We start from the raw sequence: 61,089 nt of genomic DNA on the forward strand, positions 1-61,089 counted from the left end.
TCTAATATCAAAAATCAATCTTTAATCATAAAAATAACACTTCCCCTTCATCAATATCTTACCAACTTGAGAATGAAACATGAAGATTTTTATACTAAATGAAAGAGAATTTCATGTAGGTTATTTTATCCTTAATAACATAACTAAAAATTATAGTAAAAATGGACCAAAAATTAAAAACAAAGCTTCTCACCTTGGCTATGGGTTTCAGCAGCTTGCTGGAGAAAAGAAGAGAGTTTCACAAGAATTCTCCAAACTTATCTCTAATTATTAGCTTCTAAAACTATTCATTGATATTTTTTTATTCTTTTTTGGCCAAATACCAAAATTACCCTTAATAAATCTTGAAAATTACCCAATGCCATTGTATTATCTTTCATTAAAATATTCCTTGGTCAAAGATGAATCAACTTGGCTTTAAATTTCGAATTTGTCCATGCAATTTTCAAAAATTTCATTTAGTCACTAAAATTCCACTGTTTGGTCAAATCTGATAAATTGCACTGTTCTGAGCCAATTTTCTCTGATATGAAATATGAAAATAATATTTCAACTATTTTCTAACATCCTTCAAATTTTGGTAAAATTTCGGTTCGATCCGATTATCTGATTTCAATATCAAACTTTACCGCTTTTTAGCTTTTAACACAAATCTCGTACCAAAAATCTGATATCCCCTCAAATCTCTGTTTTAATCCAAACTATTCATTTAAAGGCTAAAAAATGTATAACTTTTAAGAATTACAATTTAAGGTCCTAAACTTTTCAAAGTTTATACTTTAACCACTAAACTTTCAAAACTTACATTTTAGTCACTGGTCAAAATTTGGGATATTACAAAATTGATTTAATTGGTGTCATAAATGAGATATACTTTCATTTTAAAATTATCGAAAGTAACTTTCTTATACGTTAAGACAATCACTTTACGACAATATTAGAATGATTGAATATTACCCCTAATCAATTTATTTCTATTCGAGTCTAGTGATGCTTATGAGGGTAACATGCAAAATTAATTAAGGACTAAAATGAACTAACATGCAAGCAACATGCAAAAATTATAATAAAATAAAAATAGGACTAAAACATAAATAATCAAACTATTATGCCTAAATTAAAACAAAATAAAGCATACAAATGACTAAAATGAACATTTTCAATATTAAGTGCTAAAATTACAAATAATAAAAATAAATAAAACATAGGGCTAAATTAAAATAAATTAAAATTACATGGCCGAATTAAAAATAAATAAAATACATGCAAAAAATTTAGGGACTATTTCCTAAATATTCCATTTATTTAACCTAAAATATTACATTCAAAATAAAATGATAAAATTATAAAATCAGTCCCTTAGCATTTAAAAAAAATTAAACAATCACTACACATGACTAAAATGCAAAACAAGCTAAACATACAATAATTAAAAGGCAAATAACCCTAAAAATAAATATCATTCATAAAAATGGATAAATCACAAAACAATCCCTACATGTGACTAACATGAAAAACACGGCTAAACTAGGGGGACTAAACAAAATTAAACTAAAACTTACAAAGTATAAACATAAAAGGGTAAATTATGAAACAAGTCCCCTTCAGTGCCCATTTTGCAAAAACACGCTAAAAGTCGGCAGACCTTTGTGTGATTTCCCCCGAAATTTTTCCTAAAAATAACACTTTTTTTTATTTTATTTGCAACCAGATTTCTAAAAAAACTTTCTTTTTTTTCTTCTCAAAAACCCTCGGTCGACCGCCTCAACTCGCTCTCAACCGCCTTACACCCACCACACATGGTGGCCTGAAATCCCAAACGCCCCCAAAATGATCCCAAAACCTAGATCTACCCCTAGACGCCTAGCCTATAGCCACCTAAAAAAAACCCAAAATGAGCCCCAAAAAGGTCCCGATTGTTCGGTTTTCTCACGCTTCGGTGACCACAAACTGGCCCCGAATCGACTCCCAACTAAGGTAAAGATCTACTATCCCCTCCCTTTTGGTTTTTTAATACATGCAAGGCTTCGAAAGTGTTGCTTGGTTACTCAGTTAGCTTTTGTTTTATTTCGAAAATGTGTAGCCTTTTTTATTTTTTATTTCGAAACTAAAAAAACAAATGAAAAATACCTTGAATGCTTTTTTATTTTTATTGCTTGGGTTGTTTTTTAAAAAAACGAGAAGCCCTTTTTACAGTTAAATGTTTGGGGTTTTATAGCCTCGAATATTACATATTTTTTATTGCTTTTTTATGTCTGTTAACATCAAATGATTACAAAATATAATGATTGTTGTTATTGCGTGTGGATTTGCTTTTTGACTTGCTTGTGTTGATATGTTCTGGGTTTCTGACATGGTAGGGGCTTGATTGGTGGCAATAGCGGTGGCCAGTGAATGGGTGAAACGGGCGACAATTGAGACTCGATTTGGACCGTTGGATGGGTCCAAATCTGACGGCAGAGATGAGTTGCGGCTGAGGAGAAAACCCTAAACCCTAGTTAGCCTCTGATCTAGACCATTGGATCAACAAGTTGATCTAATGATTGTGAGATGGCAGGGTATAAGGCTCTCAGCAAACACCCTAATGGGTTTCCACACATGGGCTACAACAGTGGGCTCCGGGTTTGGGTTATGTAATTGGGTCAGACTGCTTTTGGGCTGAAAAGAAAAAAATAATTTAATTAATAATAATAATAATAATATATTAAATGAGATGAAAAACGAGTGTCGACAGTTAACACTAACCGCTAATTTTTATTTATTTATTTATTTTATGATCGAACCATGTACGACCTTGCGACTACTCGCCCGAGGTACGACTCGTATTATTTACGGTATGGGATAAATAATAAAATTCAACACTAATATTTTATTTTAATTGTATTTTATTTTCGTTATTTAATTTCATGCACTTTTAAATTTATGCCTTTTATTTTCTTTATTTAATTTGAGTCCTTATAATTTAATTCTTGCATAGTTAGATTTTGTTTCCTTACATTTTTTTACCATTTGTGGACATTGTATATTTGTTAGTATTATTTATGTATGTATATATTATATCATGTTATATATATATATATATATATATATATATTTATCTAATATTCTCAACCCTTGTATATGTATATGACAATATTATATTTTATCTTATCTCATTTATTTTATATTAATTCATGAAATATCCACTAGACCATATATTTTTATATTTTATCCGAAGATCTTCGAGAACACTCTACGTAGAATGAGCATGGAAAGCATTGCTTGGTCGAAGTAGTGTGATCCGATACGACATTTGAATGAAATGTGAACACGAAATAAATCGAGTTTATTTTTAAAAAAGTGCTAATCAATTTGTTTTTATTCAAATGATACAATGCATGTTTCTTTAAATAATAATTTATTTTATGTAAATATTTATATTTAATTTATATTCGATTTACGTTTTTTAAATCGGTGAGAGAATATTCTTTTTAGACAAAAAATAGAAGAGATAATTTTCCCGATGGAGGATTGTAAATCTCGAGATTTCTTTTTCAATTAAAGAATTTTCTCTAATAATTAATTTGATATGATTTATTCAACGTTCAATAAAAGGATCATACTTTAAATATTGATTCGAATTTATAATTTCCACCATTTACGACAATGTATAAGCGACTAGGTTTTAATTTTGGGCGCGGTGGGGATGCTTACCCTTCCCCACTTGTAATCGATTCCCGAACCTGAAATGAATCTTTAATAAGCGTAAACCCGTATTTTGTCTTAAAAATGATTTTGCTTAAAATTATTTAAAAGACGTTTTTAGGTATTAGACCTACCTAACTGAAAGGCCGATATCGACTCCTATTCAAAGTATTCAAATTAATTCAAAATCCGTATTTTTTCTCAAATAAAATCATAATTGTTTTTTTAAATAAAATGTAAAAAAAAAAAGAAAAGGTTATGACAGGGAGTGTTTCCAAATACAGGTACGTCTATCACTTGCAAAAATTTTGAAATCTTTTGTGGAAATATTTATTTTGGATATTATATTAGAAAGTAAAACTAAATTAAATGGTAGTTCGTAGTTTAATTATTTTGTATAAAAAATAAAAGTTAATTTTAAAAACGGATTGGAAATTATTTTTTATTTCAAAATATATTATTGTTCTTAATTACTTTTACTAATAAAAATGCTTTCAATTCTAAATACTCTTCAGAAAAGGAATAGAGAACTAATCGTTAAACAAGTCTATTTCCATGGCAATAAAAATGGTAAAATAAAATGAAATGCATGTGATGGCGAATGGTCAATCACGTGAAACTGAGGATAGGGTTATTCATTCAACTAAATCTACATGCACTTTTTCTACCCTTTTTATTAGATAAATTTGAAGAAATAATAAGGCTTAATACCAAAATAAGCTTTTAAACAATATAGCTTGTTTCAAATAGGTATCTAAACTATTTTTACTCATTTAGGTACCTAGCGTTATAAACATTATCCATTTAGGTGGTCGAGCCGTTAGCGACGTTAATTTCTCTCGTTAAGTGACATGTGTCACAATCTGGTGGTTTTGAAACTTTTTAAAAAAAATAAAAATATTATGATGTTTATAAAAAACACACACTAACTTTTCTTATATTGTAAAGCAACAAAAAATTCCAAATCCTAAACTTAATCCGCCGCCACTGCCCTTTCCGGCCACGATCACCGCCACCGACATAGGCCATGTCATCCTCCTACTCATATGTCGTCATAGTTTCCATCGTTGGCCGTTGGAATCGCGTGGTATCACGATTTTCATCCTAGGGTTTGTGGAGTATAAAACGTTGTTTCATCGTCGATCAGTCACGATTTCATGGGGATCTTGGTCGCTGGGGAGAGGGGAGGTCGGGTGGAGCTTTTTCGACGGCAAAATGCAACGGTCAACGTGAGTTTAAGAGTTGAAATGAAGGTTTTCAAAGTTTTGGGTTTATTTCAAATTTTGTGTTTTCTTTTTTAAAAAATATATATAATTTGAAATTTTTAATTTTAAATAAAATATTTAAAATTATAAAATTGTGACATGTGTCACTTAACGGATGAATTAACAACGTTGAAGGCCCGTGCACCTAAATGGGTAACATTTGTAACGTTAGACACCAATATGAGTCAAAAATAGTTTATGCACCTATTTAGGAAAATAGGTATAATTTAAGCACTTATTTTGATATTAAGCCAAATAATAATATTATATATATTTTTTTTATTAAACTAAGGTGATTATAAAATAATATATATTCTAAATACTCTCAACTATTTGACAATGAAAACTAAATCACCATGTTGCAATTGCTGGTGCTCGAACTCGTGATCTCTAGAAACAACAACAATTCATTTAACCACTTAGATAAATTAGTTCGTTCTAAAAGAAAAAAAAATAGAGAATTAAATTGATGAAAAACGACTTAAAGAAATTAGAGTGATTTCTATCATAATTGTAAAAATAATTTTCAGATGCCAACGATAATTATATAATATTTCGGAATATATATAACAGAAATCACTAACATCAAAACATAAAATAAGCGATTCATAATTATAACCTCATAAAATGCATAAATACAATACTGAAGATTGGACATTGAACATGGGAAGGGACCCAAATAATTTGTCACGACTTAAAGAGGGCCCGAAAATTGTAGAAAATAAGTTAAGTCCATATTCATGATAAATCTTGTTTGGCAGCTTTTGGCTGTTGTTATTAAACAACAAGCGAATACAATATAAACTATATATTATTTTCAATAAGTATATTAATTATAATTTATGTAAATTATATGATTAAATTTGTACTAATTAATAAGCGGTTTTTTTTTCTCTATGCCCTGATCTTTTTTTTTTCTTTCATCAACAGATGACGATATCGACCTTGATGATGGTAGTCGTTATCAATATTTTTTTTATATATATATTTATCTTTTTCTCTTTTAGAATAATTTTATTTTTATAATACGATTTTTTTTGTTTTCATAACACGTTTTTCTATGCTTTTTACATGTTTTTTTTTCTTACAGATTAGATTTGATATCGTCACGATTGATCAATATAGCCATCATTTGTAATCTTGTTGATCTTCTCTGCTTTGTACCCTAGAATTAAATTTGGATACGTAACATGCGATCGTACATAATTATCTTGTGATGCTTGACTCTGATTTAGATTTTGTTGGTGACCTTTCAGTAGTTTAAATCTCCTATTATGGTTGGTTTGCCGTAGTAGTAAGATATGTTCGTATCTACCCATTTGAGTTTTTATGTATGAGATTTTCACTTTTTCCTTATATGGTCTTGATATGATATTAATTGATCAGTTTCTTAATTATTTTAGAAGAATTTCTCAATTGTGTATCTAATTTACGATTTATGTCGTAAATTTTATTGTAATTTTAGATTTTTCTTATTTATTAATAAAATTAGCTGCCTTTGTTTTAAAAAAAACTATACTAATTAATAACGATGAATAAAAAAAATCGGAGAGCCCGACAAGGAGGCTACATTCGTTTTCATTTTTTAGTACACGCAATAATCCAACGCTCAGGTCAGGTGGCATCATAGCGTACGTGTCCATGTATTTGTTAAACTTACAAGAACTTTGATTCCCCCCACCCCCTTTGCCCAACTACAAGCACGTTGATATTGATGATATAGGATGAGAATTGTCAAGGCCCCATGGGACCAAGGAGGGACTATCACATGGTATGGTGGTGACCAATATAAGAGAATGTTTTCGTGGGATACTGCTTTAACCAGGGTTAAAAAGAAATCGGATTTTATAATTTAATTAAATTTATTTAACCAAAGATTTGAAATTTAATTGATTCAATATATATTTTAAATGAAGAATGGACTGTTATTGTTATTTTTTATAACATTCGAAATGTCGTAAACACAATTGCCTCCGAGTCAAGGATTATAAAATTTTTGGATAGCTTTTAGGTACTGTGATTTTAAAAAAATTTAATAATTAAAAGTTTAATGATTTAACTTATAATCCAATTTTTTAACCATAGCTATCATGAAATATAGTCAATAAAATATAAAAAATAAAATAATTATCAAATGCAATGAAAAAATCCAAATACTTTTGGCTTTCTTCATTTTAACGATGGAGCAACATGTGAAGGTGTCTCCTACAAATGGAACACATGGAAGAATAAGGAAGGTTTAATCATAACATCGACCCTTGTGCATGTGAAATGCGTGAGCAAAATAGCCATTAAATAAACGTGTTCGTGAATATGTTAACGAATAAAATGGATATTTTAAATTAAATAAATATATAAACACGATACTGAAAATTTAAACAAACATAAATCGAATCTAAATACCTTCAAAAATTAAACAAGCGAACATAAACATAACCTTATTCGTTCAAGTCAAAATTAAATAAACACGCACGAACACGATACTTAAAATCTAATGGTTTTGGTTTGCATGTATTAAGAATAAATACTTAAAATTTAATATAATATATACATAAAAAGTATAAAAAATAATTTATCAAATTTAAATCTATATTTAAAATCGCAATTAAATAATTATTTGTATACATTTAAAAAATAATCATAAAAGATACATTTTTATAAGACATATTTAATAGTTGTACAGCCCACTAGCCTAATAAGTCTAGTATGTTTGTTTCAGCTTTAGATCAGGCCTTTTGTGATTTAGTCCAAACAATCCATTGAGGATTGGTATTTAATAATTTTATTTTATTTAAATATAAATAAAATATACAAAGATTGATGCAAAATATTAAAAGAATAAATTTATATATATATATATATATATATATATATATATAAAGGAACATATCCTATCTCTTTAATGATTACACACATGACTGCCTCTACACATACAAGCTAAGACGGTTATGATGATCAACCGTCTTAACACTAGTCTTCAACTTTCATTAGTTCTTATTCTTTCATGCAAATCATGTACTTCTTGTTCTTTTGTTTTGTTTTTCATTTTCTTTATGTTATTCTTCCCTGATAATTTTTAACATCTCAAGCGACCATCTTCCCTAACAGCTCGCAAAATCTCAACCCATTATCTTTTTTTTACTCCGTATTCATTCGAAACGCTCTCAATCAATTAACAATATAACTTTATATATCATTATATAGATTGTTATATTTAAAAATTTGATTTAAATCGATATCTTGTACTATTTTTTCTTTTTTTAAATGTCTTTAATCTCATTTTTTTTTTCTTTATATTTGTGATCGATGATATCATAAGTCTTGGTGTTAGTCATCGACCGTCGGTATTCATTGTTTTCATTTTCTTTATTATAACATATTTTTATTTTTTTATCTTATTTTTTGTTTTTAATAATGATGTCGTTATGACATTTCTTCTTTTGTCTCTATGACACATATTTTTGTCTTTATGATATGTTTTCAGTGATTTGGCAATTATTTTCGTTTATTATTTTAAGGTTGGATTTGACATCGTCACTACTTATCAAGCTGACACTTATTTGTTATCATGCTGATCTTCTTTGTTTTAGACATTCAAATTGGATTTGTATACACAATTTACGTTTGTGGATAGTATTTTTACATCGCACGATTCTAATTTGTAATTTTTCGGTGGTCTTTCAATAGCTTCATCATCTTTTGTGATTTGTTTGTTGATGTAGTCAGATATGTTCGTATCTATATTTTATGGTTTGTTTACGGTTGTGATCATAAACTTTCATTTCTATTTGGATATTTTATACTTTTAATAAAATTAACGACTTTTGTAAAAAAATGATTTAAATTTTTTAAATTATAGTGAAATCTTTGTATATTATTTTATTTTTGAATTGTATTTTTTTAAAATAAAATAATAATTTAGCTGTAATTTAAATAATAAATTAGATATCAACTCTTTGATTAATATCTAATAGCATTATTTGTTAACAAATTACTTGGGGATTTTATCGCCGTGGGGGAACAAATTACTTAGGGACTATAATGTGATAAACTAATACAGTTAATGATCATATAATATTTTTTCTAAATATTTATAATAGAAACTTAAACTTACTCAAATCATATTAATAAAATATTCATAGTGATAAGTTAATTTGACATGGATTCAAAGACTATTTTCAATTTAAATAAAAATACTACTAACATTTAAATTCTATTAAAACAAAATATTATTCTTTTAAAAGATTATATTCTTTTAAAATTTTAAAATTATATTTAATTATAATAAGAAAAAGGTAAAATACATATTTGATTACACACCTATTACTTAGTTTTTCTTTTGATCACTCAACTATTTCTTTTCAAGATCGTACCTAACATAATGTTTTGGTTCTATTTTGATCACCCATGATTCACTATTTAAAAAGTTAACGACGATACTAATGTATCACTATAAAATAACGTCACATCAAAATTAAAAAATAATTTAATAATATCACATCAAATCATCATATAATTTTGGGTTAAAGTAAAAATAAGTACCTAAACTATGCTCTTTTTCGCTTTATGTACTTAAAATAAAATTTATTGGTCAAATTAGGTACTTAAACCATTATTTTAATAATTTTAAGTCGTAATATTTTTTTCAGCTAAAAATTATTTTTGACCAATAAGATGTTAACACATCATACAAAGTTAGGCACTTGTTTACCAAAAAATATTTTAGGCTTCAAGCAAAAAGGGTATAGTTAAAAGACTTATTTTGACCCAAAAAATAGTTGAAGTACTTAAAGTGGTTACATAGTTTAAGTACCTATTTAGATCAAAAATAATTTAGGTACAATTTAACTTTTTTTAGTTTAAACCTTAATTTTAACTACATATGAATAAAATAAAATCAAAACGTAACATTAAACATAGTTTTTTAAAAATATAATTAGATGACCAAAATAAAAAATTATGTAATAGGCGAATGACAAACTAAGGTAGTTTACCTAATAATTTTTTATACATATTTAATAGATAAAATAAAAAGGATAAACTACACAGGTGACCACCAAACTATAGTCATCAACCATTTTGGCCACCAACATTTAAAAACAAACCACCAAATTATTTAGATGGTTCAATCAAACCACTCGCTGTTAATTTTTAACATAGGTGATGACATGGTTGTTAATAAAATTGAAATAATTATATATTTGATCTTTAATATTTACAAATTATATCAATTTAATTACTATTTTAATTCAATTAATTAAATTTAGTTATCAAATCTGGAGATACCACTTGTGTATAGGGCAGTAAATGAGACGAGACAGATCGCGAGCTACTCGAGATCGACTTGGTCAATGCTCGATAAATACTCGGATCGAATGGACTCAACTCGAACTCGATCTCGACTCAAATTCTTAACGAGCCGAAACAAGCTACTTGATACTCGACTCAAAAAGCTCGTGAGTAGCTCGAAAATATAATATATTAAGATTTTATTTTTTTAAAAATAAATATTATAATATTAACATTTATGTGTTGATTTTTTTTAAAAAAACAATAAGGTTTTCATGTATTTAAGGTTCATGTTCGAGTTTGAGTTTGAAGATTCAATCTTGTTAAGTTTAAGATTTTTTTTTCATTTCGAGCCTTTTCGAGCTGCTCACGAGCTTCAGTTCAGGATTTCGAGTTCGAGTCGAGCTTAAAAATTTTAAACTCGCGAGTTTTCGAGTCGAGTTCCATTTTAGAGTTTTCGAATCGAGTCGAGCTCAGCAATACTCGAGCTCGCTCGCTCGTTTACACCCTAACTGTGTAAAAAAACATACTAGAATAAAAGTGCATTTGGGTGGATTCAAACGAGGGACCCCAAGGTCCCTAGGCAAACTTTTTCCACTAGGCCAAAACTTGCCCGGGTCCTTGATTTGAATCCACTTAAGTGATATGGCACCTCTAGATTAGATTAAATGATTAAATTTAATTAATTAAAAATGACTAAATTGATATAATGTATAAATATTAAGGATTAAATATATAATTTTTTTAATTTTATTAACGGCCACGTCATTACATCTGTTAAAAATTAACGATCAGTGACTTGATTGAACCATTTAAATAATTTAGTGATCTGTTTGATCATTTTTAAACGTTAGTAGTAAAAATGATTGATGATTATAGTTCGGTTGTCACCCATGTAGTTTTTACCCAAATAAAAATTACATTACTGTCTTGTAATATGCCCAAATCCTATTGCCGGTGATCTTTACCGGGAATTTAAGTCCTTTCCATATATGCATTATAAATAACCATCGTCAAGTTCCTAGCTCATTATAACTGCGAACGTTCAAATAAATTCACTTAAACATTGTTTGATGATTTAAATATTTTTTCTTTGAATGGCGGTTTAAGAAACATGATTTTCTTTCTTTTTCCCGCGTTAGCTTGACTTTAAGAAATCTATATTTACTTGAAGAAATATTTTCGGTGTTGATTTCTTGGAGAGGTGAGAAAAAGAAGGGGATTCCTTCGTTCGAGGATGTTGTTTTGGTTCTTGTGCTTTTAACGACTGCTGTTTTTGTTTGATTGAAAACAACTAATGCTTTTTGTTTTGTTTTGAGAAAGAGATGAAGCGTTCTATAGATGAAGTTTGCAATGGCGGCTCTCGAATTGAAAGACAGGCGGTTATTTCACGAAGTGAAGAGTAAAACAGAACTTTTTCTTCGTTTTGATTATTAGCATTATTTTAAATTTCGTCTTTTCATCTTGAAAAAACCTTACTGTTTCTGAGTTTCCTTGTATTGTTTAGTTTAGTTGATTGTTCTGTGTTTTTGCTCGTTTAATTTTAGTTTACTTCAGTTCCATCTCTTTTTATAATCGTAAATCATCTTTGCTCTTTGATGAAAAGTTCAATTATTTTAGGTTTATAGTTGCTAAAGGTTCTGGTCGTGAATTTCCTTTTCCTTTAAAGAGGTTTTGGAGATAGCAACAATAGTAATGCACATTATTTTCTGGTTGCAATTTCGAGTTTTTCTTCTGCGAATAATCTGTGTTGTTTAAGACGAGGTTTTAATCGTGTGAGAGAAAATGTTAAATCTCACTAGTTGTTGATTTACAGTTTTTGAGGGGATGATGATATTTTATTTTTTAAATTATATGGAATCTTTTTTGTGATTATTGATCGGAAATGTTCTTTAATTTCTCGATGTATTATGTTTTTGAATGTTGAAGCTCTGAGCAACCATGGATGGTGGAAGCGCTAGGACCTAAAGGGGAACCGACAGAAGGTTATGCAATGGAGTATCTCAGAATGGTTAAACAGAGGTTTCCTGAGAACATGGGGAAATATTGTGACTTTGTTGAACTACTTAAAGACTTAAAGTCTCAAAGGTCTAATCATTATGGTCATTTTAATACTTCCCTCTATTCTTTGTTAATGTTTCTGTCAAGCAATTTGTGACTTGTGGAGTTTGGATATGTTGTGGAGTAGTAGAATTGACGCTGCTGGTTCCTTAGCCATAGTGAAGGAATTATTTGAAGGGCATCCAGACCTAATTTTGGGTTTCAATATCCTTTTGCCTGAAGGATTTCAGATTCCCTTCCACCGGGGGATAGAAGTGTACAACCGAATGAAAAGAAGAATTATTTAAAAATCACTAATTTGTGAGCAAGCTTAAGGTAGATGTTTTGCATCATTGCTATTTTGTGATATAGGGTTTTAGGGTGTGGAGTTTGTGATCTCATTGTTGGATTCTTGCAGGCAAAGTTTCAAGGTGACGATGACCATACCTATCAGTCATTTTTAGACATTATTTTAAGAAAAGAAAACAACTCTATTTCTACTGCCGAGGTTTGTCGGAAGGTATGTTTGGCTATGTTTTCCTTGCATTTGGTATAGAATGTATTTATCTACTGCCTAGTATGTTGGGTTTTGATGATCAGAAATTACACTCCTTAGGTCGCTGCTCTTCTCCTAGACCACCCGGCTCTGGTTTTGGAATTCCCCTGTGTTCAGCCTGGCTCTAACCGTTATGCTTATTCTGGTAGAAACTTTAAATCACGAGACAGGAGTTATTCTATCCCCACAATGCATGCTGTTCCTGCTGACAAGGTTTCTTTTAGCCTAATCCTTAATTTACTTAAGATTACATACAAAAAATTAAGCTAATTGTGAGAATATTTTTGCAGAAAGATCATAATACAACTTTGCATGCTCAAAGCGGCCTTAGCATGGAGCGCCTTAGAACATATAAGGATATAGTTGTAGTGAAAGAAGGAAAAGAGAAAAAGTGGCATGGTAGAAAGGAAAGGGTCAAGAGAGAAGAGATAGATAGCAGAGACCGAGAACAGGGTTGCCGAGACTTTGAAAATGACACATTCGATGATAAAAATGGCATAAAAAGTGAGTTTTGCTTCAGTTAAACATTATGGGAATAGCTATAATTTTAATATCGTATTAATTGAATATTCTCTTGGGGTTCTACTTTGCAGATTGACGAATTTATTCTTCATTTAAATGCAGTATTTATCTCCTTATTCTCGGAAGGATTATGAGAGTGATACCATTTTTGTGCAAATTACTTCACTTTTCCTGAATGGATGTTGTCTTTTTGTTGCATCCCTCATCAGTATGATTTTCGTGTAAAAAGCTGGATCATTGTAAAGTTTCAAACTATTATTCCTTGCCCTGCAGTGTCATGTTGCTTCTTTGACTTAGTCATATCAGGTCTGTGCAATCAGGAGTTTCTCGTAGTTTATTACAGAGCTGAGCTATCACTTTAATCTTAGGATTAAATGTGGATTCATGTTCCGTAAAACTAATGAAGCATTATAGTTGAACTGAACTTTACTCTTCTGTTTGAGTTTAAAATTTTGCGCATTTAGTTCGAAGTTTTTCACTTGCAGAGTTCGTGTGGATTGAAGGACAGTTACGTAGATTAGTCAACATGGAGGACAGAGACAGAGATCAAGTGCAAGAAAAGGATGACGGGATGATAGAGAGAGACCTTGAAACCCTAGAAAGGGGTGAACTTGATAGAATTTCTTTTGGCAATAAGGATGGCGGAAGTCATAAAACTTTGTTAAGTTTTAGCAAGGATAAATTCATTGGAAAATCCATTAATGAGCTCGACCTCTCTAACTGTGAAAAGTGCACTCCTAGTTACCGACTTCTTCCAGAGAATGTATGCAGATTTTTCTTCTTAATCATCCTTGTTTTTATGACCCAAGCTTATATGTTGATGCTCTTATAAATTATAATTACTTGTTTAATGCCTTCCAGTATCCAAGGCCTGTTGCAAGCGAGAGAGATGCTATTGGTATTGAAGTTCTGAATGATGATTGGGTTTCTGTCACTTCAGGGAGTGAAGACTACTCTTTCAGACTTATGCGCAGAAACCAGTATGAAGAAATCCTATTTCGATGTGAAGATGACAGGTTGGATCTTCCCCTAGCTTTTTAATAAATTGTGTTTGTGTGCGTCTTTTGCTGATATTGCTTAAAATACATCTTGATATTTCACTTATAATTAGTTCGGGAATTATTAATATCTTTATTACTTGTTGTCAGGTTTGAACTGGATATGTTGTTAGAGTCTGCGAAGGAAGCAACCAAGAAAGTAGAAGGACTACTAGATAATATTAACGAGGGTACAACCAAAACAGACTGGTCAACTTGTATTAAGGACCTCTTCACAGGTTATAATCTGACTAACAAGAGTAAAATATATGCATATGCATTGTGTAGTGCAGCCTTTCCCTTTTTTTACCTGATTTCTGTTCTCTTATAATTGTCAATGCAGTTCAGAATATTAGGTGCATTGAACGCTTATACGATGACTATGGACTTGATATGATGGATGAATTAAGGAAAAAGAACCAACTTGCTCTGCCAGTTATTTTAAATCGGTTGAAGCAGAAACAAGAAGAATGGGCTAGCTTTCGTTCTAATTCTAATAAATTTTGGGCTGAAGTTTATGCTAACAATCATCACAAATCACTTGATCACCGGAGCTTCACTTTTAAGCAGCAGGACCCCAAGAACTTAAGCACAAAAGGTGTCTTTAGCCTTTTCCTTTTAATGGGGATAAAGGGATTAGAGTTTGATCATTGAATATATTGGTAAATGATACCTGTGAGGATCGCACTGCACTGTATATTTCATTTGTTGCGTGTTGGGATTTTTGTTTGTTATAAATAATCCTCAAATTTACCATGAATACCAGCAAAGAGTGCTGACTCCTGAACTATCATGTTTCCTCTGTTTCTTGCTCTGGGGGAACTTCATGCATATCTGGTCTTTTAGTTGCTTGGCTAATTATGGACAACTTTTGTTCTTTTAAGACAGTTTTATACTGGAAACGAATTTACTAATTGAAATTTATGCATTTGACTTTTTGTAATAATTATGGATCTTGCTTTTTTAACTGAATAAGTGTACAATGCTTGGCTGGTTTGAATGCTGTCTCTTCTCATTGCCCTTTTCATATTTTTACAGCTCTATTGGCTGAGATCAAAGAAATAAGTGAGAAGAAGCAAGAAGAACATGATTTGCATCTCGCTATTGCTTCGGGAAACAGACGATCTATTATTGCAGATATGGAGTTCGAATATCCTGATCGTGAAATCCATGAAGATCTTTATCAGCTCATCAAATATACCTGTGGAGAATTGTGTACAACTGGACAGTTGGATGAAGTAATGAAAATATGGACTACATTCCTGGAACCCATGCTTGGTCTCCCGTCTCGTCCTCAAGGAGCAGAGGACACCGAAGATATCGTGAAGGCTAAGAACAACAACGTCGAAAATGGTAACTCTAGTTTTGCTGAGGGTGAAGTGGATGATGCCACAAGGCGATTGTTTGAACTGCAGGACGGTAATTGTTTTAGATATAATGAAGAATCATTTAGACAACATAAAGTTGAAATGGAGGAAGGTGAGTTCTTCCCAAATGGGGATTTTGAGGAAGGTGAGTTCTTACCAAATGGAGATCTCGAGGAAGGGGAGTTCTTACCAAACAAGGATTTTACTGCCTATAAGATGGAAGATGGTGCATCCGAGGATAGTGAGAATCGTGTGCTTTCTGGAAAGGGTAATAAAGGGGAGAGTAAATATGAGGCTGAAGGGATGTCTGATGTTTATGAGGCAGAAGGAGATGGAACATTATTACCGTTTTCCGAACGTTGTCTCCTAACCACAGAGCCCCTTGCAAAGCATGTCCCTTCAGCATTACACGAGAATGAGACGGATTCACGGGTTTTTTACGGAAATGACTCATTTTATGTGCTCTTCAGGCTTCACCAAGTAAGTACCTTTTATTGAATTAGTAAAATATTTAACTAACCTTAACGATAATATTTGTTGCATGGTTTGTTCGTCAAGTTATTAACTCCTTAAACAATTTCAACAGAAATTATACGAAAGATTGCAATCAGCAAAGAACAATTCATCATCTGCAGGTCGGAAATGGATGCCTTCGAGTAGTTCAAGTCCTGCTGATCTCTATGACAGGTAATTTAGTTTTTAACTTCCGGTGCTGCCGGCACTACTATCACATGTTTAATTTCTACTCTTATTATGATATAGGTTCATGAGTGCACTTTACAAATTACTTGATGGCTCTTCTGATCATACGAAATTGAGGATGATTGCGGAGTTATCCTTGGGAGTACAGTCATAAGTTCTGTTCACGATGGATAAGCTGATATATAATCTTGTGAAACAGGTAATGTTGATTTCTTACCGATGTTTCCTTTTTTCTTGGATAAGCTTCTTTCCGAAGTTTCGCCCTTCTTTTCCTCGGCATATCTGATTCTAAAGTTTTTCATCTTTATGGTTCTTGCCTTAGCTTCAAGTGGTTGCAAGAGAAGAAATGGACAATAAGCTTCTTCAACTCTATGCATATGAGAAATTAAGATACTCTGGTAGATTCATTGATGTTGTTTATCAGGATAATGCCCGTCTTCTCCTTCATGATGACAATATATATCGTATCGAATGCGTACGTATTTCGTTCTCATTTTGTTTCGCTTATATTAATTGTTTATTTGATCTCAATCTCTCGTCTTTGATACAACAACTCTCATATGCAATCTGCATCTTACATTTCGTGGATGCAGTCATCCACACCAACTCGTCTTTCCATTCAGCTCATGGACTATGGGAACAATAAGCCTGAAGTGATGGCTGTTTCCATGGACTAATTTTGCAGCGTATTTGTGCAACGACTTTCTCTCGGCTGTTCCGGAGAGAAAAGAGAAATCTCGGGTTTTCTTGAAGAGGTACAATAAGAATACACGATGGACAGTTGTTCACATGTATTCCATGTGGTCGTGCATCATCCTGACAATATGTAAATGTGGTGTTTACAGGAATACGAAGAAATGCATGGATGGTGATGAACCTTCTTCGACGGGCGAGGCGGCTGGACTTACTATGGTTAATGGCTTGGAGTGCAAGATTGCTTTCAATTCTTCCAAGTTATAAGCTCGCATGTTTTTTTTGTGTGTATAATATATGTATATATATATATGGGATGGACCTGGAGCGGCTACCTTCCTAAAAAATATTAAAATTAACATATATTTTAAATTTTATCTACATATTTTTTATTGAAAATTTATTTTCGCCATATAAAATTTTATAAATTTAAATTTGACTTCCCAATATGTTCGTCCTGTATATGTATACATGTGATAAGCTAACGAGTAAAATTTGTAAGTGTTAGGTCTCTTATGTTATAAATACGGAAGATTTATTTGTTTCTAGCGAGACAAAAACCATCCTCTCATCAGAACTACTCATGACATAATTGGCCGGCGGCTTCGAATATCAATTCAACAATGGTTATTAATTTAAGGGTGTGTTTGATAGCTGAAAATTATTTTATGCAAAATGTTTTCTTATTTTTTTTGTGTTTGATAGCTGTAATTGGTTTTATGAAAAATATTTTCTAGTTTTTGATAGTTGTAATTGATTTTCTCAATATAATTCATTTTTCTAGTTTCTTTGTATTTTTTTGTAAATTGTTTTACCATTTGATTTTCCGTAAAACATTTTACTAATTTTTCATTTCAGAGTACAAGTATTCAAAAAAATATTATTTTATACATTATATATTAAATTAATTTTTTAATATTATTTTAATAAAAATATTAATTATTAAAATATCTAATATACATATAATATAATTTTAATAATATTATATTAATATATACTCAAATATATTATAATAATATATGATATTATAAATTTTTAAATAAATTATTAATATTTATCTATTTTTATAATATAATATTATTAAATTATTAATAATGAGTAATATTAATTTATATATTTAATATTAATATAATAATTTAGCATTATGTTAATAAAATACTGATAATTAAAGTTAAGGGTGTTCAAATGGTTGACTCAACTACCTATCGAATTGAATTACCATTAACCGAATAAATCAAACTTTTTTTAATCGTTAATCAAATCTTTTTTAAAATATGAACCGAACTGAACTTAATTTATGTAAATCATTTTCTATAAAATTAATTATAGTGTATTAAATAATTTACACAATATCATCAAAACACCATAAAATAGTTTTCGAAAACTATTTCCCGAAAAATGTAATTTATCTTACGTAAAACAATTTTAGATAGTTCACTTTACGTAAAACAATTTTCATGTAATTTATTTTATGTAAAACAATTTTTAAATAGTCCATTTTATGTAAATTATTTTCTAAAAATACACATTACTGTATATCAAACAGACCGTAAATAATCATTTGAGACTTTTCACGGAAATTCTTGTAGTGTAATAAGTAATTTAAATTTAAATTGTTACATGTTAATGTTTTAATTTTGAATAATCATTTAAGCTTTTCGTGAAAATTCTTATAAAGGATTTTCTAATTTGACGATTCTCTTACTGATAAGAAAATCTTACTTATTAAACATGATTAAAAAATTATATACTATTATTTTATCTAAATTTATGAAATTAAAAGTATTAATAATTTTTTTAACAATTACAACTAAATTTTATTAATTAAAACAAAGGTGTCTTGAATTATGACATATCAAAAGTTCCAAACATAAAGAGAAATAGGGACAATAGTCCCCAAAAAGTTAATATAAAAGTATTAAATATAAAAATAAAAGATTAAAACATTATCTTGAGAATGACGATTAACATCAAAAGAGCCTAAATTAGGGTGAGCAAAATCTAATATATATTAATGATTGGGGCTATAAGAAAAGATCGAGAAATCCACCAAACTTTTTTTGTCAAACCAGAATTAGGGTGAACAAAACTCGATTTGATTTGAAAATTTTATCTTTTTTAATCAAGTTGATTCGAAAAAACTTGATTCGAATTGACTCAAAAAAAATTGACTCGACTCATAATTTTATGAATTTGACTTGACTCGAATTTTTTTTAAATTTGAGTCGAGTTATAAAATAAAACTCGAATAGCTTGAAATTTTTAGTAATTAATGGATTGATTTTCAAGTTTAAGTCGAGTCCCTCAACTCTATATAATATATGTATACAACATATGAAAAAATATATATGTATTGATACGATTATGAAAAATCGTTTAAATTAAAATTATATACTATCATAATATTATAAACATTTATAATTAAATTTAAATAGAAGCTCGAGTAACTCGATTCGAGTCGAATAGAATAATTTTCGAATAAAATTTAAATTATAAAATAAGACTTATCAACTTGAATAATTTAATTTTTTTTACTCGATTGAGCATTCACTCCAACATGAACAAGTCCTGAACCGCATTTCCTCTTCACTTTCTCTTTCAACTCCATCGATCCTGTCTTGTCCTAATGGATGAACCGGCCATCTCCATTGCCACTCAAATCTTCTATCAAACAACCCTCAATAACCTAAATTGAAGCCAAACAATTCGAAAATTGGAAATTCAAACTTTCATATTTTGAACCATCGATATCCCCTCTACCAACAAAATCTCTACTAATCCAAATCAAGACCGAACAAATCGAATATTGGATATTCAAAGTTTGATATCCTGGCGCCCTTTAGGATGCTTTTAATGATTCTGAATCAGACTTTCATATACAAAATATGAGTGAATCCAATTTGAGGTTGAGGATACATTATATCAACAACAACAAATGATTAGCGTTAAGCAGAAACACCTAATTTATAGTTTGTTGCAGAGGAACTTCATCCAGAGAGCTCGCTTATGGGTGGACGGTCCATGACACTAGATGCAGTTGTCGCATTTTTCTGCAGCAACGGATCGATATCAGGCAATTTTGGAATCTGAGCCAAAAGGTCGATTGTTCTCTGTAAAAGTCGGGCTAAATCACCCTCATCCATGGCACAATCCATCATCAATTCCCTCCAAGATAGCCCGGAAGCCCAGGCTTCAACCATTCCTGAAAACTGGCCATCCAAACAGCAAAGTATCTCTACCTCATGTTTCTCTTGAAGTTGCAGAAAGGAGTTTCTTTGTTCATCTAACAAACTAATGACATTTAGGACAGTAGAGGAAGCCTCATATATGTAATTATTGTTTTTCCATGCACGTACCTTGATCCCCTCGGAAACTAAACTCGCACACACAGCGGCGAGCTGCACAGGCTTTAAATCTAGCAAGATCTTGTTTCGAAATACCATTGCCAACCACAGTTCATTTTCTCCACGAATCGCGGCTGCTGTTTCTCAAAGAGGGAATATTACATGTGTATTGACGTCTAATGCCCTTGTTTCATGAATGACATTGCTGATTTGAAGAAACTCCTTCCAACCAGCTGGTTCAAATTTTCTCCATTCTATTGATCAAATGATTTGACCGTGCCTTCAACCGTTTTATCTTTTCCTCAGTAAACCTAGCTGTTGTTGGAAGCGTAGATGAGCTCTCGGTAATTTATAACTCGAACATTTTATTTATTGATACGAAACAAAATATTTTACAACGATACTACCTCAATATTACAATACTGCAATACTAGCTGCGGCTAGTTTACAAACTCAACCTTACTATTTTAAGCTTTGCTAAGCTCTCTCAATTCTCTCTATTTTTTTCTCTCGTATGTTTTTCTTTTTCTCTCTACTCACACTTTTCCTCACTTATATTTCTTTCACTCACTCTTATTTTTTTCTTCACTTATTTAAAAGCTTGCTTTGCTCACATATATATACATGTAATAAACCGACTTAAATTGCTAGATATTTCCATGCGAAGTTGCCTTCCATAATTTTTTATTGTTTTATTTGCTAACAAAACATGGCATGTTTCAAGTGCTTCCAAACTTTATGTTTTGCCGACATATAATAGTGGTATAATGCACTACCACATTGCTTTGTTTCTACATTATTCTATCATAATTGAGTTTGATATCCAACACTCCCCCTCAAACTCGATTTTCCATTCCGAGCTTTTCTTTGAGTCGGTTGAATATATCTGCTCTCAATGGTTTTGAAAAAATGTATGCTATTTGATCTTCAGTTCTGCAGTAAATTAGCTCCACATTTTTGTTCTTCACCTGCTCTCGTATAAAGTGATACTTTGTATCAATATGCTTGCTTCAGCTATAGGAGACTGGATTCTTAGCAAGAGAAATTGTAGACTTATTGTCGACATAAATTTTAATTGGTTCTTCTTGTGCCAAATTTAGCTCGTGCAAAATATTCTTTAACCACATTGCTTGACAAGTGCATGCTGCTGCAGCTATGTATTCTGCTTCACATGTTGAAAGAGCTACCGTTTGTTGCTTCTTTGATGACCATGAAAATACTGCAGAGCCTATATGAAAGATATATTCGGTTGTTCTCTTCCGATCGTCTAAGTCTCCCCCATAATCACTATCAGAATAATCAACCAGCTTCGAATTTTTTGAATGCGTGTAGAATAAGCCATGACCTGTTGTACCTTTGACATATCTGAGGATTCTTTTTGCTGCAATCCAATGATCTTGTTTCGGATTCTCCATGAATCTGCTTACCAATCCCACAACGTATGTTATGTCTGGTCGTGTGATAGTCAGATACCTTAGACTTCCAACGATGCTTTTAAACAACGTCAGATTCACTTGCTCTCTTGTTGAATTCATACTTAATTTGACTCCTGGTTCTGCTGGAGTGGCTACCAACTTGCAATCTTCTATTCTGAATTTTCTTAAAATTTCTTCTGCATACTTCTTTTGTGATATAAATATTCCTTCTTGCATTTGCTTCACTTCAACTCCAAGGAAGTATGACATTTCTCCAATATCTTTCATTTCAAATTCTTTAGTCATAGCTTTCTTAAAATCATTGAACATACCTGGATTATTTCATGTGAAAATCATGTCATCCACATATAAGCACATGATCATGATATCACCGTCTTCATTTTTCTTTGTGTATAAGGCATGCTCGTATGGACTCTTCATGAACCCATTTCTCTAGAAATATTCATCAATCCTCGTGTTCCAAGCTCTCGGGGCTTGCTTCAGACCATATAGAGCTTTCTTCAATCAATAAACTTTGTCTTCATGTCCCTTTTTAATGTATCCAGGTGGTTGCTCAATATAAACTTCTTCTTCTAGGTAGCCATTTAGAAATGCTGACTTCACATCCATCTGGTAAATTTTTCATCCTTTTTGTGCTGCAACTGCTGTGAGAAGTCTGATGGTCTCGATCCTTGCTACTGGAGCAAATACTTCATCATAGTATATTCCTTGTCTTTGCTTATAGCCTTTGACAACTAGCCTCGCTTTGTGCTTCTCAACATTTCCTTCTTTATTGGTCTTTGTCTTGTAAACCCATTTTACTCCAATTGGGTTATGGCCTTCTGGTTGTCTTGTTAGCTCCCATGTATCATTTCTTTCTATTGATGCAATTTCTTCATCCATTGCATTCCTCCATTTGTCATCTTCAACCGCTTCTTCGTATGTTATTGGATAACTGTTCACAAGTAAGCAGAAAAGTGAAACATTATTTAGTTCATAATCGTTGTACCTTTTTGGCATTCTTCTCTCTCTTGTAGATCTTCAAACTTCTGTGGGAGGCGCTTCAGAATCTTCTATTATGTTGCTGGCATCACTGCTGCTACTTGAGGACGATGGTATATTTTGTTGAGGACCTTGATCATAAGCTTGTTCATCTTGATTGATAAGATCGTCATCTTTAAAAAATAGTCCTTCAACTTTCTTTTCCTCTTTGCTCCATCTCCAATAGTCTGCTTCATCGAACTCGACATCTCTTGAAATTATTACCTTCTTGGTAAGAGGATTATATAATCTGTAAGCTTTGCTTCTTTCATCATAGCCAATGAAAATACAGTTTTCTCCTCTGTCATCAAGCTTCTTTTTTATCTCTGTTCAGGAACGTGGGCATATGAGATGCATCCAAAAATCTTGAGGTGTCCAACTCCTGGTTTCTGACCACTCCATGCTTCGTTTGGCGTCATATACTTCACGTTTTTGTTGGACATCTATTCAATAGGCAAACTGCACATCGAACTGCTTCAGCCCAGAAATTTCTCGGTAGTTGCTTGCTTTTTATCATGCTTATTGCCATGTCCAAGATTGTGTGGTTCTTCCTTTCTGCAACTCCATTTTGTTGGGGCGTGAATCTGGCTGGCAGCTGATGGATGATGCCATGCTCTTTGCAGAATTCTTCAAATAACTTTGATATATATTCGCCTCCTCTATCTGATATGAGTATCTTCAAATATTGACCGCTTTGTTTTTTCGCCATTGCTTTAAATTCTTTTAATTTTTCCAGCGCTTCTGACTTTTTTTTCAAGATATAAATCCAACATTTTCTACTAAAATCATCAATAAAAGTTAGGTAGTACATGTTACCACCAAGAGATGATATGTCAAAAGGACTGGTTATATCTGTGTGTACTATCTCTAGCAGTCTTCGGGCACGCCAGGATCTACCAACTTCAAAGCTTTGTCTATGTTGCTTTCCTTTGATGCAAGCCTCACATAATTGATTTGGAGGGTTGATCTCTGGTAGTCCTTTCCCCATGCTCGTTTTTTATAACAGCTTCAAACCAGAAAATCCAAGATGTCCATATCTTAGATGCCACAGCCATGAAATCATCTTTGATCGCGGTCTTCATGCACTTGACTTCTCCCGACTCGATATCAATTATAAAGAGACGATTTCGAGTCATAGCAACTTGGGCTATTAATTCTCCTTCTTTATTTTTGATGGCAAGCGAGCGATTCTTCATCTGCACTTCATATCCTTTTTCCAAGAGTTGACCAAGACTGATGATATTGCTTTTCAAAGTAGGTACATAATAAACATCTAAAATGTATTTATTTTCTCCATTTCTCTGAGTAATCATGACTTCACCTTTTCCTTTTAGTTCTGCATACGAGTCATCTCCTAACTTTACTCGCCCATGAACTGTTTCATTTAATTTCACAAATAGTTCCCTTTAACCACACATATGGTTACTGGTACAATTATCAAGATACCAAATATTTTTCTTGAATTCTTCATTTCCTTTATAAGTGAGGAATACATGAGATTTTTCAATTTTTTCTTCTTGAGTTACTGCTACGCTATTTCTTTCTTCTTGTTTAGGAGCAGATCTACAGTCATAACTATAATGACCATACTTATCGCAATTATAACATTGTATCTGAAATTTATTTCCTTGTTGATATATGCCTCTACCTCGGCCTCTGAATCCTCGTCCATGACCTAGTGTTGGATTGTTTTCACTTATTTGATCAGTGTCATATGATCAACCACCACGTCCACGAGTTCCTCATCCTTCTATGTATCTACCACAATAACCAGTACAATTTCCTCGACCTCTTGGGTAGCTGCTGCTAGCTTCTCCTTCGTTGACATTCATCTTACTTTCTAGAGCTTGCTCTAGATTTTCAGAATCTTCATTTTGTTTCATTTTCTGCTCATGGGCTTGAAGTGAACCCACAAGCTCATCGATCGAAATTTGGGATAAATCTTTTGATTCGTCGATTGCCACCACCACGTAATCAAATTTTCTTGTTAATGACCGCAAAACTTTTTCCATCACTCTAACATCGTCGAGTGATTCGCCATTTATTTTCATTTCATTTACGACCACTTTCACACGACTAATATAATCATCAATGGTTTTCGTATTTTTCATTTTTAACATCTCAAACTCAACTCGGAGAGTTTGTAAGCGTACCTTCTTTGCTTTTTCGGCACCTTGTAGAGATTTTTGCAAAATCTCCCATGCTTGTTTTGCGGTCTTCCCATCAGAAATTTTTTCACAGGTAGATTCGTCTACTCCTTGAAAAATAAAGAACAATTCTCTTTTATCTTTTCTCCGGGATTCCTTCAATAATTTCTCTTTTCTTCATTGGTCAGGGTTGCTTCTGCTGCTACATTTTCAGGCTCGGTGTAACCATCCTTGATGATATCCCAACAATCTTGGGAGCCTAGTAACGCCTTCATTTGAATGCTCCAATTTTCGTAATTAGTCTTTGTCAATCTCGGGATTTTTGGTTGAATCATGTTGGTCATCTTCTCTATCACGTTGAACTCGAACCAAGCTCTGAGGCCACTTGTTAGAAGCGTAGATGGGCTCTCGGTAATTTATAACTCGAACATTTTATTTATTGATACGAAACAAAATATTTTACAACGATACTACCTCAATATTACAATACTGCAATACTAGTTTCGGCTAGTTTACAAACTCAACCTCACTATTTTAAGCTTTGCTAAGCTCTCTCAATTCTCTCTATTTTTTTCTCTCGTATGTTTTTCTTTTTTCTCTCTACTCACACTTTTCCTCACTTATATTTCTTTCACTCACTCTTATTTTTTTCTTCACTTATCTAAAAGCTTGCTTTGCTCACATATATATACATGTAATAAACCGACTTAAATTGCTAGATATTTCCATGCCAAGTTGCATTTCATAATTTTTTATTGATTTATTTACTAACAAAACATGGCATGTTTCAAGTGCTTCCAAACTTTATGTTTTGCCGACATATACTAGTGGTATAATGCACTGCCACATTGCTTTGTTTCTACATTATTCTATCATAATTGAGTTTGATATCTAACAGTTGCGTCCAAGATCTTTTTGTATTCTCGGAAGCCTTCGGTACGTGCTATCTTTTTCTTCAAACGTGATACTTTGTTCCTTTGTTCTTTGTAATGTTCAACAGATGCAATGTACTCTTGTGAAATATGTAACATCTCATCACTTTCTAAAAGACTGCTTAAAACCGGCACATTTAGACTCCAATACCATGTCTCTAGAGATCCTTCCAAGCACCATAAACCAACAAGCTCGGAGTCAGCAAGCTTTTCCCATTGCATTTCCTCTTTCTCTAGAAGTGACCTCATTATTTCCAGGGGCAAAGCCTCACCCTGAGTTAAAGCAACATCAGGAAAGCCACTCCTATAAACAGTTTTAATCCACTTTTCAGTAAATAGATACCATGAGTTATCTGAACCAAGGTCCACATAGTAAGTACTATCTTGAAGACTGTCAGACTCAGATTCACCAGCATCTAACTTGGTTCCACCTCCGCTCAGTGCAAAAGAATCGTAAGTCAAAACCATGTTCTTAAGTTTTGAACCAACAAGCGATTCAACCTTCGCCAGATAAATAGCAAGAACAAAGTTCTCAACACCTTCAGAATCATCATACTGCAAGCAAATGAAGGGTAGATGTCCATTTTCAAAATTCTCCGAGAGAGGTTTCAAAGCAGAAAATAGAAGTTTGTCCTTGGGCGCTTTTCTGCCCTTAATTCCTCTTGTAAATCTGCAATCTCCTTATATGCCACCTCTGATAGAAGTTTCTGAGTCTTTCTATCTATAGCATCATTACTAATTTCATAAGTGTTTCAATCTTTTTCTGTATTTTAGCAAGCTCCTCTTTAGAAGCAATCATTACATTGCTCCCCAAGTAGTTTCCAAAGCTTTGCTCAACTAACTTCCTTGCCTCCTCCAAAGTCCTTGCTTGCAAGGTATTTGTTTCATCCAATTAATTTGGCCGACGAGTAACTTTAGCGCCACTAGAAGATTCAACACCGTTCCATAAGAAGCTGTGAACTGTGATATGAGGGGTTTAAATCCAGAAAATAGAAGTTTGCAGCACTCTTCGGCGCCTTCATAAGGAGTCTGCACTATCACAACATGGCCCCTTTCATATATGCCTCTACGTCCAGCACGCCCTGTCATTTGAAGCAATTCATTAGGGCTCAATTGGATGCGTCCAGTGCTTATCCTTTTGCTAAGAGATGAAATAACAGCGGTCCTAGCAGGCATGTTGATTCCAGCCGCCAGGGTTTCTGTAGCGAAGACAACTTTAACAAGTCCTCGCTGAAAGAGCTCCTCAATAATTGATTTCCATAGCAGCGGGCAACCATCATGATGTGCAGCAACTCCTTTAATTAGTCCCTTCACTGCAGTCTCCCTCACAGGATCGGGATACTGAAGCGGGAACTTCTTCAATGCGAGTTCTACCTCACTCATCTCACACTCATCCAAAAGGCTGCAATTTTCAACATACTGCACGGCTGCATCACAACCTCTCCTATTAAAAATGAACTAAATTGTTGGAAGCATGTCCTTTGCTTTGAGGTGCCATAGTGCATCAACAATTTGAGGAACCTGAAAATTATCGTGAAAGCCATAAATATATATTTATTTTTCATTAGAATTGTTACTAAGCTAATCAGGAAAAAAATATTATTGAAAGTATCCATATTTTGCAAACAAATTTGCCAACCACAAGAAAAGTATAAAACCACTATAATATACCTGTGAACGACGAATTGTGTTTTTGTCATTCTTTGAAAGAGGCTGCTCAGACATGCCAACTATACTATTAACAGCGCCGTTTCTTCCACGTCTTTGTGAATTCCTTCTTCTAGATCCATCATCCCTGTACAAGTTGTCTCCTGAAGCAGAAAGTTGTAAATAATTGACAGCTTCCTGTTTCAAATTCCAAAAGAAATTGAAAACTTGTTAGAATCACTACCAGATATGTGTAGTGATAGTATGCAAAATATTGTCTGAAGGAAGAGGATTTCATTGAAGTTACGATTTACAAGAGTGACAAAATTCACATCCCTTGATGTCAATTATAATCTAGCAGAAGAGATGCAATACAATTTCATTTTTATCTATTTTCATTTTCCAAAATACAATAATGAAATTTTATCAATTTTCATTTAGCATGGAGAGAGAGAGAGAGATGAAATGTCTAAAAACTAAGTACGTTGTTGTATATGCACGAATGCGAGCCTGCATATGGTATTTATTATTCATGTTATTTATTATTCTAGCCGCACTTTAAATGAAGCACAATTGAACTACACCACTATTGAAAAAGAATTACTTGTCGTGGTATTTGCTTTTGATAAATTTAGACCTTACCTAATAGGCACCAAAGTTATTGTTCACACTGATCATTCGGCTATAAAATATTTAGTGAACAAAAAGGATGCCAAGCCTAGACTTATTAGGTGGATCTTACTTTTGTAAGAATTCGACTTAGAGGTGGTAGATAGAAAAGGGATTGAAAATCAAGTTGTTGATCACTTATCTAGGCTAGAGAACAATTCTGAATGACATGACACTGTAGATATTAAAGAGGAATTTCATGATGAGAAAATTTTATATGCCACGACAATCCCGTGGTACGCTGACCTTGTTAATTTTCTTGTTAGTAGAATTCTGGCTTTTGATTTAGATAGTCAGGCTAAAAAGAAATTCAAGAATGATGCAAGGCATTGTTTTTGGGATGAGCCATATTTATTCAAGCATTGTGCCGATCAGCTCATTAGACGATGTGTACCTAAAGAAGAATAGCGCGACATTTTGTACCATTGTCATTCAGCCCCATGTGGAGGCCATTTTGGTGGAGCAGGGACTGCTGCTAAGGTCCTGCAATCATGCTTTTATTGGCCAACTCTGTTTCGAGATGCCCAAGCATTTTACAAAGCTTGTGATCAATGCCAGCGGACTGGAAACATCTCCAGACGACATGAGATGCCGTTGCAAAATATTTTGGAGATAAAGTTGTTTGATGTGTGGGGCATCGATTTCATGGGACCATTCCCATCTTCTGAAGGAAAATTATATATCCTGCTTGCTGTGGATTATGTATCAAAGTGAGTGGAGGCAATAGCAACATCAAGAAATGACTCCAAGACCGTACTCAAGTTTTTGTACAAGTATATTTTCACTCAGTTTGGAGTACCTCGTGCTATCATAAGTGATGAGGGAATCCATTTTGATAACAAGTTGATTGCCAAGGCATTGAAGAGATATGGAGTTTGACATAAGATTGCCACGACATATCATCCGCAGACAAATGGCCAAACAGAAATATCCAATCGAGAGATCAAGCAGATTTTAGAGAAAGTGGTGAACCCAAGACGTAAGGATTGGTCGCCAAAGTTGGATGAAGCACTTTGGGCGTATAGAACAATATTCAAGACTCCTTTGGGGATGTCACCCTTCAAGCTAGTATATGGGAAAGCTTGTCATCTTTCGGTTGAACTTGAACATAAAGCTTATTGGGCCATCAAGCAATTGAATTTTGATGCTCAACAAGCTGGGGAGCAGAGACTACTGGAACTTAATGAAATGGAAGAGTTTAGAGCACAAGCATATGAGAATGGTCGGATTTACAAGGAGAAAACCAAGAAGTGGCATGACCAGAAACTGATGCCACGTCATTTTAATGTGGGCCAACAAGTCTTGCTTTACAACTCCATACTCAAACTTTTGCCTCGAAAGCTCAAATCTCGATGGTCATGACCATTTGAGGTGCATTATGTCTATCCTCATAGAGCTGTTGACATCAAGAGAATAGACAATGAGACGATCTTCAAGGGACCACAGTGTTGCAAACCGTGCAGGGAGCGGTTACCCAAATGGAGGAAATGACAGAGCATTAAATGGGGAATATATTATTTGATTTTGTTTTTTTTTAATTTCTTTTAATTCTGACATTTACTTTTCTCTCTCCACAGTTTTGTCCTATCATCATCATTACCTTTTGGCAGTTTTTCCTTCCCCATACACACATAACCCCCCACCCACTAATTCCTTTCTTAACCGTCCTATCACCCCTTTTCCCTCTCAAATTTTTAACTTTATCTTCTCTTTCATCCTTAACTTTTCTATTTCATTTTAACTTTTACTTTTCTCTCTCATTTCTTCATCTTATTCCTCTTTTATTTTCTCCATAGCCGAAACTCCTCCAAGGTTTTTAAAGTTTTCAAAAGCTTTGTCCTTTTTTGTTTTTCTTGCTTCAACAACACTGAAAATGGTGCATTCAAGACCGGCTCCAACAGACGCTTTCGCTTGGCAACAGTTCGAGGATGACGAGGCCAAGGCTCGATTCCAAACATTTAAGAACCATAAACTCTTCTTTGAGTTAGGTTTTATTTTTACCGAGGAGACTGATGGTGGCTTTGGACCCGACGTAATGGACATCGTGACACCGCTCAAGTGGAAGAAGTTCGCACGCCATCCGGGTTCAGTGAATGCCTCGTTGGTTAAGGAGTTTTATGCAAATATTTCCAAGCCCAACCAACACTCCATTTTCGTCTGAGGTAAGTAGATCCATTTTACACCCACTGCGATTAATCGATATTATCATTTGCAGGATGTGGTGGATTGACATGCCCAGTTTGAAACAGAGGCTGATAGTACCACCTACGATGACATTCTTGAGGACTTATGCTTTGCAAACACTGAGTGGAATGGGCGCCAAACGAGTTGATACTCGGTCAACCGTGAGCGTCTTCAACTGCCCGCCAAGTTATGGAATCACTTTCTTAAGCATAAACTTATGCCTACTTCCCACAATACGACGGTATCACTTTCTCGCTTAATGCTTTTACATTCGATAATTGTATCCCGTCCTATTAATGTTGGTCGTATTATTGTTCAGCAAGTTAATGACTGTTTGGGTAAAAAGACAAGTGCTTTGGTGTTTCCGAACTTAATTACTACTTTGTGTCGTAAGAAAAAAGTCGAGGAAAATGATTTTGATGAGATTTTACCTGGATTATCGGGCATTACTAGGGCCAAACTCCCACTGCTATTGGGAAATGAAAATCCCAAATCTAAAGACCCTATTCATGAGCAATTTGTAGGCACTTCACAATCAAATGCCGAGGCAAGATTGCTTGCTCTCGAGGAAGTTGTGATGCAGACTCAGACTCACCTGCATGCTTTACACGGTGACATCCGTAATTTCTTTGGATATGTGAAGCATAGAGATGTTGTGGTGGAATCGATGTTTCAAGAAATTATTCCCCACGGTTTATGGAATTTCCCTGGCTTTCCAAACAAAATTCTGCTGGCATTTAATGCCGAGGCATCCCCAGAGCCTGAGCAAGATGCAGTCGATCCTCCAGTTGATGACCCAACTCCTAATCAGCACCGTTCTGTGACACCTGATCCGTACCATTCTGACACCCCTGAATATCCGCCCACTGTCCCTGTCGAAGAAACACCCAGTCCCATCCATACACTCGATCCTTCTCCTATACCACGTAGTGGTCGACGCACCAAGACCATGGTTGGACGAAAGAATATTGCGCATTATTACTCTACTTCTTCCGAGTCCAGCCCAACACCCCTACGCAAGCACACCAGACGAGGAGCTGCCAGTAGCTCAAAGTCAACACCACCACGTAAACATTGAGGTACCTCACTTGCATTCATTTTTATTTATAATGCATTTGATTGCATGACATTTAGTTTTTATTTAGTTTAGTTCTCTTTAAGCATTGTGGACAATGATTCCCTTAAGTTTGGGGGAGGTAGTGTTCTTGGTAGGTCATGCATGATAGCATTAGCGTAGTATTATGCCATGGCATCATTAAATGGTAGGACAGTTAGATAGAATGTAACATCCTCAATACCGGGTTAGTGACTAAATTAGAAAGTTTCAGATTTTGGTGATTAAAATAGAATAAATGAATAGTATAAAGATTTATATGTAAATGATTGTGTAGAATTTAATTGAAAGGAAGAAGGAATGGAAGGGCCAAAGAGTCATTTGCAAGAAAAATTAATTAAAGAAGGGATAAGGATATATATGAGTACAAGTGGGTTGAAAATGAGAGAACAACAAAGGCTTCCAGAGTTCTCTTCTTCTTCTTCTTTCTTCCTTATGCGTGTGAACCAAAGCAAATGTAAGATTTCTGATTATTGAGTTTCTTGTTAAATTTAATATTGGGTTTTGATTATTAGATGATAACTAAGCTTAAGGAAAGCTTAAGTTATCTTAACATCAAAGGATGATTGAGTTAGGAGAGATTTAAGATTTGAAGTTCTTAAATGAAATCTTGGAATAGAGTTCATAACTAGAATTGAAAGTTATATTTGACTTGTCATCAATCTAGTTAAGATATACGAAGTGTTAAAAGCGGAATTCAAACATGTTGATTTATTAATGTAATTCTTGAATTACATATGAAGGATATGATTTGAAGGTTTAAGATGAAATAAATGAGTATAAATTAGTTTAAGGATGTGTACTAGAGTTAAGAATGAAAAAGAGGATTAAACATGAAGGATTTAATCCAAAATAAATGAATTTTTGGGTTTAAAAAGAGGATTCTGGGCAGAGTGCATCGATGCACATTCATAGTGCATCGATGCATCAAGGTTAAAACCCAGAAATTGTTTGAAGGTGTATCGATGCATTGGTAGTGCATCGATGCACTCATTTAAAATAAAAACATCGAATGCAATTCATGCATCGATGCATCCCATTAATAATGAAACATCGAATGCAATTGGTGCATCGATGCATAAGGAGTGCATCGATGCATCCCAGCAATAATAATACATCGAATACCTTTTATGCACCGATGCATCAGTAGTGCATCGATGTATACCTTCATTAAAAGATGAAATTGACTTTTCTCTTAGTCTAAAGAGTGAACCATTAGAGTATATTAGTTATAATACTGATATAAATCCATGTGTGGTTATGTAGATATTAAAAGTAAGCTTATTCCGGAACGATCAAAGGATTAGAATCGAATCAAAGCAAATCTAAGGTGAGTGCATACTATATGTATATTATAATGGAATAAGACTTGCGATAAGTCTAATCCCTAAGTTGATTTTTATAATATAGTAGTGGTGAACATGCATACATGATAATTATTGTGATACATGCATAAGACATATATATATTCATGTGATATGATATGTGATATGACATGTGATATGAGAACATGATATGAAGTGATATGAGATACATGATCACAAGAGAAATGATATGAGTACATGAACATATGAAATATAACAATAATGCCCATAGTATACGATATGAGAACTATAGGTGTAATTGGCATGCCAAGAGTCGAGGGTATAATAGTCATTCGGGATGTAGTCCTTCAGGATGTAGGGGTCTTACGGGACATAGATAATAGTCCTACGGGACGAATACTGAACTAAGGTTCGGTGCCCCATGAGGGAATTGATACGAGCTGTGGTGACAGCATTAGTGCACAACCTCAATGTACTCACATACTTCTATTCTCAATAATATACATGGGCTATACAATTGAAATGTAGATTTACAGCGAAAGTGATACAAGAAGGTAAGTTTCGTATGTGCATTATATGTTATCGTGCGATAGATACATGCATATTGAAATGTCATGATCCAATGGTAAGTATGAACATTCATAAGTTTATTGTTGCATATTCATTTATTGCCTCACTAAGTCTATGACTTAGCGTGTAAATGATTTACACGTAGGTACCAAGAATCAGGAAAAGTGGAAATAGAAGTAGCACGGACAGCAATACTACTAAGAGATCAGATCAGAAGTAATTGACAAAGTATGTACTTGGTTATATATAGAATGTTGACATGTAATCAGTGTTAATTACGAATACTCTGATCGATTTTGTATTTTATGGTCTTATGTAAATTAAAGTATTTCGTTTTAATGAAAGTTTTAAAAAGTCCCGGGATTTTCTATAAGAGTCAAAGTTTGAAAAGTCAATGTGACACCTCAGACTTGTATTCGGGTCGGATATGAGTTAAGGGTGTCACATAGAATGTTTTAAGGATACCCGATAATGATGATTTTGTTTGGGTAGAATTGGAATGTAAATGACTGTTGAGAATGATAAAACTCACTCTAGGGCTTGATGTTTTCTGAATTTTTTTTACATGATTTGTATGTTCTCTATACTTAGAAAATTTGGAATTTTTTTATGAAGGAACTCTAGTTAGTTTTGGCATTGAAATATGATATTGTGCTTAAAAAAATCAGAAACAACTCCCTTATATATGAAACTGTGAATAAATTCTTAGGCATAGCTGTAGAGGGACACTCCTTTTTACTGTGGCATTGTCTGGAACTATCTTTATTAAATGGCAGCCTCTCGCATATGAGTGAATGAAATAAGTCACGGGATGACTCTACTTAACTAGCTCGGGGGTGGAATGTATGTTCCCTTTCACCTAGAGTGTGGGAGAGTAGGTGTGATGAGCTGACTCCCTTCGTAACAACATTAAAAAAAGAGTAAAGAAAATGTGCTTAATGAATGAGTAAATGCCTTGGCAAAAACTAGGGGACTTGATTAGAAATTGTCTAAATTTGCTAAGTATAGATTGGATACAATCACGCACATACACTACCACAAAGGATCTTGACCTAGGGAAAAGTACTTGAATTCTTGATAAGTCTGACATGTTGAAGCCTATTTTTCTGAGGGGTGAAATTCAATTTTGTCCTACTGTCTTATTGTCGAACATTGCCATGACATTTTACTTATGTAACTGCTATCCATTGCTTGAGGACAAGCAATAGCTTAAGTTTGGGGGTGTTAACTTCCTAAAAAGACTACTTTTAAGGCCTTTTTCACTTAAGTTATTGTTTTTTTAAAAGCTCATTTTAGACATTTTAGGATCATGTAGTTGCATATAGTTGCATTTGTGGTGGTAGTGCTATTTTATTTCTTAATGGTGTTGTTTGAGGGAAATGTGTAGTTTGTATGTGGTGTGCAGGGAATATCAGACAAAAAGACTCGTTGGGAAGTAATACCACGGCATCACACGTTGCTGAAGTAGATTGAAATGTCTTGGCATTTCTGGCATAGAAAATGACAAAAAGATACAGTTGTATGAGGACAGCTGGCGTTGCACGTGAAATGATTGTTGTAACCGCTTGCCAGAGAACCACTGCCACCTGGAGGATAAGATTCATGCTTATGGTGTGATTCTAGGGGTATGAGGGGTATTTTGCACCCAACAACCTCATCATTACCCCTAGATATTTTTTATTATATATGACACCTCAAGGGAGACAATACACAACACGTGAGGAGGCACACACATAGAGCAGAAAAAATCAGATTTTTATTCTTCCTTTTCCCTTCTTCTTCCTTGGGTTTTCCTTAATTGATAAAGCTTCAAGGAGTGGCGAGCTAGGTGTCTATAGGACCTAACGAGCTAAGGTGGTTCGTGGTGGTCTAGGAGACCTCCGGTGGCACGCATCGAATGCTTTTTCTCACTTCCCTTTGCTGCTATTTTATTTATTTTATTTGAGGCTTGTTAGAAAGAATATTTTATGGATTTTTTTATGGATATTTCGAACCCCACCATGAACTAACTTATTTGGTGGTAGTTGGTTTAATGGATGTTTAAACTTTATTTTAATGGTATATTTAAGTTTATTTTGGTTCTTTATTTGCTTTTCTTATGAATGCTTCACCATCTAGGCTTGTAAGAGGTATGGGAGTGTCCATTTCTTAGATGAAGGTTAGGTGTTCGAGAGAAACCTAAGTTAAAAATACTTGTAAGTATTCGAGAGAAACGCAAGACAAGATCCTCATAAGCAATGGACTATAGTATTTTCAAGGGGCTTTGAACCGGCATAGGAATACTATAACCTAATCCCTTAGATCTCGGGAGAGACTAGGATAGGATTTCAACGACTAAAAAGGGTGTCTTTATCAATAGGGTAGGCTGACCAACATCGTTGAGTGAGAGCATATTCCTTGGCATCCTATTATGTTAGGTTCTTTTTTGAGAACACTTTAGGAAAACCCTGTCGAGCAAGTAAAGATTAGATAGCTTAAATCTACATGAGATATAAGTTTAGCATCCTTGAACCAATCCCAACCATTCATTCCATTGGAAGCTTGTCACGTGAGTATTATCTTCTTATCATTTTATTTGTTATTTATTTACTATTTTTACCATTTCTTATTGCCTCGACATTACATAATTTTCAACACTAAACATATGTTCTTGCCACTGCATTTCCATTCAGTACACCATCAGAACATTCATCCACATCCACCTTCATACACTTTTCATTTGCCGTGACATTTGTATATATTAAAACTAAATATACATAGATAGATTAGTGCTTTGCTTTGGTTAGAATTTTATAATTTCACCCAATCCCTGTGGAGACGATACTCACTCATCATTGTATTACTTGAGCGATTGTGTATACTTGCACATTATTTGCGTATAATTTTATAGTACTTACAACACGCAACAATCTTTGATATGTTGTGCATACGAAATTGAATTTTTTAGAAAAACAAGACTATTGTCGACAAACAAAAAATAAGATACTCGAGGTCCATTTTAAGAGGCTCTTATACTTTTTAAGTGGCCAATATTCTGGGCTTTATGAAATAACGATGATAAAGCTTGTGTCACAAAAAATTAAAAAAAAAAAAGAGATAGTGGGTCTCCTTGCCTAAGTCCTCTACTCGGCTTTAACTCTCTGGTTAAGGAACCGTTTATCCAAACAACAAATGACACATGTCATTATTAGATTCACAAACTTCTGATGAAAACCCAACCTTATCATAACACTCTGCAAAAAGTCCCATTCACTATTAACTCATGCTAATTTGTTAACGTAGTAAAAATAAATAATTTTTAACTTAACCCTTGAACTTTAAACACAATATTAATTTGACCTTAAATTGTATAAAAATATTAATTTATCCTCTAAACTTCATATAAAATATCAATTTAACTCTTGAATCCAATCAAAGTTCACAATGTTCGCCATCACTCATCACTGTTGTTGATCATCATTGATTTTTGTCACTGATCATCGTGGATGAGTGTGAACCCAAAATTTCCAATTCATCCAATACATATTTCACAGAAAAATCAAAAATCAAAAATCAAAAATCAAAAGGCTTAACTACATAAATGGTCACTTTCGTTTGAGTTTTATAAACTTTTACTCACTAAATAAAAAAATATAAGATTTGGTCACTTTCTTTTCGTTTTAATTAAGATGTGATAAGTGAAGGTTAATTGTCGTTAAACCTTTAACAATTTGTTAATGTGTCATGGTAAATATATAAAATTAAATTTAAGGTAAATTATAGGACTGGTCACTTACCTTTCATATTTATAAACTTTTACTCACCAAATTCAAAAAAGTTAAGCTTTGATCACTTACGTTATTGTTTTATAAAGTTTTGGTCACTGAGATGTTAAGTACCGTTAGTCTGATGACGTGGTACGTTAATAAAAGGGTTTAATTTTTATTTTAACCCTTGAACTTTAGATAAAATGTCAATATTTATCTTTTTGTAAACTCAAAATAATTTAGGGACAAATCAAATTAGATTAAAAAATGAATTGTAAAAGAAAAAAAACAAATAAATATCATGCGACACGCAGTTGTAATTAAGGGTGTGCAAATTCGGATAATGGATCTGAAATTTCAGATAACAAAAAGTACGATTTGAATCTGATCTGAAATAATTGGATATCTGAATTTTCAGATTGAATATCCGGATATGTCACGATAATCTCGTTTTTAATCAGTTTTGCCTCGTATCATGCTATTTTGACCTCCACTTCAGGTGATGATATATGTGCTGATGATGGATGAGTGGAAATGCTCCTTCTGCTGTGGATTTGGTTATGTTCAAGGAGGAGACCAATCTATGGTATTCAACACTGCTAAAGGACAAATAACCAAAACCAATATGGCAACTGGCTCAAATTCTATCCGACAAAACCGACCCAAAACTCGTTGGAGGAGAAGAAACGGGGAATCTTCTTTGAACAACGGTCTCGAGAAGAGCAGCTCCACAGGAAGTACCTCGGCTGCCAAAGGAATCAAGGAGGGAAATCTTGACAAACCACCCACTACTCCGGTTACCAGCCTGACATAACCCACAACAAAGGATATTTATTTGTTCCAAGATCTGAGAAAGTGTTGAAGCATGCAAAGCCCTCATCCCTCTCCTAAAAGCCAGTATATGGGAAGATCTCCAAAACCCTGCAACCCTCCAAGCTAACAAAGTTGACACAGAAGACAAAGCCAAAAAAGTGAAGGCCAACTGCATGGGGAGCAATGGACACAACAAAAAAGTTAAAAGATACGTTCGACAGAAGTACAGCACCCCTAGAGACATTTCAGGCATAAACGAGGTAACAACTACCCTGACCCCAAAGAAGTCTCGCACTGGGACCTCCTCGGAAGAAGCTGATCTGGCCACTGAGGAGTGCGACCCTCTTATCATGCCCTTAGGCCATCTCCAGCCTTCATCTCTACTCTATAACATCTCTATCTCTACTCTAAAGATGAAACAATAATTCATCTCTAGCACTATCTCTACATTACCACCAACTCTACTTTATTCACAATATTTAACTATTATAATATTGATTTTGTAAATATAAAATAAAACATATACATTTCTAATAAATATCAAGATAAAAAACATAAATAAAATATTCATAAATAACATTGCAAAAATACAAATAAATAAAAAATTATGATTCATAGTAATAATGCGAAAAAACATAAGTTGCATAATTATATATATTTTAATTCTCCAAATTAAAATATACATTCCACAAATTAACAAAAAAAGAAAATAAAAAAAGAAAGTAAATAAAATAAAAATAAAAAACAAAAATCAGACTCTACTCTAAAGATGAACTATAGTGTTGTGCTATACGTAGAATATCAGTGTAATATTTCCACATTCCAAACTCTATTCTAGAGATGGACTAGAATTGAAATTTATCTTTAAAATAAATATTTTCTCTACTTTGAAGATGCATTGAAAATGCCCTTACAAAAAGTAGGGGCTGAGCAGCCCCTACGAGAGCCATGAAAATTCTCTGCTGGAGACTCGTCTCCTCTATGTGCTCCCAATTGGTTTTTGTTTGTGAATCTCGACTTTAGAAGAATAAAATAGGGAAGTTTAAGTTTAACTTAGGCATGAAAGGATGTCTTGTTGTGGAAAATTCAAGCGACTGCACTGGGCTACTACTACTGTGGAAAGAAGACCTCCAAGTTAACCTCATCGGCTTCTCAAAAACTCATATTGATGCTGAAATTATCTGGAAGCAGGAACAAATTCGTTTCCCTTGGCTTTACGGTTTGAGTGTTCGTGCAAGGAAGAAAGAAAATTGGTTGTTGTTAGAACGCATAAAATCGGCATCCAAAACCCACTTTGGCTCGTTGGAGGAGATTTTTTTTTTTTTGAAAGATGGTACTTTATATTAAAAGATAAAACAAAATAAATTATCTCAAGGACCTCATTAAAAACCTTCCTTAATATTAAATGAAATAAAAAGAGTGTACTTTGAGATGGTGATAATGAAATACACAACAAACTTATATCACACAATTGAAAACCAGCCCTTCAGCAATGACCCCAGCAGAACCAACATACCAAACCAGAGAACCATAATAAGGAATAACGAAACAAAATCGAACCAAACACAGACAAAAACCACCACAAAGCAAAAAGCGAACCAACACCTCTACCAACACCAACCACTCCAGAGGAAGAAAAAACAAACAGATTCAAACTAAGCACAAGCACAGAGAAACACTCGAACCTTAAAACGAAAAACAACAGCGACCCAAGTTGAAGCACCATGAACTCTAAACAGAATTCACAATAGAATTCAATCGAAGAAAAACGAAAACCTTCTCAGCTCTGTAAATTCCACCCCAAAGCAACGGCAGCCGCTAGAGCCAACTCAGCTTCATCATAATCGCCTCGAACTCCCTCATAAAACACTTCATCTCTGCCTCCAACAAGATTGCATCTACTACCAACGTTTGGCCTACCACCCCGACGTTGGAGGAGATTTCAACGAAATCCTCTTCAATAACGAGAAAATGAGAGGAAGTAGAAGGAACGTTCGGGATATGGCGGACTTCAGAGAAGCTTTACGGAAATGTGATCTATGGGTTTTAAAACCAAGCACTGGATGGATTGTTCACCTGGTCCACTAGACGTTCGGCTGACAACCACACCAGATAACGGATTGACCGCTTCATAGCCTCCTCATAATGGCGTTCGTGTTCCCAAACTTCAATGTTATTTCTGAGCATACTACTTCCTCTGATCATGCATTTATCCTTTTGGAGACAACAAATCAGACAACGAACACACAAATTTGATGTATGTTGGGTTATGAGTTGGATTGTGGCTCATGAAATTTTACATTACCTTAAAAGGAGGCAAAAATGGGCATAACAAAGGAAGCACTTTAAAACTTGACATGGAAAAAGCATACGATAGAGTTAAATGGAATTTCGTTGAATGTGTCATGTGGAAAATGGGTTTTGATGAAAATTTTGTTAGTGTTATCATGTCTTTTATTTCTTCGGTTTCTTATTACCTTAGAATTAAAGGGAAACTTTTAGGATCTTTCAAACCCGACAGAGGCTTGCGGGACCCTTTGTTTCCATACCTACTCTTATTTTGTTCTCAGGGACTCTCGGCGTTACTCCTGGCTGAGCAAAGACGAGGACAAATTACAGGAGTTCGAACAAGTGTTAGGGGGCCTTGGATTAACCACTTGTTTTACGCCGACGATAGCCTCTTTTCATCAAAAATTCCCCACAGGAAGCAAATAGATTAAAGAGAGCACTTGACATTTACGAAGAATCGTCCGGGCAAAAAATACATTATGACAAATCAATAATTTATTTCAGCTCCAAGAAAAGACCCGAAGATCATCGAGCTCTGACTTCGATCCTTGGCGTTCAAGAAGCTGACAGCTCCGGCCACTACCTTGGACTTCCTCTTATTGTGGGGAAAAATAAAACTAATGCGTTTGGTTTTATTCGTGCCAAGGTGGTGAAGTGGATCAACGGTTGGACGAAAACCCTACTTTCTTTTGGTGGCCGTGAGGTTTTTTTGAAGTCACTGGCACAAGCTCTCCCAACATACGCGATAACTTGCTACCTTCTCCCGGGGGGATCATTGACTCCATCACCTCTCATATTCACTCTTACTGGTGGTCGGGGAGGATTGAGGAAAGACGCTAGGGGATGGCCCCTTCTTGCTTGGAATACAAACTCAAAGTTTGTAGAGCAAAAAGAGACGAGGGGTGGGGTTCCGAGACCGCCATATCTTTAACGTCGCCCTCCTTGGAAAACAGGTCTGGAAATTTATTCATAACCAAGGGTACATTCTTTTCAAAGTTTTCAAAGCTCGTTATTTTGCTCGGTGTTCTTTCCTTGAGGCCTCCCTTGGAGACAAACCTTCCTACGCATGGACCAGACTTTTCAAACCTAAAGAAGTACTAAAATGGGGCTTTTTCTAGCGGATTGGTTTCGATGGAGATGCTAGAATCCATGCTGATCGCTGGGGTGGAGCCTCGACTGTCCAAATGGGAGCTACTTATCTTGATAACCCCGGCTAACCCCCTCCGTTGCAAAGACTTTATGATCCCAGGTATCCCTGCTTGGAATCCTGAACCTGTCCATCAAGCGTTCACTCTTCATGATGCAAATAACATCTTGGCAACCCTCATCTCCCCGCAACCGAATGATGAACTCATCTGGGAACACCATAATAGGGGCTGTTTCACCACCAAATCAGGTTATAATTGGCCGTTAATGCAATCTGGTACTGAGACCAATCTTCGTTTTGGAAACTCCAGACAAAGCTTCCCACGCTACCCAAAATTAAAATCTTTGGATGGAGGATCGGACATGATGCTTTGCCTACATGCTCTCAACTAAATGCTGCAGGGATTGGCAATGGAGTTTTCCCGATGTGTAATCAAGAATTCGAGACGTTATTGCATACACTTAAGGACTGCTCTTTTTCGAAGGAGGTTTTCATACTCTCGGGTCTGGACACTGCGATTTTATTGGACCCCTCTACCTCCTGCAAATCATGGTTGGAGAGAGCAGCTTCATCTCTTGACCGGGAAGGATTTACCAATTTTGCTCAACCTCCTTTGGAGTATTTGGAACCGCCGCAATACGTGGGTGCACGATGAGGAATTGCAAGATGCAAGATCTGTAGTGAGTATTGCATGGGTCCTCGGGTCTTCGTTCAAAGAGGCAAACGGGAAGTGGTGCAACTGTTAGCTCGTCCAATAACAGAAGATCAACCCACCTCTGGACCAAACCAACTTTCAGGAACGTCAAAATCAATGGACGGCGCATGGTTACCTGATTCTGGAACTGCAGCCGTCGGTGTAGTGGCAAGGGATCATCACGGTCTGGTTCTAGGTGGAGTCGCCTACAGATTGGAAGGATGCAGCACGCCGGAATCCACTGAAGCTGAAGCTTTCACCCAGGGAATCAACTTTGCCATTGAGAATGATTGGACTAATGCAGTTATTGAAGGAGATGCTTACGGGATAATTAACAGACTATCGAACAATCAAAAGGATATCTCGGTGATCGTAACGGAGCGCGAAACACCCTCAAAGCCCATCGGAATCTTAAAGTGACTTAAGTTCATCGTGAGGCAAATATAGTAGCTCATTCGCTTGCCCAATCGGCTTTTTTTTTTTTTTTGGATAATTAAACTTTTATTACCCAAATGATAGCTGCTACAAAACAAATACAATCCAAAGAGCAAAAAGAAGGGGATCTTAATTACACCAAAATCATACTATACCCCATTAATTACAGAGAGAAAGATTAGTTCTATCTAATCTATTAACATTCATATTACTAAGTTGAATTCCTACAAGTTGTTTGATAGATTCAAGAATTTCATTCTCATTTATGTAGGTTCCTCTAAATAATCTTCGGTTTCTTTCTTGCCAAATAGTATAATTGAGAGTGTACCAAGAAATCTTCAAGATCATAGTAAGCAACGATTTACCTTTCCATGTATTTGTTGCCCAATCGACTTTGGCGAGAACTAGTCGTTCTGGTTTTATTATGACGAATCAGATTGTATAAAAAATAATGTAATTCTCGACGCCATGGGCATATGAAATGAAACTTTCTATCTTTATTAAAAAAAAATACACTGCTATATAAAATAGCAGACGTTCGAAAACATCAACATTGTTATACACAAATACCAATCTATGGAAATGCATCCTTTAATCGGCCACGTACTAGACATTGTAGACAAAGCATGCAAGACCCAGAAAATACAACAGGTTGTCGTTCGTGTTCAAAGACAGACTATAAAGCACTGAGTATAATATTTGTCGTGATCGGGACTCGGAAGAGGAGAAGATTGCATCTTAACATGGAAGATACTAAGATAGGGCTACTATTGATTGGGCTTAGGGCTAAAGGAATATTTATTTTCGGATATTCGGATAATTTGAAATCAATATTTTTATGATTCATATTCGATCTAATTATTTAATTTTTTTAATCAGATATTCAATCTAAATTATCTAAAAAAATTCAAATCAGATATCTGAATATTCAGATCAGATCCTCGAATAACCAGATCAAATTATTCGGATAAGATACTTTTGCACACCCTTATTTGCAATAACAAGTGTTGCCAAAGTTTTCAAGGCCAAAATATCTTTCGCCTTCAGCGTCCAAAGCTTTCTCAAGTTTTGAACCCACCGCACCCATTTAATATAAGTTTTTTTTAGAACCTCGAACTCGTATCTTGCTCCGAACGATTTAACTCAACGATTCTATTTCTCCGTTAACGAGTGGCTCTATCTCTGTCATTTTTTTGGATAAATTTCTCATATTATTATCCAAGAAGCAGTAGAAAGCTAACTGTTACAACCAATACAATCAACAAAGATCTAACAACAGCCTCCTAGGAGGTATTAATCCCCAAACTAAACAAAGATTCTTGTTAACATCACTACTCTTTATGACTATCCTAATTGCCTTCACCCTAACAACTTCTTTAATATAATTCACCACATTATCAATATCTCTACTAATGCCCCTAAACTGCCTATGATTTCTTTCCTCCCATATACAATATATGTATGTACACCAAGTTACCCTAAGTATAAACATAAGAAAAGTTTTACCTTTGAACATAGAGATTGCCCAATTCAATTCTTCATCCCAACTCCCCACAATCCTGCCAACGTTACACAACTGAGTGACCACCTCCCAAACAGCCTTCGAGAAGGGGCATTCAAAGAAAATATGGCCGCGAGCTTTATTCTAGCATTTTAATTGCTTTAGGCCCACCCCTCAGATTTAGGGGTACAAATACTCTCCCAACTCACTCGAGCTCCCTTAGCTTGAATATCTCCACCCTTCTAGAAAAACCTAGCACAAAGCTGATCCACCCTTATAATCACAACAACAGGCAAAATAAGTTGTCTGCACCAGAAGTTTGCAATACTAAATAAGACTGCTTTAACCAGTTGCAACCTGCCTGCATAACTTAGCCATCTATTTGACCAAAGTCCCAACTTTACTTTAATTTTCTCCACTAGACTAGCATAATCCTTTTCTGTTAATTTCCTAGGGACAAGAGGCACCCATAGGTATCTCACAGGAAGGCAACCTATTTTGAAACCAGTAGCCTCATGGACCAAAGCCCTCTGATTATCATTCACACCAGCAATGAAGATTTCAGTCTTAGAACCATTAAGTCTTAACCCAGACATCTCATAAAATCTTTCCAAGACACATTTCACCCTTACAATAGAATCCAAAGTACCTTTGCAAAAAAAAATAATCAAATCATCTGCAAAGAATAAGTGAGTTAACTTTACTGTTTTACACGTAGGGTGAAACTGAAAAAATTTTCAGAAGCAGCAATATCTAACAATTTGGAGAGGACATTCATAGCAACTACAAACTGGTAAAGGGAGAGGGGGTCCCCATGCCTGACCCTTCGTCTATCTCTGAAAAAACCCACTAGGCTACCATTTAACACAATGGAAAACCTAGAGTCCATAACACAAGCCTCTATCCATTTTCTAAACTGTTCAGGTAGCCCTAGACCCTTCAAAACAGCAAGCAGAAAATTCTAGCTTAAAGAATCAAAAGCTTTCTGTAGATCAACTTTGATGTCACATCTAAGGGAAATAGAGCCCCTATCATACCCTCTAATAAGCTTTTGTGCCAGGAGAGTATTACCTTCAATGTTTCTTTCCTTCACAAAAGCTTATTGATTTGGGGCTATCATCTCAGGTAAGTACTTTACCAGTCTACTCACCAAAATCTTAGTGACAGTCTTGTAAAATACAGAGCAACATGATATAGGTCTGAAATCCATAGCCTTGCAAGAATTAGGTTGCTTAGGAACTAATGCAACAACACTAATGCAACAGCACTAATGCAACAACAATAGAGTTAAAGGCAGGCACCATTTTAGAAGATTCAAAAAAATACCTCACAACAGCTAAAAAATCTGCACCAACAATGTCCTAGGCAGATTGAAAAAAACCAGATGTATATCCATCAGGGCCAGGGGCTTTATCCTTGCCTTGATTCCAAATAGCAGCCTTAACTTCATCATTGGTAACAACTTTAACCAAGTCAGCATTAGCACCTTCAGGGAAGGAATATCCCAGTAAATCCCTCAGGAACTGTTCAATACTCCCCTACACATTCTCATCAACAGTTCCAATCTACTTTGTGAAATAACTCACCAATTCTTCAGCCATAGAATCAAATGTTTCCAATTTATTACCCCTCTCATCAATCAATACTCTAATAGTATTTCTCTTCCTTTTAACTACAACTTGAGAGTGAAAAAACTTAGTACACTGATCCCCATCTTGCTGCCAATTCACTTTTGTTTTCTGTTGATAAAACAACCTTTCTTCCTTTTCTAATTCAATAAGCTCTAGTTGTAATTTCTTTTCATCTGCCACATCACCTGGATCATCTCCAGTTAGAGTCATAACCTGTTGTTTTTTTAATTGTTCTCTCTTTTCAGCAACCTTTTCAAAAATATTAAAATAGAATATTTTATTTAGAGCTTTTAACACAGGTTTCAACCTCTTTATTTTATAAAACAAAGCTTATATAGGGTTTACCTGCATAACCTCAGCCCAAGACTTCTCAAAAACCTCATTAAAATAAGGGTTTAAAGCCCAAAAATTGAAGTACTTAAAAGGTTTTATCCTTGAAGCAAGGCTCTTATGGGAGTACCAAGCAACTGCCATGCAATGGTCAGATACACCAGGAGTTTGAAATTCCACATGAGAGTTTGAAAAGGCCTCACACCATTGATCATTCACTAACACTCTATCCAGTTTCCTAGCTAAAAATCCCTCTTCATGCTTGTTTGACCAAGTATAAACAGGTCAAAAAAATGGATGGTCCACTAACCCCATATTTCTCATACAATTCTGCAAGTCTTCCATATCTGAAGTGATATACTCATCCTCAAAGTTTGAGCTTTCTACAGCTTTAGCAATAATATTAAAATCCCCCCAACAAGCCAAGTATTACTGCCCACCAAAGTACTAACATCAGAAAGCTAGTTACAGAGCTTCTTCCTTGTAGTACAACTATTGTTGCCATACACAGCAGAAACAATAACATTCCTACCACCCAAGCTGCCCTGAATGGTAATAAATTGATTAGCCACTTTCAGTACAGAAAATTATAATCCCTTCTTCCACAAAATCCAGATCCTACCATTTTCCAGACAACTATAATTCCAACTATAATTCCTTTCATTTACAAATTGAGCAACAATATCCTGAGCCCTATGCTCTCTAATTCTAGTTTCAAACAGACAAAGGATCTCAACATGCATCTTCTCTACACGAATCATAATACTCTTTTGTTTTTTGGGGTGATTAAATCCCCTTACATTTCAAAATACCAAGATAGAAGGAAGAATTGTACCTCCCACTTGCTCACTAGGCCTCATTGTCTTATCGAGTTGATCATTCTTCTTAATTTTCATTTCCTGCAGTATATTTGCAACATCCTGAGAATCAAGCCTAGGATTTCTTCCCACCCCCAGCCTCTTCCAATAAAGATCCCAATACTTCAAATTTATTGGAAGAACCAACAATAGATCCCTTCCCTTTTTCACATTTTCTCCCCTACCTCTTCGATTAGATGCAAGATCCAAAGGCAATGAATCTTCAACCTTAGATGCCACTCTCACCACACTGCCATTAGTCTTAACTTATTCAATATTCATCTTCGAATTATGCTCTGCGGTTGTCTTTTCCTTAAGAGACTGCTCACCAACCTCCACATCATCCACAAGAATTGACCCAAGCACATCTTTACCAACCTTTTTAACATTGGAGCTTTTCCCAACATTCACCTTTTCCACAAGTGCCTACACTTCAATTTCAGCCAATGGCAATCCCGGACTAGTTTCCACTTTCCCTTGTTTCAAACTCCCCATCTCAGTCATCTAATCAGATGTATCTGGAGCCTTATCCTTAACTCGCCACTCCATCTTCCCTTCAGCGCCACCCATAGTGCAGATCTTATTTGAATGACCAAAAATCCTACACTTAGGTGGCGTTTGGTTGGATTGAATCCCTTGGAATTGGGGGAATTGAAATCCAATTCCACCACTTTCCCATGTTTGGTTCAAGTTTTCCAAGGAAATTGGAATCCCTCATGGCTTCAACTTTCCATCAAATGAGAGAAATCAATTCCCTTATTGGAGGGAATTGAAATTTGACCATACTATCCTCATCAATCTTTTGGTAACTTATTCATATATTGAATAAAAATATTTTTTTTATTATTTCGGGTCGGGTCGGTTGGATTTCTAATTCATATATTCGGGTTGGGTCGGGTGAAACTTTATTTTGTTCGAGTCGGGTCGGGGTTTTTTAAGTGTGATATTTGGGTCGGATTTTTTTAAGTGTGATATTCGGGTCGGGTTTTTTTAAGTGTGATATTCGGGTCAGGTTTTTTAAGTGTGATATTCAGGTCGGGTCGGGTTCAGGTTTAGGGTGAAACAAATCGGACCGACCCGAAAAAATATATAATTTTACCTTATATATTTAGGAATAATTACAATAATACCCCTCTATATATAATTTTTTTCAATTAAGTCAATGTTTTTATTGAATAAAAATATTTTTTATTATTTTATGTCATGTCAGGTTTCTAATTCATATATTGAATAAAAATAGTTTTTGGAATATTTTTTTGTAACTAATTAACATACTCCGATTGTAATGTATCGAAATATTGCTCTATCTTTTGGTTACTTATTAACATATTTTAATTGCGATGATTTTAACTTATGATGTTTATTAGCATGATTTTTATAATTTATTGAAATGAATAATCAATCAATAAAATGAAAATTTAATATATTTTTTAATTTTTTATAATATATTACTACATGTAAGTTGTAAAACAAACTAAAATAAAGCAAAAAAACAAGAAGGGCAATTCTGTCATTTTACATTACTGAAATCAAATTCATCTGACATGTCTGCGAACCAAACATAATATGGAATTGGATTCCAATTCCATTTCCTGCCAACCAAACAGAATATGGAATTGGATTCCAATTCCTGACAGATTCCAATTCCTTCACAGATTCCAATTCCCTCATAAACATTCCAGCGAACCAAACGCCACCTTAGAACAATATGAAGGAAACCATGGAATAACCACCTTCACAATGCCTACTGTTCCATCATGCAACTTAATTGCAATCGATCGAGGCAACCTTACACCAGCCTCCACTTCAACACACACCTTAGCAAACTCCAGCCGTTCCTTAGAAGCCGTAATCGAATCCATATACAGAGGAACTCCTAGGGCACTAGCTATGTAACTAAGCCCTTTCTTGGAGAACAGCTCTAGTGGAACATTGAATAACTGAACCCACACTGGCATCCTTTCTAAATTAAAATCAAGTCGTTTCAGATTAAGTTCCAATTTCCTCAGCACCAACGGTTTGTGCTGGATATGCCAGGGACCATTTTCAAGGACCCAGTCTCGACTAGTTCCATTAACAAAAGAGAAAACATAAAGGTTAGACCTAGCAAGACTTATCTTGACCATCGATTTCCCCCACATAATTTCTACCAGCTTCTACAGAGAACCAAAATTGGGCGCCGACCCAATGATTGACCCACCAGTGAGAACTTCTACTTCGAAATCCCCTTCTCAAGTACAACATTCGAAGGAACCCTCACAACACTCCGGTGGAAAGAAATCTAGCGATTGCTCCTCGATACTAGAAAACAAACCCCTCCAATCCATAGCTCAAATCAATCGCCTGGAATCCATCTCAAGCGAATCAAGCAAATCAAACCAGTAAGAACTAGGGGAAGAACCCTAAACCCAAGAACAATAGACCTGCTATCGTGAGAGAAAACGGTTATTTCCTTGGAGAAAATGGTTTTTTATTTTATGACTGAAGCCTTTTATCTCTGTCATTTTTATTAGAACAAATAAGTTATTTTAGGGTTTGGTCAGCTTCGACCTCCATTTTTCTAGCTGCTCATGAAGACTACCCATCAATAGTTGACGATGAAGATCAGTTTGGCCTTCTCAACACTAAAGGAGAAAACCAACAACATTCAGGGTTTCAACGTAGACTTGCTGGTGGAGAAGACAACCAAGAATAAGGGATAAATTAACAATTTGCCGATAAATTATTTTGAGTTTACAAAAAGACTCATATTGGTATTTTATCTAAAGTTCAAGAGTTTAAATTAAACTCTTCTATGTTTCTATTAACGTGTCATGTCATCAAACTATCAAACTAACAATATTAAACGTCTCAATGACCAAAATTTATAAAACAATAACGTAAGTGACCAAAGTTTAACTTCTTTTTTGAATTTAGTGAACAAAAATTTACAAATATGAAAGTAAGTGACCATTCATGTAGTTTACCCAATTTAAAATTAAAATTAAAATTATAATAAAAAAATTATTTTTTTTGGGTTGTCCTTCCAGTTCCAAGGCTTCGCCTTGACTAGCCCTGACCGACCCGAGCTTTGGTGGCTGAGTCTCCTAGTGAGAATTTTTTGCATATACAAGGACTCGAGCTCAAAACTTGCTTAAACGATATCAAGTTGCTTACCACTTAAATTAATTGGTTAGTTAATTAAATTAATTTCTTTAATAATCATGTTAACTTCATTTTTTTCTAGTGTGTGTATATATATATATAATCCATTATTTTTTTATTTTGCCATTTTAGTAAAGATTAAATATCAATATTAATTTGCAAACAAATAAAATAGAATTTTTGAGAATGAAGGATCACTGTTTCGATTGGCTTCGGGACGTGATCTAGTTTAGTCTATATAAGAAGAGTATGGGGCTTATTAAAGTTTCTCGATAAAGTAGAGAAGGCTTCTTAATATGTGGTCGCGCACTGCGATGAGTGCTAAGGTATATTTACGCGTTCTATACATCGTAGGTAAAACTGAGGCATCTTAATCAAATTAGGATAAAGACATCTTGACGTTTTGTTAGAGCGGAGACTCTCGACTCCTTCGGTCAATTTATGGACGTAATCTCGCTTGTTAAGAGGGCATGAGCCATCTCAACGTCATTCAATCAGGTAAAGGAGACTACTCAATCTGTGGTAGCGCATTGTGGTGGGTGTAGAGGCATCTCAATGTGTTTCATACACTAAGTAAAATCGAAACATCTTTGTCAAGTTAGAGCAAATGCATCTCAATCCTTCGTTAAACGGATGCTTTTAGCTCTTTCGGCGCGTTTTGGGATGCCATTTTGCTTGTTTAGAGGATGTGATGCATCTCAACGCCATTTGGTCAGGTAGAGGGTGCTACTAAGTTTGCAGTAGCGCACTTCGGTGGGAGATAAGACTACACGTAGCAAACACTGTAGTTAGAACTCAGTCATCTTTGTTGCGACGTTACCAGGAAAAAAACATCTCAATATCGTAGCAGAGGTATCTCAACCCCTCGGGATGTTCTATGGTCATAAGTCGGGGTAAAGACAAATCAACATCCAAAGGAGGTAACTCACGATCAGTAAACACAAAGGCGACTCAACATATATGCAGTTAATGGGTGGATGCTTCTTTCGCATTTAGAAGCATCTTATCTCTTAGAGCGAGTTAAGGCAACTCAATGCTCTTTTAACTAAAGATTAACGACATCCCCACTATGACAGCACAATAGACGCAACCTAACGTCATGACAGTATGACAAAAGATAAGATGAACGTTCTATGAGACTCGATATCAAGGTGGAGAGACCAACATTTTTGTATGCATTCATTGTTCAAAACATTACATAATTCTATAAGAGGATTTGCTCCTCGAGAGCCGCTAGGAAAGTCATTGCAGCAGTTGCGCGTGCTTTTTCATGTCGCTCTTTCAACTATCATTATTTTAGAAGCAGTTCTTTATGATCTTTATGAATGCTTTTTTACGCATGTTATTGAGCCTTTCCTCTCTTATCGTGGCCAAGGGTAAGGCATTAACGCATGATACCCCTCGTTCGCCATGACACGAGTTTCTGGGCGGTAAAGATGTTGTGTTGGCCAAGAGGACGACAAGCTATCTTCTTCTTTTTTTAATTTTTTACTCTCCTCATCATAAGAATCTCTTACAGGATTCAATGGCGACCATATATAAGTATGATTATTTTGATTTTCGAGAGAGATCTAGGCCGACTCTGTCAATCAGGAAGTTTGTTCCCACTCACCGAACCAATTGTCGATGGGAACAAGTTTGATCATTAACAGTTCACTCCTCCTAGTTCAAACGAAAAGCCGTGACTATTGAGAGGATTATCGTTGATGATTTGAGGAATGAGAGAGTGAATTATCACGAGGAAGAAAAAAATGTCGGTTGATTATAGTTGCTTTGAATGCTTGTTTCAATCGTAAGATAGTCATGGCTATTTATAGACCGATAGACCATGTAAATCTGGTAGTTAAACTTTGAATTTCGTTATAGTGCATCACATGAGCCTATTAAAAACCTTGTTTATGCACTGTAATTGATCATAAGAATGTCTTAAGAATATAAACTAGTCAAAGACTCGAGGTTTCCAGAACCCTTATAGGAGGGTATAACAAATTTAATAAATAAGTAATTTTAGAGGCTAATTCTATATAAAATCTAAAAAATATTTGGATAATTAAACTCGAAATAGATTATATTCATAATTAATCCAGTCATCCTCCTTAAAAACTATACGTATTTCAGTGTTGTTTTTGTACGATTATCTTGGTTTATATAAGTATTAAATAATTATAAAAGTAGTATATATAACATGTTCTGTTAGGATAATGCCCAAAATTTCGTATTTCCTGCCTGGAAATTGTAAACTGTTAAAAAACCAAACAAAATAAAATGATTCCGAATACGATCTGGGGTTCTTCTTAAACTTGTCGTCTCCTCTGCCACGTTAGCGGGAACCGTCGCTAAAATGAAACGAATCAAAAGTCAAGTTAAAAGGTTAAACCATAATTACCCCAGCAACCAAAACGGACCCTTTCTCCCTCAATATCCAACTCCAATGGCTCCCAAATTTTAGGGCATATTTCAATCCCCATACTCTCTCGACCTCTATCCCGAACCCAATTTCGTGCGTCCTTTGTTTCCCATGTCTCGACTCTTCAACCGTCCTTTATGCTTGTTTCTCTGTGTTTTAGGGTTAGGGTTTGGCTTTGATTCGGCTCAGGCCTTCAAGGTTCCGTTTAGGGTCAATGATATTCTCCCAGCGCTTCCCCGCCAGATTTCCTGGCCGGTTCTGAACAGTATTCATTCCGCCGTTGACTTGTTACCGGCCTTTGTCGGATCTGTGACCCCAAACAATAGGTCGATTGACTGGAAAGGAGCTTGCTTTCATGGAAACGAGGCTCGTCTTGAGTTCACCGACAGTGATCACGATGATTCGGAGTTGGGCGGTGGAGTTCTTCATCTCACGGTTCGTATATTTGGCCTCTTGATCGTTATGTCCGTTGTTATAGTTGGCGCTTTTATTACAGTGGTTGACAAGATATTTACTTGTTTTCATGTTAATATTTGTCTGTTTATTGATGGCGTTTGAGTTTAGTACTTTAATTACACCTCGTTTCAGTTACTTAGAGTATTAATTGAATTAGTTTCATTTTTCCTTTGTTTCAAGGTTATTTAATTATGTTTACTAGACTATGGTTATCTCTATTTTAAATTTTTAATAAGCTTTAGCAACTTTTAAGTGTTAATCTTTAGTAGACTATGGTTACTATTGCTTAATAAGATTTTAGCAACTCTTTTGAGATTCTTTAATTTTCCTTAATAGACTTCAAATAAAAAGTTGAAAGTTTGGTTGGTATATCACTATATCTTTGCTCGATTGGATTTGATGATGTAGATTATCGTTTAACATACTATGGTTAATTTTAGAGTGTTTATTTTCATCTGAGCTGTAAAAATTTTCTTTTACAGGCATCCGAAGCGCATAGCTGGACTTGTATGGATCTTTATGTCTTTGCAACACCTTACAGGGTTACTTGGGATTACTACTTCTCTGCTCGAGAGCACACGCTGAAATTCGATTCTTGGGAAGAGCCTGCTGAGTTGGAATACGTATGTTTCTTAGTTCTGTCTTTGAATATTGTTGGAAACATGTTTAATGCATGGAAATGTCTTTCTGATTATTTATGTTGTTGCAGGTAAAACAGCATGGAATCTCTGTATTTCTAATGCCATCTGGAATGCTTGGCACGTTGCTTTCTTTAGTTGATGTGTTACCTCTGTTTTCGAATACTAACTGGGGTCAGAATGCCAACCTCGCTTTTTTGAAAACACACATGGGCGCTTCATTTGAAAAACGTCCTAAGCCATGGCGTGCAGTGATAATTCCAGAAGATGTGCATACTGGTGACTTTTGGCAGTGTCAAAGATCCGTGGCCGTTGGGGTGGATTTGAGACATTAGAAAAATGGGTGACCGGAGCTTTTGCTGGTCATACTGCGGTTTGCTTGAAGGATGATATGGGTAATCTATGGGTTGCTGAATCAGGACATGAAAATGAAAAGGTATGATACAAATAACAAGCGATTGCAGTTTGTGAACAATATATGTATTCATGTTCTCTTCCTTTTCTCTTCGTTACACTTATTCGACCAAAAATGAATAAATAAAGGTGTTAAAAAGATGTCTAGGATTCAATAAACTCTAGGTTTTAACACTTTATGGTTCTATCTAGTTGTATGTCGTAACACCACCCTTTAACTATTATCTGGGTTTTTCTATAAAAAAAACTATTATCTGGGTTTGATCACACTGTATCAAGTTGGTTTCTACAGTTTTTCGTGCTCTACCCCCTCTTAGTGGTTGTGATTTCTCCCTTACGCTTGTTACTTGCATGAAATTTGCAGGGTGAAGAAATTATAGTGATTATTCCATGGGATGAATGGTGGGAGTTGTCACTGAAGGATAGTTCTAATCCTCAGATAGCATTGCTTCCTTTACATCCAGATATACGTGCAAAGTTCAACTCCACCGCAGCATGGGAGTATGCTCGAAGCATGTCAGGCAAGCCATATGGTTACCACAACATGATATTTAGTTGGATAGACACTGTAGCAGACAACTATCCACCACCTCTTGATGCTCACTTGGTAGGCATCCCCTCTGATCATTCTTTGCACTCTGAGCTCGCTCTGCTGCACTTGTACCCAGGATGAGCTGCAGATAGTTTTACCGGCAAAACATCAGGATATTGAGCTTGCTAAATGTAGCTTGTCTCGCAAGTCCTAACTAGATTTTCTATTGTAGGTCATTTCTGTCATGTCTATGTGGACTAGGGTGCAGCCAGCATATGCTGCAAATATGTGGAATGAAGCGTTAAATAAGCGGTTAGGAACTGAGGTATTCTGCTTATTCCACTGTTACTTTAATGAATCTATACTCATTACTTTACGAGAAATTGCTGTTCTCCTCTTCCCGCTCTCTCGTCTCTCAACAAATGATTTTGGACTTGCACCGAAGTAGAACATGGAAAGACATACGAGTTAATTAGATAACCTGTCTTGGTGGGTTGTAGGGTTTGGATCTGTACGGCATATTAGAGGAGACTGAAAGGCGTGGCATAACCTTTGATCAATTGCTCACCATCCCGGAACAAGATGAATGGGTATACAGTGATGGAAAGTCAACGACATGTGTTGCCCTTATCCTTGAGATGTATAAAGAGGCCGGGGTCTTTGGTCCTATTTCTAACTCGATTCAAGTCACTGAATTCACCGTACGTTTCATCATCACAATTATTTTTCAATCTCGATGTTCTTTTGACTATATCTTATAGGATATGAGTTTTTCATTTTACAGATCCGCGACGCGTACATGCTTAAGATATTCGAGAACAACCAAACACGGCTGCCTAGTTGGTGCAACAACGGGGGTGGGCGTCTTCCATTCTGTCAGATTCTGGGTGTGTATTGGATGGAATTGCCATTTTACAACACGTTGGAGCCGTATGCCAATATGAATGAAAATTGCCCATCCTTGCCTCCTATTTATGATAGGCCCAGGAGATGTTAAAAGTTTGTCGTTTATCATGTTTGTATTAAATAAATGCTCCCTTGAAAACTCCTTCAACTGCACCTGCACTATATGTATTCTTCCACTGGATTTCTGTATATATTAGTTCCTGTGGTACTCAAATCAGTATTGTAGTATATAAAATGCCTCGATATTTTTATGTTCTTATGAATTAAATTAATTTTTCTATCATTTTGTTTTAATTTGGGTTTAACCCTTTATCTGAAGCTCAAATGATGGGCCATCAGTTTACAAACATCTGCTTTTGAGTTATTTGCAAAAGTCGAACTCATAACATGGGCAAAAACGTAATTTTAACCTAAACATAAGACTGCTTTCAAGCTTAAAGTGTAACTGATTACTAATTTTTGATGGGCCATAGCACACATCCTGATATTAAAGAAAACATTAGGTACATATTATTAAAGAAATATTTTGATTTCATTTTGTTCACGTCCTTTGAGTTTCTATTTTAGGATTGTGTTGTATTTATTATACCTTATTTTCTTTATTTAATAAAATCTAATTTTATTTTTAAAAAATCCTCAAAAATAAATAAAAGATGGATTTGATTTGGAACGTATCAACAAGTTCTTCACGTAAATAGAAGACAGCCTTTTCAAGGTCGAAAAAAACCCAACACTAAGCACCAATTATACACAGAAAATCATTAATTCAATAAATCTGAATCCATCAACATGATGCATGTTCTTACAGCGCAAACTATACAGTCAAACCCTGAAACAAGTACGATTCTAACACGGTTACACAAACGAAGAGCAAGGAACGAACCCAACACACACAAAAAAATGATTTGTACAGAAATAATACAAATTATTTCACATGATTTTTCCTCAGGAACAACGATTATTATTTTGTATCGATAAGCATAGACCACGATGGTGATTGTTATTTTATTTCTTGGTAGTGTTACTATACTTTTGTTTGATCCAAGTAAAACCTACCTTAGCTTTCTTCATCCCTGTTATTGCCGCCGATTTCGTTTTCCCCGGACCGTCTTCGGCCTTCTTCGAATACTTAGCCCTGGACCCTCCGGCGCCGGTCTTTCGAGATTCGGTCGGGTAGGGGTCCGGTCCGTTGTCCCATTGATCAGCCCATGATGTTCCGTACGAACCGAGCGGTTCCATTTCTTAAGCTTTAATTTGAAGGATAGAAGAAGAAGATAGGATAAGCAAGGCGCCGAATGCAAAACGCTTGCGCTTCTACTTGTAATAACAATGCTTTTTATTGTGTTTTTGTTGCCAAATAAAAACAAAAGTGCTGTAATAATTAAAGCAGGAACTTTGACGATCATAAGTGTTGTAAATATCGATGTTTTTATTGCAGAAAAGCATGATTCCGTGGGCAAGGCTCAATATATTATATTACAGCCTTTTATTGAATATTTGAGTTTTGTTTGCTTTGAATTAGAATTATTAGAATATACTATTTTAGAACAAGCAATTCAAAGGACGGCCACGGAGTAACACTAAACAAGCACGTGCTTAATAAACACAAAATTATGATTAATACGATAAATTATGTATAAAATAAATAGTTTAAAATTTAAAATATTTAATTGGTACGAAGAAAATACGAATTACATAAATTATTATATTTAAGAAAGGAAAAAAAACGGAGGTTGTTAGTTGGGCTGAATAGTTAACCGATGGTGGACCATGTAGGTTAGGGTGGCGGCCGAAGAAATGAAACGTGGTTGTGATTTCTACCAACGACGGCCACATAGTTGGCCTTTCCCTACGACTTTTTTCCCACTTTCTAGATTTTATTTTTACATCTAGAAACTACTTGGAAAGTTCTTTTCCTATTAGTATTTATTTTTACTGCTCAGTTATGAAATGTTATGTTTGGTTAATTAATAATAATATTTTTTTTATTAACTGTCATCAATACTATTTGGTTTTTTAATTAATTTATAGAGTATAAACAAATTACAAAAAAAGGTGTTGGGGAGAAATCAAACCTAGATTTTAGGAAAGGGTTGTACACATTTACTCATCGAGTAAAATTCAACATTTGTGTCATGTATTATAAAATTACGTATATATATATGTAGAACCAAAAATCTATCTATAAATGCCCTATTCTCTACACAATTTATCATTCATCCCTCTTTGTCGTATAATTATGTTCAACAACTGTAACATGATCTCTTCTTTAATCACCATAACCAAATCAACGACATTCTGTTAAGCTCCCTCGAATATCTTCATATTTCTATCTTTCCATACATGACAGAACATATGTACGCCAGACAATCCTCAATAGAATTCAGAGGAAAACCTTACCTTCGAACTTTGCAATCGACCAAGAGACCTCTTGCTCTCAAGTGTCAACCCTCCTCGATAGCTGACACAAATCTACCCCTGCATACCTCCTTCGAGTAACCCACGCAGTTATGTACATATTTCATATCGTAGTTAATGTCAGAAAAAATAAAAATAAAAATTATTAAAGTGAGATTCACACCAAGGCTAAAATAGAACTCACGTTTGATTCCTCTCTCAAAGAACCTTCTTTGTAATTTATTTTTCATCCAACCAGATAGTGACACATATCACTGATTATATGATTAAATTTATTTAATTAAATTAAATTTAGGACTAAATTAATAGAATGTGTAAGTATTAAAGACCAAATATATAATTATACTATTCTTTGTTAATCGTCAGGTTAGCCTATGCTAACAGTAGAGAGCTTGATTGACATCATTTAAATAGTTAAGTAATATGATTGATAAAATCAAAATATTGATGGTCAAATTAGAATCTTCTCTTAATTAAGGTCATGAGTGTAGTTTACCATATATTTAAATATGAAAGATTAAATTTATTATTATATCAATCAAAATCCATAAAATTAAAAGAAAATATTAGAGTAAACTACACGGATGAACACTAAATTATTTTCTATTTTCAGTTTGACCATTGACGTTTGATTTGATCAATCAGACCACCCAACTATTTAACTGGCCATTAATTGTTACGTGTCAGTTAATAAAACTAGCATATTTATATGTTTGATCCTCAGTACTAATATATTCTATCAATTTAGTCATAATTTAATTCAATTAAAAAATTTAATCTCCAATTAGATGGTGACATGTGTCAATATTTGATTAGAAGGTATTTTTTAATTATTTATTTATTTAATCCACTAAATATTTTCATCCAATAAGGTGGTGACACATAAAGGGGGGGAAATGGACACAAAATGCACTAGTCTACATTTAAACCTAGAACATCTCAGTTGTTAAGCCCACGTTTGAATCATTTAACTAAGCTACCCATTTAGTTTTATTTTACAACAATTTTTATATCACTTATTTCAGTTAATAACAAAAATAAAAAAAAATAACACTAATGGGATTTGAACTTAGGATTGATGACATAGAAAATACCACCATAACCACTAAGCTAAATGATATACTGTAGTACAATTTTAATATGTTTAACATATTCAATATATTATTCCATTGAATTATTATTTATTATATGTATAAATGTTAATAAATTTATATAATAGTAAATTAGATACTTAAAATTTAATGTGTTTAATATATTCATAAATTTTGTTATATATTATTTATTAATAGATTTATTAATTTCTTTAAGTATGTAATTTAATATTATATATATATGATAATTATAATTTAATGAAATAATATATAATAAAATTTATGAATATATTAGACAGATTAATTTTTTTCAAGTATTTTATTTGTCTTAGTGATTATGGTGGTTTTATCTATATCATTAATCCCAAGTTCAAATTCCATTTGTGTAAATTTTTTTTTTTTTTCTTTATGTTATTAACTGAAATAGGTTATATAAAAAATGTTATAAAATATAACCAAATGGGAGGTTGTAGGCATGTAAATGAACCGAACGTTTAATAAATCGTTCATGAATGGTTCGATGGGAAGTTTGTTTATGTTCGTTCCTTTATTAAACGAACGAACGTGAACAAAATTTTATGTTCATTTAATTAAATGAGTGAACATGAACAAATGGCTCATTCGTTCATTTACGTTCGTGAATGTTCAATAATCCGTTCATTTATGTTCATTTATTTATGTTCATTTGTTTATGTTCATTTATGTTTGTTCGCTTATATTCGGCCCATTCTCTATATCCGTTTGAAATATTAAGACTTAATAAATCTTAACCTTAAAACCCATTAATATTTTAAAACTCAATTAATTTAAAACCCAAATATAAGTTAACAAACACAAACATAAATATAAATTTTATGTTCATTTTCGTTCGTTTATTTTCGTTCGTTTGTGTTCGTTCATTTTATGTTTGTTTACCTCCGTTCTCTAGATCCTGCTATTGTAAGTATCCTTACATTCCTTCAACGAGCTTGACATGCACCGTCTTATCTTCTCTAGTAGAACTGCAGCCTGCAACCCTGCACACCCTGGAGTATGGCCGCCAGGAAGAGCTTCTTTGAAAGACCTAGAGTCCCTCAAAGCCTTGCGATTTACCCAGACCTGCTTTGTTTTTACTGCACTCTGCATAGGTTTGGTCTGAAAGCTTCTTTCCTTAAACACCCTGATGAAATGACTGTCCATCAGTCTCCCATCTTCTATTTCTATTGCACGATTAGCTGCAGTCGATTTCTTAAATCTCACAAAGGCAAAGGTTGTCTTTTTTCCATACCTTCTTGGATTATTGTAGGCTATGAAAACATCTAATACTTCGCTATAGACGGAGAAAGCTTCCTTCAGTGTTGAATGATGGATCCTCTAACTGATATTGTCCACTAAAACATGATAGTCCTGGGACTTCCGATCAACCGGTCATGGGTTTTATAAACCCAATTAAGTGAACGAACATAAGATCATTTATTAAGACCTAAGAAAACTTTTCACAAATATAAATCTAATTAATTTTATGTTCGCTTACATTAGTTTTTTCGTTCGTTTATGTTCGTTCATTTGTTTTTATTTATCATTTTAACGAGCAAACATGAACAAAAACGAACAAGCATGATTTCTTAATAAACGAACACAAACAAGAAATTTCATTTGTTTAGTTGTTTGTGTTCGTTCGTTTATTTGATTAAAGTTAAACATGAATATACCCTCATTCGTGTTTGTTCAATTAGTTTATAAGCCTAGATTTAGTTGAGTGATTCATACGTGGACTTAACAATTGAGATGTCCCAAGTTCAAAACCACTCCTGCGCATTTTTATCCTTTTATTTTTCTCTTTAAAAGGGTGGTGACACGTGTCACCACCATTTTGAAATAAAAATCTTCTAATCAGATATTGACACATACCATCATCTAATTGGATATTAAATTTATTTTAATTGAATTAAGTTATGACTAAATTGATAGAATATATAAATAATGAGGATTAAATGTATAAACATGTCAATTTTATTAACCGACATTCACCACCTACTTTAAAAATTAACGATCAGTAATTTGATTGATACATTTAAATAATTGAATGATCTAATTGATCAATGTCAATGCTCCTTC

General features: G+C 34.4%; 3 pseudogenes; 2 read left to right on the forward strand and 1 right to left on the reverse strand.

Annotated features, from left to right (window-relative positions):
* The first annotated feature begins 11,563 nt into the window (after positions 1-11,563).
* Positions 11,564-20,094, forward strand: LOC120143245 (annotated as a pseudogene).
* On the reverse strand, positions 20,010-29,631 carry LOC120143246 (annotated as a pseudogene).
* Positions 29,632-52,532: 22,901 nt separating this feature from the next.
* Positions 52,533-55,746, forward strand: LOC120143324 (annotated as a pseudogene).
* Positions 55,747-61,089: the final 5,343 nt, after the last annotated feature.

The sequence above is a fragment of the Hibiscus syriacus genome, unplaced genomic scaffold, assembly GCF_006381635.1.
Source record: "Hibiscus syriacus cultivar Baekdansim isolate YM2019G1 unplaced genomic scaffold, ASM638163v2 tig00110840_pilon, whole genome shotgun sequence".
Taxonomy (NCBI): domain Eukaryota; kingdom Viridiplantae; phylum Streptophyta; class Magnoliopsida; order Malvales; family Malvaceae; genus Hibiscus; species Hibiscus syriacus.